The sequence below is a fragment of the Zeus faber genome, assembly GCF_960531495.2.
Source record: "Zeus faber genome assembly, chromosome: 1".
In the NCBI taxonomy this organism is placed as follows: domain Eukaryota; kingdom Metazoa; phylum Chordata; class Actinopteri; order Zeiformes; family Zeidae; genus Zeus; species Zeus faber.
Genome location: NC_137193.1, coordinates 60,082,112 through 60,154,200, shown reverse-complemented (window position 1 = coordinate 60,154,200; position 72,089 = coordinate 60,082,112). Strand labels below are relative to the sequence as shown.

At 41.8% G+C, this 72,089-nt stretch overlaps 3 protein-coding genes and 1 long non-coding RNA gene across 5 annotated transcripts; 1 reads left to right on the top strand and 3 right to left on the bottom strand.

The window, feature by feature from the left end:
* Positions 1-15,545: 15,545 nt before the first annotated feature.
* On the bottom strand, positions 15,546-26,772 carry LOC307234228 (cytosolic phospholipase A2 gamma-like). Of its 2 annotated transcripts, XM_080005843.1 has the most exons (17): positions 26,697-26,772; positions 26,231-26,287; positions 26,031-26,130; positions 21,377-21,519; positions 20,550-20,748; positions 20,319-20,424; positions 19,958-20,101; positions 19,308-19,373; positions 19,059-19,187; positions 18,814-18,960; positions 18,609-18,716; positions 18,352-18,480; positions 17,716-17,862; positions 17,488-17,592; positions 16,940-17,094; positions 16,394-16,559; positions 15,546-16,168 (listed from the first exon to the last, which is right to left on the bottom strand). In XM_080005843.1, exons 2-17 carry the CDS (start codon positions 26,242-26,244, stop codon positions 15,993-15,995), a joined length of 2,034 nt encoding a protein of 677 aa, XP_079861969.1. In that variant the 5' UTR covers positions 26,245-26,287; positions 26,697-26,772; the 3' UTR covers positions 15,546-15,992. The 2 variants fall into 2 exon arrangements, with proteins under 2 accessions (XP_079861969.1, XP_079861970.1); XM_080005844.1 differs by lacking the exon at positions 17,488-17,592.
* Positions 26,773-30,699: 3,927 nt separating this feature from the next.
* LOC307234264 lies at positions 30,700-32,674 on the bottom strand. The gene is made up of 3 exons (XR_013844293.1): positions 32,602-32,674; positions 32,348-32,450; positions 30,700-31,332 (listed from the first exon to the last, which is right to left on the bottom strand). It is a non-coding gene; the product is annotated as an uncharacterized lncRNA (long non-coding RNA).
* Positions 32,675-44,279: 11,605 nt separating this feature from the next.
* On the top strand, positions 44,280-63,624 carry hcn3 (hyperpolarization activated cyclic nucleotide-gated potassium channel 3; the record flags this gene model as incomplete). The annotated part of the gene is made up of 7 exons (XM_079998114.1): positions 44,280-44,383; positions 46,215-46,644; positions 47,106-47,267; positions 47,807-48,025; positions 49,078-49,224; positions 49,614-49,854; positions 63,425-63,624. The coding sequence occupies exons 1-7, from the start codon at positions 44,295-44,297 to the stop codon at positions 63,622-63,624; spliced, it is 1,488 nt and encodes a 495-aa protein (XP_079854240.1). The 5' UTR covers positions 44,280-44,294.
* Positions 63,625-63,644: 20 nt separating this feature from the next.
* LOC307228447 (T-cell-specific guanine nucleotide triphosphate-binding protein 2-like) lies at positions 63,645-67,746 on the bottom strand (the record flags this gene model as incomplete). The annotated part of the gene is given in 3 exon segments (XM_079998101.1): positions 63,645-63,721; positions 67,219-67,521; positions 67,524-67,746. Coding segments are annotated over 3 exon segments (603 nt in total).
* Positions 67,747-72,089: the final 4,343 nt, after the last annotated feature.

Below are 72,089 nucleotides of genomic sequence, written 5' to 3'. Positions count from 1 at the left end.
CTACAGCCACCCAGGCTACGGACTGTTCACGCTGCTGCCGTCTGGTAAACGTTACTGGAGCATCCGGGCACGGACTACCAGACTCACAAACAGTTTTTACCATCAGGCCATCAACCTGCAACATCTGTCGTCACCTATGTAAATTTAATGCACATCACCACAACTACATGTACATTTCCACCGGCACTCCTTCACTTTATATTTATATCCATATCTTGTGCAATAGACTGACCTATTTCTGTTGGAACTGCTACAATGTTCCAATTATTTTAGTTTCTGTTTTAGGATAATTTTTCTTATTTTCATTTTATGTACATACACTGTGACCTTTGCTGTGACTCTTATTCTTTTTAAAAAAAATGTATATTCGACTCTTATTTAAAAAAAAATATATATATGTTTCCTCCTTATAGTTGCCTTGTTATTTTATCTTTTTATGCCCGCTATGCAGTTGTTGCCTGTTATGCATCAAAGAATTTCATTGTACTGAATGACCTTGTGTTGTACTCTACACTTGACAAATAAAACACTTTGAACATTGAACCCCTAACCCTTAACATTAACCCTGAACATTAACCCTTAACAATAACCTAACCCTAACAGTATCTATCTATCTATCTATCTATCTATCTATCTATCTATCTATCTATCTATCTATCTATCTATCTATCTATCTATCTATCTATCTATCTATCTATCTTTCTATCTATCTATCTATCTATCTATCTATCTATCTATCTATCTATCTATCTCTCTATCTCTCTATCTATCTATCTATTGAGGTGTCTTGGAGGGTGTGGCATCCCAAGACAGCCCCATCGTATAAGATAATTACTAAGAGACGGTGCCAGGGGTCCCAAGAGAGAGAGCCCATTGCCAGGGGGCCCGGTGATAAGGGAGGTGGAATGTGACCTATGTAGGGCAACAAAGTGGTCAACATTGTCTTTGGGCAAGCATAAAAGAAGCCGCCCAAGTTACATTCGACAGAGAATCCATCCGGCTCGGTTCTCTCCTAGGCGTCCATGGAAAGTCTAGTCTGATGCTGTTCTTTTGTAATAAATCTATTATTTTACTCAAGTCAGCTTCAGCGGTCTCTCCTTCTTCATCAACACATCAAATTCATCAAGAAACTACAAAGTGGCGTCACAAATTGGATCTGCTGGGCCTCACCTGCCGATGCTGCCTGCTCCTGCAAATTACCACTCTCAGGGTGAGTGTTACCTCACAAACTGAGCTGTGTGTGGTACTTGAGGCGGTAGTATTTTGAGCAGATACGCTGCACTGACAAGAGCAAATTGTGCGGAGATGGAGATGATGTGTTGATGTGTGAAGTGAGTTTCCGTCTAAATTGTGGTTTATTAAGTTGTAAAAGATGTAAATAAGGGGAACAAGAGAATAATAAACAAAGAAAAAGATAATTAGGTTGAAATAGAGAATAGAGACAAGAGAAATAAAAGATGAAGTTAAAAGTAAAAGATAAAGGCTTAAAAGATGTGGCGAAAGTAGAAGTAAAAAGTAATTGTAGAATGGCAGAATTAGTAGCCAAAAGTTATTTAAATAACCATGCAAGATTAATGGAGACAGGGCCTGTATCTCCTTAAAAAGTAAGACATGTGTACATTAAATGCTGCGTGAAAGTTAACCGAATGAAAATATAATATAGTCAAATCCAGTTAGGAAAAACAAAGAGGAAATAACCCTGGCCAGGGGAATTGACTCAAAATAAAATTATATGAATGAAGATGAAAAAAATGAAAAGTGAAAAAGAGATAAAAGTTAAAAGCCAAGAAAAATATGAAAAATGAAGCAAAAAGAGTTAAAAGTGTAGTTTCTTGATGAATTTGATGTGTTGATGAAGAAGGAGAAACCGCTGACACTGACTTGTTCTTTTGTAATAGATTTATTACAAAAGAACAGCATCAGACCAGACTTGCCATGGACGGTCTGGGAGAGAACCGAGCCGGAAGGATTCTCTGTCGAATTAGACTCAGGCAGGTGCTTTTATGCTAAGCCAGAGACAATGTTGACCATCTGATTCCCCTACATAGGTCACCGTTCACGTTTTCACCTCCCTTATCAACAGGATCCCTGACAATGGGCTCTGTCTCTCTCTTGAGACCCCTGGCATCGTCTGTTAATAATTATTATTTTATACAATGGGCACTGTCTTGGGATGCTACACATTCCCAGACACCTCATATTTCCCCCCTTCGAGACTACACAAAGTCTCGACAAAGAGAAGGGTCATTGAACTTACAACGTTAATTGGCTTAATATAAATCACCTACTAACAAACAGACTGATTATAATATACCCTTCTGAACATACTTAGTCGTAGCAATACAAAAAATTTGTGGAGTGTGAGAGCGAAAAACCCATCTGGCAGCTTCCTTTCTTAGTTCTTTCAACAACAATCAAGACAGGAAAATTCTCTCACGGTTCCTCTGCCCCAGGCAACCACCTATTGCACTCCAAATCAATTAACTGCAAAGAAGAAGGGTTTACACAACTGTACAGGATGTTACATATAAATGCATACATTCAGAACCTCAGAAACAAATCAAATATTTTGTCCAAAGTGAGGCTGGTCGACCCATCGGACCTTCCAATGAACCTGTCCCTGCCTATCATCAATGTCCCTCAAAACCCGCAAAAAAACAAAACACCTGAGGTCCCAATATATCCATTTCACCCTGTTACAGAAACTTCAAAGAAAACAATACTAAATCAAAGTAATATGTCTTGCTAAAAATATCTACTGTAGAGCACAGACTTTTTATCAATAATACAGGTTACATTGTAATAAACAAACTCCAATATTATAAAAACCTGCATAACACCTATGTATGTATTGAACTGTTGCTTTTTAACACCATCAATCTTCAATGCTTTTTCACTCGACACTCCTGATCATGATGTCCTCATTCAGTCCGTCGTCCATTTTCATCCTCCATTTTTGAATGTCTATGTTTGAGTGTTCAAGTCCATTAGGCTGTTAGGATCTCCGGACACAGCCAACCTCAGACTGGACCTGAAAGAAAAATTCACCAGCCAGTATCTTGCACACACAACAAATACAGTATAATAATTTCGCTTTTGCATTACGCTTTAACACCATTCCAATATATGATTAACATTTTCCTTTTCCCCCCTTTGTCCATGCATTTTCTCAGTTAAAAATAGTATTGAGTCTATGACAGAATCAGATATTCAGAATGGATATTTCTCTACTAGTGCTCCTAACTACACACCTCTACCCAATTCTGTATGCTGACAGATTTTAACAATGCGATTTTTCAGCACACCATTCAATTTTTCACAAACACCTTGGCTTTGCAGATGATAAACAGCTCTTAGACGTTGTTTAATTCCCAATTTTTGCTGAATTAATTTTACTGTTTTATCTGAAGATATGCGATCTGGAAGTCCCCACCTGCTTATGACCTCACGACACAAAAACTTGGCTTGGCAACTGACTGAGCATCTTATGCTTGGTTGGACATGCTTTAGTCCACCATGAAAATCTATCCACGACAACTAACATGTATCTTTTACCTCCTACCGGTCTTATTATGTCAACAAAATCCACAACCAACTCACGCATGGGACCTGTCGGAGTTGGAATGTGACCTCATCACACCCCTTCCAACATTGTTTTTCAGACCGACTGTACATTTGCCATTGCTCAAGCAAGTACGGTGCCCAAAAACCCGTACTCTTTCGTGATTTTTCATCTTACCTCCCCCCTTGCAACACAGGCTAACTCATGTTCTTCCTGAATCATCAGACCTAGTAGGTCTGGGGGTGCTACCATCAGTCCTTCATGATTTCTCCACATGCTTCTGCTCAAATCCTTCAGCCACCATTAATGTCATACTGTATGTGGCACACATTTCTCAATGTCATGTTCTTTATCAAGATAATCATGAGTGTTTATCTTCATAGCTCCTCCTTTACTTCCTCATTCCACCACCAAGAATCCTCTCCTTTCGACTGCTCCTCTAAGGGGCGCCGCAGTGGATTATCTACCTACAATTCCTTCTGTTCTGCTCATCTATAAACCTTCTATTTGGCCTTCTTATCCTCATTCTTCTTATCCACCAACTGTATTTGGCGGAGATTTAGCTCCACTTGATGTGCTATGTGATCTGTATAAACACCTTTGGTCATGCTTCCAAGACCAACCACTTCTGCCAATTTGCTCCTCACTTGAAGAGGCAGCCCCTTCTGTATTTTGGCTCGGAGAATTGATTTCTCCATTTGATTCAAATCTGGATCATTTCCTGTGATATTTCTCCACACTTGATGAACCCTTGACACATAAGCTCTTGGGTTTTCTTGTGGGCCCAATGACTCAACAAAGATGTTGTCCGGGTGTATGTTTGTTGGAAATGCATCTCTCATTGCTCTCCACATCTGGCCTCTGCTTGCAGCATACAATTCTGGGTCATACACTGCAGTTGCCACATATCTGTTAAGGCCTGCCGCCTGCAGAATCTCCTCCATCGCTGGGACTCCAATAAGGCTAGCCAGATTTCTCCCATGGCAGGCTGTGTTCCCACCAATACCTCTTCCAGCTTTGAGATTCACGGATTTGCTTGAGTGGGTAACTTTTCAAGTATGTTAGACATGTCTGTATTCTGCCAAGGTTTGTTCTCTAAATTTGGTCCTTGAATTATCACTGGACATATTTTGTTGGGTCTCTTTCCTTTTCTTAGCTGTAGTCAATACCTCAAAGTGTCTGACTTTTGAGGCTTTTTCTTCTGTTATTTCTCCTCCGTTATTTGCAATTTGTGTAATTGTTTTCCCAATATCTGTTGAACTTGGTGGAACTAGGTGTTGTCACTTATGTCCTCGAGGCATCTGTCTATACTCCTCTCAATCTCTCTTAAAACCATACGTCTGTGATCTCCTACCCCTGTGCTTGCTGCTAATGGTTGAAAACAGGAAGGACCTTCTTTCTCAGACCTTCATCACTTTCAGCCTGTTCACTCTCATCCGTGTCGTCTGTTCCAGGAGCCATTTTCCTCACTGGTCGATCTCCTTTTTTCTCTGCTTTTGCCAACATCCGTCTGACTGCGGGTATCCTCCTTGGGTATCCTCCTCCACGTATCCTCCAATAGCTTCATCCGAGTCACTCACACTCCTATTTCTAGGCTTCTGACTCGTTGTCTGCTTCCCAAATGGTTCCTTCTCTTGGTACTGTTGGAGCTTGGTTACATCTTTATGGTTGTTGTAGCCTTGCCCATCTCTATTATTTGCTCATCCTCATCTTTGAAGAGATAGTTGCCCTCGGTTGTCATCACTGGGAGCTGAGGATAAACATCAGTGAACTTCACCTCCCTCTCATAAGGCGGGGGCTTCTTTACAGATGCTGTATGTGAGAAGGGTGCGGTAATATTCTCCATTAATTTTTCTGCTTCCTTTTCATTTTTCTTTATTTCTTGTCTACTTTGTTCTCTTTTTCTTTTGCAGCTTCGAACCACGTCTGTCCCTCCTTTACGAACAGCTGCAGAATGCCAAGTTCTGTTTGTCTTTTCTCCGTGCGTCTCTTTCCTCTTTTTACTTTCTTTTTATTTACTTTATATGTGGACACAAGCACCTGCATTGTTTTAATCACATCCGGGTTAAGAGTTCCTTCAGCTGGCCATGGTTGTTCAATATCAGGCCACCGCTTGATCCATTTTCCTGATATTTTTGCAATATATTTAATAAGAGGATTACTCTTTCGCACTACGTCAATAGGAGTTATTACTTTTGTAATTCTTGTATCCATTTCTTTTATTGTAACTCAAATTGATTTGTTTAAAAATTATTTGTAAAGCACTGTGTAATCACACTCCAAAAACCAAAAACGACTGAATTTTCCTACCCCAAAGGAGACCAATAGCTTCCCACTTGTGAAAGCAACTTCACTTGTTCATGATCTGATACATCTGATCATACTCATTTATCTTCAATTATCAGAATGTCCATCAATGTTCACTCTCAAAACAGCCTCAATCAAGGTAAACCATACTTAGATAATAAACCAATATTCACAGCACTGAACCGTAGTTAAATCAATTCATTTTTTCTGCATGTGATCAATCAAATCAATAATGCTCCATTAATTAGGTGAATATCTTGATTAGTCAGTCTGTTGCCAAGTCTCTTACTAACTAATTCAAACGCAATATAAGAAAAAGAACTACTGTAATCCTATATGTGAAAACAAGCAATCATGTAGGTTATAACTAGATGTTCGCACATATAGGTAAATGCAGGTGTCTATTGAAAAGAGTTTGTGGATAATCCGCACTGGCCTGATTCAAGGAATTCAGAATTCTTATGCACTGTTATCTGCAAGCTCCCGGTGTCTGTGAAGAACTGCCAGACTTGTCATCTGCCCCTTGGATGATCCAATTCAGACACATTCCATCTTCTCTGTCTTTCCCCCGGCTCTGACATTTAGCAAAGTAAAAGAAAGGAAGAAAGAAAAAACAAAAAGAACAACACAAGAGTTTAGTGTCTTAAGACCACTCTAAATTCTACATACTATAATACAATTCAATGAGACATACATTATCAGTTTTTTTATTTCTCATGCATTTGAAATAAAGCCATGTTTACTTTTATTCATACGACGCATTTAAATCTAAAGAGTATATTAGTTGATCTAATATCACCTCTAATTCATTATTTTTATTCTAATTTCCGATTTAATTTAATTGTATTTCTATTTATTTTATTTTAATATTCATTTATTTATTTATCTTCTTCTATCATACTTATTTTCCGCCCCTCTTGTCAGGGGGAGTCGACTAAGTTCCACTCTGAAGCACCACCCCTTGCTCCACCTCTTAAATTTAGTCACACCTTCCAGTTTGCACTGGTCGTCAGCAAACGAACATCCTGTTTTAGCTCCCTGTCGGAACAGCCCAGCCTAATGCAGTTACGCACAGAATCATAAATCAAAGCTGATTCCTTGCACTCAGCAGCGGAAACACAAAACCTCTTCTCTTGCATCAAAAACTCAACTTTTCCTTCTATTTCACCAAGACTCTCTGCTCCTTTAACCAACAGAACTCACAACAAGCGCTGTCACACACTCAAAGCACAAAGAGAAAAAACTCACACACCAACCAAACAATCCACAAATCCTACCCATAATTCAGAGCAGCAGATTCTCTTTTATTTTCTGAATTTGTATATGCATGTGTAGGCAGACTGTTTTTGGTGATTCTAGTCCTTCTCTCAAGAAGGCTCATTTTGTTCATCAAATATATAAAGTCCTGTGAAGGTTCATATCCTTTATCAAATGTATAAAATGTCCTTGAAATTAGAATTTAGAGTGGTCTTAAGACACTAAACTCTTGTGTTGTTCTTTCTTCCTTTCTTTTACTTTGCTGAGTGAAAGCTGGGAGAAAGACAGAGAAGATGGAATGTGTCTGAATTGGATCATCCAAGGGGCAGATGTCAAGACATCTGGCAGTTCTTCACAGACACCGGGAGCTTGCGGATGACAACGCATAGAAATTCTGAATCTCGCGAATCAGGCCAGTACGGATTATCCACAAACTCTTTTCAATAGACACCTGCATTTACCTCCAGTATATGTGCGTACATCTAGTTATAACCTACATGATTGCTTGTTCTCAAATATAGGATTACAGTATTTCTTTTTTCTTATATAGATGGAACAATGGTGGAACTGTTCCCCCTAAATGGAAAAATGTGCATGGTGAAGACATAGTGCTAACAGGACCTGATGATAGCAGTAGGCCTCACAGTCTACGAAAGTTTATGTTGCAGAATGAGAGGAGAAGGGTTAAAGTTCAAGATGACTGTTCGCTTGTCATAGGAAATGCCAGGCAGGAAGATCAAGGAGAATATACATGCACATATTTCGACCCAGAGTTTAAACATTTCTCAAGGCAAAATTATTGGGAATCAGGATATAGAACTCGGAAAATAATGCTTGAAGTAAAAGGTCTGGACACTAAAGAAATAAGTATGATTGCTCAAGAAGTTCAAATACAATCAGTCATACCAAAGGTGACTGTTGGACCGATGATACATTACATTTAGCAGACGCTTTTATCCAAAGCGACTTACAATTGTTCAAACACCGACGGATGCAGCCATCAGGAGCAATTAGGGGTTAAGTGTCTTGCTCAAGGACACCACAGCATGCTAGCAGGAGGAGCCTGGGATCGAACCAGCAACCTTTAGATTACTAGACGACGAGCTCTACCGCCTGAGCTACCATCCCCATACTAGTAGCATTAACGTATCATCGCAAGTTACCACTCTGGTTACAACATTGGCAGAAAAGGATGTTACAACGAGGAGGTCAACTTCTATGTTTGTAACTCCTGGTAAACATACAAGTAAGGTTGGGAGAATGAGATCCACCACCAATAAAATAAAGATGACTTTTTCGGTGTCTAAGAAGTCTGTAGATAAGGTACTGACACCTATCACTACATCGCCATCATTTCAGAAGTTGGTAAATATAACTCAGAAGACTATGGCGAAGTCGGAAATTAAATTGAACACTGGCAAGGAGAGCTCTGTAATTAGAGAGCCAATTGCAGAGGAGATTGATAGAGATTCAGGTGAAGTAGTTCAGATGACTGTCAGATGTGGTTAATGATTTTATTGAACTGGAATGGACATCAAAAGACATGACTGAACCTCTTCATGCTTGACAGAAGCGAGAAACCCGATGGAAAGCATATGGGTTTGATTCCTCGGTGCTGCAAGTAGCAGACCCGTGGGCAAATAGAAATCTGTGGTTCCAACGGATACTCACTCCGTTAGAATGACTACTAATTTGTATTGTCCGTGTGTGGTGAGAGTACCAGCTCCAGGCACGTGGCCTTCAATTCTAGACACGGTACCGGAACCTTTGACGCCTGAATGTCAAAGTAATGCGTTATCATGGCTGCTATTCAAACAACAAGCAGCGAATGAAAGATGGATGGCTCTGTCGGTCAATCTATTTAGACCTGGACGTAGGTGTTCCTGGTTGAAAGAATTATCATATTTAAATCTTCTTGACAAGTATGAAGATATAAGAACAGCAATACCTGATGCTACGGAAGTGACACCTGTGAATGGTAGAGCTTGTTTTTGTTCAAATGATACTCATGGTGGAGATGGTATGTTTATGGGGATATCAGCATGTGAAAGTTACATGATGCAATTTGGATAAAGTACGCAAAGGACGGTTGATAACACATATACAGTGACCTTTCATGCACCGCAGTGTCGACAGAGTAAAGCATCAAACTTTGTTACGAGGTTATGCCGAGTGAACCCAGGTGCAGAGAACGAGGCAGAGGCGGCAAAAATAAAGGTTTACTTGAAACAAGTACCAAAAACAGACCAAAAAAAACAAATAAGAATTTTGTGGGCCTGGAAAAGAGCGCGTTGTCAGGAGGCTAGACAAACTCAAGACTGAGCAACGAAGGACACAAACGACAGGGTATAAATAGGCAAGACAAAACGAGACACAGGTGAAACATATAACCTAATGAGGCTGGGTAATCAGGAACTGAAACAAAGCAACATTGATGAGGCAGTACTGGCGCCATGTAGTGGCCGATGCCGGAAGGCCGGGTAATGTGACTGTAGGAACATTTAAATATATTTGGTGGGTATGTGATGATAAAGCATATTAATTTCTGCCATATGGGTGGATTGGATGTTGCTATATGGCACAGTTGAAACTTCCGTATGATGTTTTTGTTATCCGGAAGGGACAAGAGCCAGATGAAGGTAACTCTACAAAGACTGTTGAAAGTAAGAAGAAAAGAGACTTGGCACAGTTTCACAATTTGGAGTCTTATCATTGGAGGATATCTTTGGGAGAAAAATGGGCTATAGGATTATTTCCATGGTATGGGGTCACATTCTTAGCTGATCATATTGATAATATCACATATACCCTACAAGGTTTTGGAAATGAGACCATAAGAGGTTTTGAATATTTGTCAAAAGCCCAGAGGAGTCATCGATTGAAGTTGTTGAAACACTACATGGCTCTTGATTATATTTTGGCCAAACAAGGTGGCCTTTGCGTGGCTTTAAATCTAACCGGAGATGCCTGTTATACGTTGATCCCTTATGTCGCCGGTAACATGACTAATGTCATAGATGCGTTGAAACGCACAAGGGATGCGTTTGGGCCATAATGTTAAAGCGTAATGCAAAAGCGAAATTATTATACTGTATTTGATGGTGTGCAAGATACTGGCTGGTGAATTTTTCTTCCAGGACCAGTATGGGGTTGGCTGTGTCCGGAGATCCTAACAGCCTAATGGACTTGACCACTCAAACATGGACATTCAAAAATGGAGGATGAAAATGGACGACGGACCTTGAATGAGGACATCATGATCAGCAGTGTCGAGTGAAATATCATTAAAAGTTGATGGTGTTAAAAAGCAACAGTTCAATACATACATATGTGTTATTCATGTTTTTATAATATTGGAGTTTGTTTATTACAATGTAACCTGTATTATTGATGAAAAGTCTGTACTCTACAGTAGATATTTTTAGCAAGACACATTACTGTGATTTAGTATTGTTTTCTTTGAAGTTTTCTGTGACAGGGTGAAATGGATATATTAGGACCTCAGGTGTTTTTTTTTTTTGCGGGTTTTGAGGGACATTGATGATAAGCAGGGACAGGTTCACTGGAGGGTTCCATGGGTTGACCAGCCTGACTTTGGACAAAATTTTTGATTTGTTTCTGAGGTTCTGAATGTATGCATTTATATGTAACATCCTGTACAGTTTTCTAAACCCTTCTTCTTTGCAGTTAATTGATTTGGAGTGCAATAGGTGGTTGCCTGGGGCAGAGGGACCGTGAGAGAATTTTCCTGTCTTGATTGTTTGTTGAAAGAACTAAGAAAGGAAGCTGCCAGATGGGTTTTTCGCTCTCACACTCCACAAATGTATTGTATTGCTATGACTAAGCATTTTCAGAAGGGTATAATATAATAATTTTGTTTATTAGTAGGTGAGTTCTATTAAGCCAATTAACGTTGTAACTTCAATGACTCTTCTCTCTGTCGAGACTTTGTGTAGTCTCGAAGGGGGGAAATATGAGGTGTCTTGGAGGGTGTGGCGTCCCAAGACAGCCCTATCGTATAAGATAATTACTAAGAGACGGTGCCAGGGGTCCCAAGAGAGAGAGCCCATTGCCAGGGGGCCCGGTGATGAGGGAGGTGGAATGTGACCTGTGACCTATGTAGGGGAACAAAGTGGTCAACATTGTCTTTGGGCAAGCATAAAAGAAGCCGCCCAAGTTACATTCGACAGAGAATCCATCCGGCTCGGTTCTCTCCTAGGCGTCCATGGAAAGTCTAGTCTGATTCTGTTCTTTTGTAATAAATCTATTATTTTACTCAAGTCAGCGTCAGCGGTCTCTCCTTCTTCATCAACACATCAAATTCATCAAGAAACTACACTATCTATCTATCTATCTATCTATCTATCTATCTATCTATCTATCTATCTATCTATCTATCCATCTATCCATCTATCTATCTATCTATCTATCTAAATATCTATCCATCTATCCATCTATCCATCTATCCATCTATCTATCTATCTATCTATCTATCTATCTATCTATCTATCTGTCTTATCTGCCCGCCATCCCGCCCCCGTCCGTCTGTCTACCTAGCTATCTACCTATCTGTTTGCCTGTCTGTCTCTCTATCTATCTATAGAAAACTCGGCTACTGAAGCAGACTGCTGCTATTAGGAACTGGGCACGCAATTAATGTCAGTCTTGCAGACATTGAGAGAGAGGTTGTTATCCTGGCACCATGTTGCCGAGATGCTGACCTCTTCTCTGTAGGAGGACTCGTCGTTGTTGGATATGAGACCTAGGATGGTGGTGTCATCCACAAACTTCAGGATGGTGTTGGTGCTGCGCATGGTCACACAGTCGTGTGAACAGGGTGTACAGGAGGGAACTGAGTACGCAGCCCTGTGGGGCTCCTTCCATATTTTTCGTTAAACATAAGAGGCATTTCATTGGGTAAGATGCATCTTAAACTCTGACGTAAGAAAACATTTGTTGTAAACATGCCATGGGTGTTGGTCTCCATCAGTCAGTGCATGTGCAGGTGCAGGTGCAGGTGCAGGTGCAGGCAGAGGTAGAGGTGGAGGTGAAGGTGCAGGTGAAAAAAACCCAAGCCATCCCCCAACCCGGACAAAAAAAAAAGGTTTAACGCTGCAGAGGCTCCAGAGTGTTTGTTTACACTTGCTCGCTGCCGATATGACCCTTGATTGGAACATTGACTTTGTGATAACTGCCTTCACTAACATTATTGACTCTCAGTTTTCCTCCCATTTTTATTTTGGAGAGAGTAATGGTGGTGTTCAGGAGAAATGTATCAGAGTAAAAGTCAACTTTTTGGGGGCTAAATCTAGTATAGTAGAAAATAAAAGTCAACAGCAATATGATAAATCAAGTAAAGTACAGATACTCCTAAAAATACTCCAGTAGAGTAACAAAGCATTTTTACATTGTTTCTTTACACCATTGGTAATACTGCAACATGCAGTTATTTATTTAATACACTGCTGTCAAAGACTGCATTGTAAAACAATAAAGATTAAAGGTTAAAAAGATTAATGAGTGACTAACAGTAAATCGTACATGAAGAGATAATTATTAATGAGTATATACAAGTGAGTTTCTCACCAAATCACAAGGAATCTCATTCCTCACAAGACACTTTTGGATGCAATTCTTTCTTCCATCAATGTGCCTTTTCTCACCGTCATTTAGGGTTAGGTTAAACCTTAGGTTAAACCTTAACCTAACCCTAACCCCTAACCCCTAACCCTAACCCTAACCCTAACACTAACCCTAACCCTAACCCTAATCCCCAGCCCTAACCCTAACCCTGACCCTAACCCTAACCCAAACCCCTAACCCTAACCCTTGTCCTCAGAGCATGTGCCGACCAGCTGGTGGAGGTATTCACCTCCATATTCAACCTCTCCCTGATCCAGTCTACAGTCCCCACAACTATTGTCCTGGTACCAAAGAAACAACCCATCACCTGCCTGAATGGCTATCGCCCTGTAGCACTGACCTCTACCATCATGAAGTACTTTGAGCGGCTAGTCAGAACCCACATCTGCTCCTCCCTTTCTGACACTCTGGACCCCCTTCAATTTGCATATTGCCCGAACAGATCTACGGACGACGCCATCGCCCTGGCAGTGCACACCACCCTCTCCCACCTGGAAAAGAGCAACACATACGTGAGCATGATGTTTGTAGATTACAGCTTAGCATTCAACACAATTGTGCCCGCTAAGCTTGTTCCCAAGCTCTGGATCCTGGGTCTTAACACCTCCCTCTGTAACTGGATCCTGGACTTCCTGACGGGCAGACTCCAGGTGGTGAGAATGGGAAATCTCTCCTCCTCTGCACTGACCCTGAGCACCGGAGCCCCACAGGGCTGCGTACTCAGTCCCCTCCTGTACGCCCTGTTCACACGACTGTGTGGCCATGCGCAGCACCAACACCATCCTGAAGTTTGCGGCGGCACCACCACCCTAGGTCTCATCTCCAACAACGATGAGTCCTCCTACAGAGAGGTCAGCGTCTTGGCAACATGGTGCCAGGATAACAACCTCTCTCTCAACGTCTGCAAGAATAAAGAGATGATCGTGGACTACAGGAAAAGACGGGGGGGGGCACGCCCCCATCCACATCGACGGAGCTGAAGTGGAGAAAGTCTCCTGCTTCAAGTTCCTCGGTGTGTCCATCAGTGATGACCTCTTCTGGTCCAGGCAATCGGACGCGGCAATAAAAAATGCCCAAAAGCGCATATTCTTCCTGAGGAGACTCAAGAAGTTTGGCACGTCTGTCAGGCCTCTCACCAGCTTCTACCGATGCACCATTGAGAGCATTCTCACTGGCTGCATGACCGCCTGGTATGGCAGCTGCTCCGCTGCTGATCGCAAGGCGTTACAGATGGTGGTGAAGACAGCGGAGCGCATCATTGGTTGCACATCATGCCTTAAGAAAGCACGGAAAATCATAAAGGACTACAGCCACCCAGGCTACGGACTGTTCATGCTGCTGCCGTCTGGTAAACCTTACTGGAGCATCCGGGCACGGACTACCAGACTCACAAACAGTTTTTACCATCAGGCCATCAGGCTTCTCAACCTGCAACATCTGTAGTCACCTATGTAAATTAAATGTACATCACCACAACTACATGTACATTTCCACCGGCACGCCTTCACTTTATATTTATATCTCTATCTTGTGCAATAGACTGACGTATTTCTGTTGGAACTGCTACAATGTTCCAATTATTTTAGTTTCCGTTTTAGGATTATTTTTCTTATTTTCATTTTATGTACATACACTATGACATCTGGCCCGACTCTTATTTTATAAAAAAAAAAAATATTTCCTCCTTATAGTTGCGTTGTTATTTAGTCTTTTTATGCCCACTATGCAGTTGTTGCCTGTCATGCCCCAAGAATGTCATTGTACTGAATGACCTTGTGTTGTACTGTACACTTGACAAATAAAACACTTCGAACTTTGAACCCCTAACCCTTAACATTAACCCTCAACATTAACCCTTCACATTAACCTCACCCTAACCCTATCTATCTATCTATCTATCTATCTATCTATCTATCTATCTATCCATCTATCTATCTATCTATTGTTGGGATCTAGAAAAACTGATCCCTCCCAGGTTGGTTGATGTGTGGAGCTTCCTCAATAAGATGGAGACGGGTGCAATGCAAAATGGATCCTTTATTGGTGCAGCGACAAAGACCAGGAGACGAGCCCAAAGCAAGAGCGACCAAGCAAGCGAGAGCGAGTCTTTAGACACGCTCCTATATATATATATCCTCCTAGGCCAGTTGTCATAAAGGTTATTTGGCAAGTCGTCATAAAGGCTATTTGGATGAGAGATGTCATAAAGAGAAATTTTATATGTTGGGCACCATTTTAAGTAAAATGCCCTGTTATTTCTATCAGCCGCCATTTTGTGCGCTATACTTCATCCAACACTATCTATCTATCTATCTATCTATCTATCTATCTATCTATCTATCTATCTATCTATCTATCTATCTATCTATCTATCTATCTATCTATCTATCTATCTATCTATCTATCTATCTATCTATCTATCTATCTATCTATCTATCTATCTATCTATCTATCTATCTATCTATCTATCTATCTATCTATCTATCTAGCCATCTGTCTATCTGTCTATCTATCTATCTATCTATCTGTCTATCTATCTATCTTTCTCCGCCCCCGTCCGTCTGTCTACCTACCTATCTACCTATAGAAAACTAGGCTACTGAAGCAGACTGCTGCCATTAGGAACTGGTCACTCAATGAATTGTTAAAAACGGATCACATCTAACACTATTCAAAATGTTGCCTTACAAACGAAGAAATTCTTCACAAAGTAAAAATTTAGACTTAGTATCTCATAATAATGACTTCATAATCTCATAATTTTGACATAGTAAGTTATAATTAAGAGATGGTCATAGAGACAGAAGATGAAAAGAATGAGTCTGTGCAAGAGATTTTAATTGTATAAAGCATGACACAGATACACAGGACACTCGCTTTGTCTTTGTGGAAAAACAGTGAGTGGTTGGAACAACCAGCTGCAGTCGCCAATGAGAGCAGAGTGAAGCCATCATTCGTCATCTTTAGAGACCAGTAACCACGGTTTGTAGTTTCTACAGGATTCCAGTTTGGCAGCTTGACAGCTCACAGTCCAGACACCGTGATTAATGTTAGAACTACTGTAAGGATTTATTTTCGATTCATGATTCCTTTGGCCTCATGTTTGTGTTAAGCTTTGAATCAAACAACTGAGAAAAGATCAACTCTAGGCAATGCAGATTAAATCACAAAATGGTTAAAATGGTTAAGATCGATTTGATATTTCCCCTCCGTTTGGTAGAAGCTAAAAGGCCTTGTTTCTGCTCTTCTTTGCGACTGCACGTTTAATCTCCTTTAAGAGATTTTCCTTGTTGTTGGTGATGTTCTCGCCGGCCTTCTTCAGCAATTTCTCAATCATCTTTTGGCTGTAAGGACCTTGGAAGGTGCCATATTCCTTTTGCCACTGACTCAGTGCCTTACCTGCACACCAACACACACACACACACACACACACACGCACACAAACACACGCACACACACACACACACACACACACACACACACACACACACACACACACACACACACACACACACACACACACACACACACACACACACACACACACACACACAACAATTAAGAGTAAGAGACACAATGGGAAGCACACACACTGTTGTTTCTTCATCGTTTTCCAAAGCTTACCACAGTTTTGAATGTTGAACAAGGGCATGTGAATCACCGTGGGGGCTTTGGAGGAGCCCTCAAACACATAGAAATCCTTCGGGGAAACATGGTCTTCAGGTAACACATGAATCATTGGGAAGGGGACGTTCATGCTCCGGCAGATGGTCGATGTCTTTACCACCGTCTTGGGGGGGGGGGATTGAAACATGACATGAAAGCGACCAACATTGGATCTTATGTCAGGAAAATTGTTAACATATCGGTGCCTTGACTGGTTTAATTTATACACTAACTCATGTAAAAGGTCCTTTCAGGAGGAAGAGGGGACCAGCTATGTGTGAATTAAAGATTGATAGGTAAAAACCAAAGGCAACTAAAGTCAGCGACCTCAGTTTTAATTGTGTGGCGGACCTGGTACCAGTAGACTTTCCTAATAGCTATAAAAGGATTTATTCTAGTGTCTTTCCGTTATGACCCCAAGTTACCAGCCGGCTTGTGTCCTGTATCCCTGAAGCTTAGTTTCATTTAAATGAAGGAAGAGGAGTGTAGAGAGCACTGTTTTACCTCCATTGCATCTCCCTCACTGAAGTCGAAGGAAACGATCAGATCTATTTCTCTCTCAGGCCTGAGTGCAGCGAAGAAGGGACTGTTGAGAAGCAGGCCTGCATCTTCGAAGTGACAAACAGGATCCACCACCAACCTTTGTCCCAGCTGTGCAGCTAAAACCATAGAAGGACAAAGGATTTCCGGACTGACAATAACACCACCCTGAATTCAATGCACATACATATATAGTGTGCCATGCTTTAGGGCAGGGGTTCCAAAACTGTTTTATGGCCCCCTTTGAAAGACTAAGCTCAGGATGAGGGAAAAGAAGAGTTGTATATACTCATACTCATTATTTGCCTGGAATAAAGTGTTTAACATATTACTTAAACTACCAAAAAGTGGCATGTAAAATAATAAACTAAATATATGAAAGAAAAATATATAAATATAACATAATTTCTGCAGACGCCCTGCAATTCCTTTGAGGACCCCGGTTTGGGAACCCCTGCTTTAGGGCCCAAGGAACAAAACCAAGCTTTGCATGCAAGTTGGAGGCAATTTACCATTCATTTCAAAGAGGAAATTATAAGTAGTTCCCCAAATCCAGTTGCTATCAAGAAAAGCCTTAACCACTGCCACAATGGCCTTCACAATGATTTTCCAGGCATCTGCAAAAAGAGCAAAGGACTTACAGTGGAGATGAAACCATCCCATTCAGAGGTCAAATGTAACCTGGGAGTAATGGACAGTTTGACATTCCCAGTGTCATGTTGTGTGCAGGGGATTTGTACCTTTGATCAAGTCTTTAAACCAATCGAAGATCGAGAGACAAATGTCCAAGGTGTGTCTCAGCGCGAGCTCCTTCCTCAAATGTGATTCAACTTTGAGCCAGTGATCTTCTGAGATTGTCATGTCTTCACCTCTCAGATTTTTCTTTCCTGTGATAAGAACAGAATACACTTGAGCTCTCTTTTAGGGACCAGGTTTTTTTTCCAAGTCATACATTTTGCTAAATGCAATTCTCTCTTTTTCGCTTGAGAATAATTCTCAGAGGCTAATTGAGGTTCTTTCTCGAAATATGTTGTTCATGTCATGGAAGAGGCACTCCATAGTGGGACAAGAATATGATTAAGCTTGCTTCACACCCGATACGACAAATGGCAAAAACAAACCGGAAGTCCTGTGGAGAGTTGAATTCTGCAAGCGAAAGGTTGTGATGCGCTGCAGTGTGATCGAGGCTCCAGAATGCATTTACATTTTTCAACTGATGCAAGAAGACTGGAAATTATGTCAAAGTCACACACACACACACACACACACACACACACACACACACACACACCCACCCACACACACACACACACACACACACACACACACACACACACACACACACACACACACACACACACATTTGCAGATTGTACCTTCGAGCAGCTTATTTAATTCTTTAAGCAAATGAGTCCCCTCATCTCCCCTGATGACATGTTCAGTCAGTTCCAATGCGAGGACAAGTATTTTAGGGCCGTCATGGGTCGTTGCCTTCATTGCTTCACCTACACACAGGTAGAATACAGTATTAGGAAGTTGCACACCTTTCTGATAGAAGATTATTAGCCAGTTTGGCTAATAAGCGGCACATATTTGTTACAGTATAAATTGGGGTAATGAAATACCCTCTTACTTGTGGTCCTGTCAATCAACATTCTCAGGGTTTCTTCTTGGTTAGCGTGAGCAGAACTTGGTTTCTCACACACTATCTCAAGGGACTTCACAAAAACTCTCATTTCATCTGTATAGAGAAAAATAAGGTTTTCTGTGACTCCCTTGATGAAATGATTTTCAGGGCATCTTGCATCTTGCACACGCACACCCAACAAACATTTTACCAGTGTTCAAGTCCGTGTGCCAGTGAAAAAAAGACTGACAAATATCAAGGGTGAATCCATGTACAAATTTGTTGTCCTTTGGACCTGAAACATCCCATTCTTCTGGGCAGCATTGTAGCATTGTCTTTCCATTAATCAGTTTCTTCCCTGGAAAGAAAACCACCAGTCAACAAAAAATGGCACTGAAATTAAGGACAACTTAACTGAAATCTGGCATTAAAGTGAGTTATGTTGAGGTACTGCACCGTTGAGCTTCTGATGCAGATTTGTCAGATGTGGACTCCAGTTTTGATCTGTGGCGAGATTCAGTTTTACCAGGTCATGCAGAAGCCCATGACCTGGGTGTTCCTTCAGTTTTCTCATCTGTTTTCCATCTGAAGGGGAAGTTTTCTACTCTTTACATGTTGGTCAACACTGATATTTTGTATGTTATATTGGTCGTAGAATTATATAACACTTTTTGTGTTGTAAGATTACCAAGTGGATTGACATACTTTCAAGCCAGTCCTTCAAGTACTTCATAATCTCTTCCTTGTCAGCCAGAGCGCTCCCACAAACACCTGAGGAGATTCCTTACATTACGTCAGTGTTCAACCACAAGTTGTGCCGCTAGCTCTTGTGGCTGAAAGAATTTATCAGTTACAACCAGAATAGTAGCTCTGTGTTCCTGAGAATATGCTCAACTTAAACTCTAAAACTATGAGTAGATATGAAAAGTTAGACAATTTTTTGAGCTTTGGTTCTGGTTGGACGAGTCACTCAGGAAGTGTGAAGGGTCGTTTGGTTTAGTTGTTGTAAACACAAGGTGAGCGAAGGAGGACTTCCTGAGCGACGGACGAGAGTCAGAAGAGTCCTTTCGGCTCTGAGTGCCGGAATGACTCCAGACTCCTCATTCAAAAGATTTGTTCGGTACGAACGAATCATTCATAAGTCTTGCATCACTATTAGGATGCCACAATAATAAACACAGTTCTATGGGGTTGGGATGTTTTGTTTTTAACAGGGGTGTTTTAGTGTTTAACAGGAGAGTGATGTGCTGTGGCAGAAAAAAGGTTGGAAACTCTACATTACATCGCAAACAACTCCCTTGACAGCAGTTAGGTTAGCCACACAGACTGCAGTTTGGTTTGTCGTCATTGCTTACCTTGAATGTATGTCATGTCCATTTCCGGTTGTTTCTTTTCGATGACTCCCTTCCTGATCTTGCAGCCAAAGGTGGAGGTGTCCACAAAGGCACCAGCCAAACTGTAGCCAGCCTCATGAGGGGTGAGCTCAAAGAATACCTCTTCTAAAGCAAACATGACGGACAGATTCCACTTCAAATCACAGTTGTTCAGCTCCATCTCTTGATGTTCAAAGGGTAACTGTTACTGTCCTCTTAAGATTAATGGCATTTAAGTCAAAACTATGGATTGTAAATAATGTTTTCAACACATTTGTGAAAATCGAATAAAAATGTGCACAGTCAAACATTTATCGACACTGTGACATTGATTAGGTGTTACCATGTGGGAGCTCTCTACATTTGCTGTCCTGGTCAATCACAGTGTACATGGGATAAGGATCCTTGTCGTGTCCACCTCGATTGTTTGAGAGGGTAGTTTCATCGATCTGAAAGAAAGATATACCTGAAATGTTCCTCCAAAACTGCCATGAAAAAAAACCCATTAGCAACACATCCCACAGCCATTATTCAGATACACAACAGTCAGAGCAAATGCTAGTGCACTTCCTACTTTCTTTACAAAATCTGGCACAACCAGAGCGGCCCAAGGATCGGTCAGAGAGAAATTATCCTTGTGAAGATAGTAATGTATCAGCTTTTCAATTCTTGCTTCAAGGCCGACACTGTCCTTGGCAATCCTCTCCGTAGCCACTTTAATTTGCGAAGTATTGGAGGACCAGTTGGACTGCTCATAAACAGCAGCCATGCCCCTGTGAAGAAACACAGTAGGCTACTTAGTAATTTAGAACAATCTTTTGGGATTGTCCTTAATATTGTGTTCCTTGAGACTCGATCTTTTGGCTGTTTCATCTTTCTCCCGATTTGGGCGACCTCATCACTGTAACCATCTGTGTTGACAATCGTCCATCCAATCTAATGAGGACGAAGAGATGAATGTTCCCGCAGCAACAGCCGTCCCTGCTCTGGCAGTCAGCCAGCCATGCACTACTCTCCATTCTCCTACTTCTGTCATTCTCCACCCCAGACTCCACCCAACCAAGCTCACCCCTGAACGAGACGCCTTCCCCTGAACCTATATGGCTAGGAAGGACAATGCTACCCCTGACCCAATTATTATTGGGTCAGGGGTGTTATTATGGCAAATATGAGTACCACGATGTCTAGGGTGACAAAAAACAACATTTCCCCAACACTTTCTGCATTCTTCGGTGAGAACACCTTATTATCTTTGTGTGTTTGTTTCTGTTTGGGTGTGGGTGGAGCAGCAACATTCCCTTGTCCTCAGTTGGCATGTGTTTGTTATTTCCTTATAATATTTCCTTGCCCTGCGTTGTAGAAGCAGTGGGTTGACAGGGCGTTTTAGGTTGAGATCCTCACCAAGTAGATCCTGAAACTCCACTCAGGTAGAGGGCGGTGTCCATGAGGTCCTGCTCGATCAACTGCTGCAGCACTCCCAGCAGTCCCACCATGGCCCTCTGCCCCCCCCCAGAGCCCAGCACAGCGATGTTCGGAACGTGATTCTGCAGGGACGTAAGTAAGGGGTGTAAGTAAGTAAGAGTTCCTTCATATAGCACCTTTTTAAAACATACTGTTACAAAGTGCTATACAGGTATGCTGCAGGCATCATGAAAGAAGCACAAATGAAGAAAATGCAGACGAGAGTGACCATAATAAATTAAATTAAATTAAATTATATTAAAAGAATACATTGTAAGAGTCCATAAAGTAATAAGCACAATGAAATTTGAGTTTTGACTAAATAGATTTTACATTTGGGTCCAGCAGTGACATGAGTGAATTAGAGGTGATATTAGATTGACTAATATACTCTTTAGATTTAAATGCGTCGTAAGAATAAAAGTAAACATTGCTTTATTTCAAATGTGCGAGAAACAAAAAAGCTGATAATGTATGTCTCATTGAATTGCATTATAGTATGTACTGGATAAGAATTTAGAGTGGTCTTAAGACACTGAACTCTTGTGTTGTTCTTTTTGTTTTCTTCCTCTCTTTTACTTTGCTGAGTGAGAGCTGGGGGAAAGACAGAGAAGATGGAATGTGTCTGAATTGGATCATCCAAGGGGCAGATGACAAGACATCTGGCAGTTCTTCACAGACACCGGGAGCATGCGGATGACAGCGCATAATAATTCTGAATTCCTTGAATAAGGCCAGTACGATTTATCCACAAACTCTTCAATAGACCTCACCTGCATTTACCTATATGCCTATACATGTAGTTATAACGTACATGATTGCTTGTTCTCAAATATAGTATAACAGTACTTATTTTTCTTATATAGCGTTTGCAATTAGTTAGTAAGAGACTTGGCAACGGACTGACTAATCAATGGAGTATTATTGATTTGATTGATCACATGCGAAAAAACTGATTTGATTTAAATACGGTTGAGTGCTGTGAATAATGGTTTCATTATCTCAGTATGGTTTATCTTGATTGAGGCTGTTTTGAGAGTGAACATTGATGGACATTTTGATAATTGAAGATAAATGAGTATGATCAGATGTATCAGATCATGAACAAGTTGCTTTCATAAGTGGGAAGCTAATGGTCTCCTTTGGGGTTGGAAAATTCAGTTGTCTTTGGTTGAGTGTGATTACACGGTGCTTTATAAATGATTTTAAAATAAATCAATTAGAGTGACAATAAAAGAAATGGATACAAAAATTACAAAAGTAATCACTCCTATTGATGTAGTGCAAAAGAATAATCCTCTGATTAAAGATATTGGAAAAAATATCAGGAAAATGGAGCAAGCGGTGGCCTGACATTGAACAACCATGGCCAGCTGAAGGAACTCTTAATCTGGATGTGATTAAAACAATGCAGGTGCTTGTGTCCACATATAAAGTAAATCAAAAGAAAGGAAAAAGAGGGAAGAGACGCACGGAGAAAAGACAAACGGAACTTGGCATTCTACAGCTGTTCATAAAGGAGGGACAGACATGGTTCGAAGCTGCAAAGGAAAAAAGAGAACAAAGTAGACAAGAAATAAAGAAAAATGAAAAGGAAGCAGAAAAATTGATGGAGAACATTACCGCACCCTTCCCACATACAGCATCTGTAAAGAAGCCCCCGCCTTATGAGAAGGAGGTGAAGTTCACTGATGTTTATCCCCAGCTCCCAGTGATGACAACGGAGGGCAACTATATCTTCAAAGATGAGGATGAGCAAATAATAGAGATTGGCAAGGCTACAACAACCATAAAGATGTATCCAAGCTCCAACAGTACCAAGAGAAGGAACCGTTTGGGAAGCAGACAACAAGTTAGAAGCCTGGAAATAGGAGAAGAGAGTGGGAGTGACTCGGAAGAAGCTATTGGAGGATACGACCCAGACGGATGTGGGCTAAAGCGGAGGAAGGAACAAGACCACGAGACTCTCAGAAAACTCAGCCAAATACAGTTGGTGGATAAGAAGAATGAGGATAAGAAGGCCAAAGAGGTTTATAGATGAGCAGAACAGAAAGAATTGTAGGTAGATAATGCACTGCGGTGCCCCTAAGGGAAGCAGCCGAAAGGAGAGGATTCTTGCAGGTGGAATGAGGAAGTAAAGGAGCAGCTATGAAGATAAACACTGATGATTATCTTGATAAAGAGCGTGACATTGAGAAAAGTGTGCCACATATGACTTTAATGGTGGCTGAGGGATTTGAGCAGAAGCATGTGGAGAAATCATGAAGGACTGATGGTAGCACCCCCAGACCTACTAGGTCTGATGATACAATCGGTCTTGTTCGGAGGGGTGTGAAGAGTTCACCCGGTCACATTCCAACTCAGACAGGTCCCATGCGTGAGTTGGTTGTGGATTTTGTTGACATGATAAGACCAGTAGGAGGTTAAAGATACATGTTAGTGGTCGTGGATAGATTTTTACAATGGACTGAGGCATGTCCAACCAAGCGTATAGATGCTCAGTCAGTTGCCAAGCCAAGTTTTTGTGTCGTGAGGTCATGAGCAGGTGGGGACTTCCAGATCGCATATCTTCAGATAACGGGAAAGAGAAACGTCTAGGAGCTGTTTATCATCCGCAAAGCCAAGGTATTTGTGAAAAATTGAATGGTGTGCTAAAAAATCGCATTGTTAAAATCTGTCAGCATACAGGTCTGAATTGGGTAGAGGTGTGTAGTTAGGAGCTAACACTAGTAGAGAAATATCCATTCTGAATATCTGATTCGGTCATAGACTCAAGTCTATTTTTAACGGAGAAAATGCATGGACAAAGGGGGGAAAAGGAAAATGTTAATCATATATTGGAATAATGTTAAAGTATAATGCAAAAGCAAAATTATTATACTGTATTTGATGTGTGTGCAAGATACTGGCTGGTGAATTTTTCTTTCAGGACCAGTATGAGGTTGGCTGTGTCCGGAGATCCTAACAGCCTAATGGACTTGACCACTCAAACATGGACATTCAAAAATGGAGGATGAAAATGGACGACGGACCCTGAATGAGGACATCATGATCAGGAGTGCCGAGTGAAATATTATTAAAAGTTGATGGTGTTATGCAGGTTTTTATAATATTGGAGTTTGTTTATTACAATGTAACCTGTATTATTGATGAAAGGTCTGTATTCTACAGTAGATATTTTTAGTAAGACATATTACTTCGATTTAGTATGGTTTTCTTTGAAGTTTTTTGTAACAGGGTAAAATGGATTTATTGGGACCTCAGGTGTTTTGTTTTTTTGCGGGGTTTTGAGGGACATTGATAATAGACAGGGACAGGTTCTCTGGAAGGTTCGATGGGTCGACCAGCCTGACTTTGGACAAATTTTCGATTTATTTCTGAGGTTCTGAATGTATTCATTTACATGTATCATCCTGTACAGTTTTCTAAACCCTTCTTCTTTGCGGTTAATTGATCTGGAGTGCAATAGGTGGTTGCCTGGGGAAGAGGAACCGTAAGAGAATTTTCCTGTCTTGATTGTTGTTGAAAGAACTAAGAAAGGAAGCTGCCAGATGGGTTTTTCGCTCTCACACTCCACAAATTTATTGTTTTGCTATGACTAAGCGTGTTCAGAAGGGTATATTATAATCAGTCTGTTTGTTAGTAGGTGATTTCTATTAAGCCAATTAACGTCGTAAGTTCAATAACTCTTCTCTCTGTCGAGACTTTGTGTAGTCTCGAAGGGGGGAAATATGAGGTGTCTGGGAATGAGTAGTGTCCCAAGACAGTGCCCATTGTATAAAATAATAATTATTAACAGACGATGCCAGGGGTCTCAAGAGAAAGACAGAGCCCATTGTCAGGGGTCCTGATGATAAGGGAGGTGAAAACGTGAACGGTGACCTACTGTATGTAGGGGAATCAGATGGTCAACATTATCTCTGGCTTAGCATAAAAGCACCTGCCTGAGTGTCATTCGACAGAGAATCCATACTTGTACTTTTGTAATAAATCTATTATTTTACTCAAGTCAGCGTCAGCCTTCTTCATCAACACATCAAATTCATCAAGAAACTACAAAGGTGCAGGTGAAAAACCCAGCCATCCCCCAACCCCCGACAAAAAAAAAGGTTCAACGCTGCAGAGGCTCCAGAGTGTTTGTGTACACTTGGCTCGCTGCTGGTTCATGACCTTTGATTGGAACATTGACTTTGTGATAACTGCCTTAACTAACCTTATTTGCTCTCAGTTTTCCTCCCATTTTTATTTTGGAGAGAGTAATGGGGGTGTTAAGGAGAAATGTATCAGAGTAAAAGTCAACTTTTTTGGGTCTAAATCTAGCACAGTAGAAAATAAAAGTCGACAGAAATATGATAACTCAAGTAAAGTACAGATACTCCTAAAAATACTCCAGAAGAGTAACAAAGCATTTTTATATTGTTTATTTAAACCACTGGTAATACTGCAACATGCAGTTATTTATTTAATACACTGCTGTCAAAGACTGCAATGTAAAACAATAACGATTAAAGATTAAAAAGATTAATGAGTGACCAACAGTAAATCGTACATGAAGAGATAATTATTTATGAGTATAAACAAGTGAGTTTCTCACCAAATCACAACGAATCTCATTCCTCACAAGACACTTTTTGATGAAATTCTTTCTTCCATCAATGTGCCTTTTCTCACCGTCATTTAGAGAGCGCCCAATTCTGTAAAGAATTATTGAATGGATTGTTTTAGGGAGGAAACACGTCATGGCAACACCAGAGTAAGTAGGGAATAGCAAAAAAGTAAGTGATTAGTGCCTACCTGACTTGTGCCATCTGGAAGTTATGATGCTGTCAAAATAAATGCAGGTTCCCTAGTCTTCAGGAAATACATATATGTTTCAGTCAATTAGATTCAAAAACAACAACAAATTGTTACTATTTGTTAACATTTTTGATGATTTGGATTGTGATGGAAAATGACCTTTTTAACATATGTGCTTGAGTAAAGCCACATTTTTATCTGCTCTGTCTGCGGGTACCTGGTGCACTCACAAAGGAATGTGGGTTGCGAATATGCGTAGAAAAATAAATGCTGATTACCTTTTATGGGCATGAATCCTGTATCATTATATATATATATATATATATATATATATATATATATATATATATATATGGTGGAATTTCCACAAAAGTATATTCTAACAATTTACTAAATGCACTACCTTCCCTAATTCCATAATATAGCCATTATTAGTTTAAAGTTTGAATGCTGATTGAAATACCGAAAAGTTGTATGATGCGAAGGAAATCCTCTTCTTGTTGGAATCTCTGCAGTGTAATCTCAACAGATGTGAGATGTCATCTGTTATATTTTGGAGAGAAGCGACAAGTTCATACCCAAATGGGAGGAATCAAAAGGTGGAGATGTAAATAATCAGCCAATAAGGAATTGTCTTCACCCGTGCCTCTCAGGTTTCCCACACATAGCTTTCCCAGTGCTATGTTAAATTCAAAATGGGCAAATTTCTCAGCCCAATTTCTGCAATATATTCATTCAATAAATATAGCGCAAGGGAGCCAAAGAACCAAACAATTTATTTTTATATAATATGTTTTTCTTGTCAGTATTTGATCCAGTAAGTATGAATGTTTTAATTAAGAGTGCTGGCCCAATTTGGCACAAGAGCCAAATTTTGCCAGATATATTATACATTATATAATATATAAATATTCCATTTTTGTGATTTTGCTCAAGAGGCTTCCTTAAACATTACACAGTTGAACGTAGAGTACACAGACACACACAGGTCCAGCGCACTTTGACATTTTCATCAGCAATTGTCGAGTGTATAACTATTTATATTTTACAGTACTTCATAATGATAATAACTCCTAAAACCATGAACCTTGAAAGTGGGGTGAAAAAAGATCCTTTCGACCTTCCCTGTTCTGTCTCCGGTGTGTACAGTAACATGCCTGCAAGAAGAATCCAAATTAAATTAAGGGTTTAATATTTTTATTATTTACAGTGATATTTATGTTTGATATTTGGATTTTCAAATAGTTATTGGATTCCCACAAGAATCTTTGTTCCTTTGTTCCTTTTTTTCTCAAAAAAGTCAGTTTTTACTGCAATGAAGAATAAGTCAATAAAGTATGATGACTGAGCATTGCAGACCAATCAAAAATCGGTTATGAAACCAACCAGTGTTTATAGATTTATCCTCGCATTCGCATAATCTGGAACTTGAAACTGGAATTATTTCCTCATTCTCTTTTTTTTCATTTTTCCTTAAGCTTCTGCATTTAATCTTATCTTGAACTCTCTCTTCTAGTTTTTGTTCCTTTGTGGTTTAGTGTCTTGATGGGTGTGATGTGTTGAAGAAGGAAGGAGTGACCACTGATGTTGACTCGAATAAAATAATAGTTTTATTACACAAATCAGCATCAAACCAGACTTGCCATGGATGTCCTGGGAGAGACCCGAGCCAGATGGAATCTCTCTCAAGTGACGCTCAGCATTCGCTTTTAAAGCTGTACAGAGATAACATACCACATCTGGTTCCGACCCATAGGTGCCTGCTCAGCCTCTGTCCTGTCATAAGTCTAAACATTTCCTTCTCTGGTTAAGCTGGAGGAAACAACATTTCTCTCCCATAGGACCTCTGATTAGACCCATTGTTGTCTTCGCTCTTCCTATGACAACAAGGCAGTAAACCTACAGTAACATACGTTACTATTATTCCCGCACTATATCTCAGCCCTGGGAGCTCAGTGACCTATTCACCTCAAACCTTCCAGACACCTCATATTCTTATGGTAACATTGCACAGACAGTTTCCACTGGTGTGGCCTGACATAAAGTACAACTATACTTTATGGGACTGTTGAAGTTAAATTGTTAAGAACTTTGTTCGTGGACAGACTAATCGTTACAGAGGAAATCGGTGACAAATGCTTTAGGTCAAAAAAGTATTTAATCTTGTACAAGAGGAGCAGTTTCAGTGTAACAACACAACAGAGTGCCACAGAGAAAGTACTTTTTTATACAGTTTTCTTGGAGTGGCGGAGCTGACGAGTAGTTGAGATGTCGGTCAGCAGAGGTCGCGACGCCTCCGCATGGGTCCTGCTGATGAGACAGTTTCGCTGATGGGGAAGTTTCATTGGAATCTATTGAAGTTCCCTTATCTGATGGTTGAGACATGTTGCCTTTCTCCTCTTTACATTAAGGCACAGAAATTGACTAGTTCATGTGTTCATGAACTCTATTTATTCTTTAGAAGAAAAGCAAAGTACACATACCTTGTACAAAAGTTCATGTAAAAAGTACAGCAAAACATAGACACATAAAATTCTTATAACATTCCCCGCTGTTTATGCTTATTCCAAGCATAACATATTGTATTTTATATGGAGTGGTAGAGCAAAAACCCTGCCGGGAAGTACAATGATGCGGTTTCCTAAACTCAATATCCATTCAGATATGGAAACTCTCTCACGGTCCCTCTACCTAGGCAACCACCCACCGGTACTCCATATCCTAATGGGGTATACAAAAAACAGTCATCAGTGTAAAATTTACACAACTCTTTTAGAAAATTAATAATACAATTCTTAATCTCTGAGCAATAAGAGGGAAGAAGGTACAAAATAAAAAATCGAAAGGTGGCCAACACAGACTGGTCGTCCCATCGGATCCTAAAGCTGGACCTTTCCCTGCCTAGGTAAGACGTTCCCTAGTGTGATAAACAAAATATAAAACATCAACCTTCCTCCCGGATAACATGCATGTTCATAGTTGAGATAAACAATCTTAATTGGCTGCATACATTATGCCATCAAAGACTTATAACTTCCTTTGGAGATTTTCTATAAACTTTTCATAATGCCTAAAACTTGTGTGTCACTGTAAGGACTTCCGTTGGTTTGGTTTATGTCAACTTTTCGTTCTTGGCCATCAAACTCCAGTGTCGTCATAGAGTCCGGCGATGTTGAGATCGACATCTGAACCAGCAATCTTGAGCAGATCCTTAACAGGGGTTAGATCATTTAAATCCTCCTGATCGGGTTTGATCAGAAATTCATAATTTGCATTTGTACTGTCATTGTTGTCATCATTAGGAACTTGTGTGTACAGCATAGTTTTAGTCATGCCGTTCTCTATGAGTCTTTGAGACAACCCTCTAATGCATGGAATATAACAACAACCATACGTAGCTATAATTGCAATCATTACTGCTAATGATATTAGGATTGATTGTAACATGCCACTCCATTTACCAAACATGCTCTCCAGCCATTTAGTGAATGGATTATCTATCCCTGCGTTTTCAGTCATCTCCTCGGACAATGCTGTGAGTCCAACCAATGCTTTGGTCACGCTGCCGTCAGGAGTGGTGTTGTTTGGAATGAAAGTACAACATACGTCGCCAAACATCTGACAAACGCCACCCTCTTTAGCCAGCAACAGATCCAATGCCATTCGATTTTGCCACGTCATCCAACTAGTTTTATCCAATTGCTCTGCCAGGCCCCTTATCCCATCCCGAGTATAGTTAATGAATCTTCATTGGTTGTAGTATATGTAATTTATCCAATCAACATTTTTATTAATGGCCGACCACCAGAAAAGTACAGATTCCAGTCCTGCCGCTATCTGACCGCGAGCTTTGACCTCTGCTGGGACACCTCGTGGTACTCCGATAGCATCAATATATACTTGATGATCAAACGTTCCTCCTGGGCAACTTCTCTTGTGTCGTTTAAGATCGATTGTAGTTGGCAGGACATGGTTACTACTGCCACTTTCTGGTAGGACATAAAAGGGTATTACCAGCTGTACTGGAGCATAGGTCCCACGCCAACCTGTGGGTAGTAGCGTGTGGAGGGTCTTCCCTCCGCAGAACCACCAGATGTCCGCTCTTGGTGTGGCCTGGTTTCCCACCCAAGTATCGATCACCCCCTCATCACCCGCAGATACTTTTACAGGACGTGTTGCAGTACGTCAGTGTTTCCACGTCTGGTCCTGATCCGCCTCTCTGCAGACAGGTAAAGTTACCATCATACGGCGTGAACCATGGGGGTCTAACCTTAGGGGACACGGGGGGAAACAGGTGAACCACTATATTACAATTTTCAGGGATGGCGGTAGAGGCATATAATTGTTATACGCACTTGAAATCTTGTGGATCATTATAAGGATTTAAGGGGAATAGTACCATCCTTAAGTTAGCTCTGGCTCTGGCACAGGCCACGCAGTCCGACTTAAGTTTCCGTTGAGGGGGTAGTGGATGTAGGTACGTATACCTTGAAATTGTCGGGAATGGGGAACCTCGCAAACATACTTCGTGCTCCGCACATGTCCCGACTGTTGGTTCCGACAATGAATTACCGAACATAGGTCAAATTGGACACTAGTTGTTTGTCCTTCCGTAAAGTTCAAAACAATCACAGGGTTTGAAATCCTTAGATACGGGCTTACAGCTATTTTGGGTCGGTGTACGTTTTTATCAGATTGGGGGTGTGCAGTTCTTTTTACTCGATAGCGCTCGGTCCTATCGACAGACGCCTCTGGTGCTGCGGTGGTGCTGGCATTAGTGGGTTGTCCCTTAGACTCCTGTATCTCATACCATAATATGGCTACCACTATCAATAGTGATATTGACGTTAATATACTGATGGCTCCCCTAAGCCCACATCCCATACTTCTAAAGGGGTGCCACGGTCTTTCAGCCATGGTGTCTACTTATCGGAATCCGTTGGCGTGATGCAGGTCTTTTTGCAGTGCGTGAGGTGGACCCAGGTTTTTCCCTCAGCGATGCGGATTACAGTGGGGTGTAGACCAACACTTCTTCTTTAGGACCTTGATGAACACCCAATCGCCTGGTTTCACTGGGGTCTCACCTTGCGTCACTGGTTCTGTCGGGGGTGACACTCTAACCGTAATATCTTTGTTTTTCAACATTTTACTCATATAATCAACAACTGTTTCTGTCAATTCTGTATCATCTCCTTTCATTTGTATGAGAGGTATTCTATAGGGTCTTCCCTATAACATTTCAAATGGTAATATGCCTAGGGGACTTGGTAAAATGTGTAAGCTAAGTGCTATTGTTGGTAAACACACAATCCATGTTTTCCCTGATTCATCCATACCTTTTCTTAATTTGGCTTTGATTGTTCCATTAGTCCTTTTTACCAGACCTGCCGATTGTGGATGGTATCTGCAATGATATTTTAATTGTATGCCAAATATTTCTGATAATTTTGATATGACTTGATTTCTAAAATGTGGACCGTTGTTGCAATATATAGTTTCTGGAAACCCAATCTTGGTGCAATTATGGTAGCCAGAGCCGTCATAATAGACATGATAACATGTCTATTATCACTAAACAGTATTTCCTACCTTCTGCTTTATTTAGTTCTATAAAATCCATGCATATTGTCTGAAACGGATAGGTAGCCGGTGGGAATGTGCCTCTCTTTGGTTGTAATCTGCCCTGTGCGTTTTGTTTGAAGCAAATTAGACATGATGCACAAATTCTTTTAGAGTAATCATGAAATCCGCATGTTGTGAACTGACATTCAACCATATTGACCATCCCTCCTGTTGAGACATGGGTATACCCATGGCTCAAAATAGCCGCAAATCTAAAAAGAGTTTTAGGAAGGATAGGTTTACCGTTTGGTCATTTCCAAATGCCATTGTTTGTTTCGCTCCCTTGTTTTTCCACTTTGTCTTTTCGTTGTCGGGAGCCGTCTCTTACATGTCTCGTAAAATTCTAGTCTAGAAGTGCTAATATTAGTTCTTTTTTTAATGAAAGCAGATAAACTTGGATACATGTTGTTTGGATATTATGACTGGTTCGCCTTCTTTCTGGCGGCAATGGTTTATTTTTGATCGGTGAGGAAAAAGGATTGTATGACTTACTGCTGCGAGTTATTCTTTTCGGGGTCTCTTCAGATTGGTACTGCCCTGGAGGAGCTGTGGTCTGTGGGCTGAGACGTGGTGGTTTCAGGGGGGGGTGGAGGAACTGGAGCGTAGAGCGTTGGATGAGGAGAGAAGACAGGAGGTTCAGTACAGGGTGGAGGATGGGATGGGGGACCCAGAGGAACGTACTCGTCACCATATTCTCTCCTTCGTTTGTCTCGGCAGGAACAAAGAACAGGGTACATGTCAGTCACCTTTGGTTTTTCTGATTTTTTTTCTCTTCTTTTCTTTCTTTCTGCTGCCTTTCTTTCCCTTTCTTTCTCCTTCTGTCTCTGCTGTCCCTTACCTCTTGCCTCTGCTTCAGCTAACCACACTTTCACTTCCTCATGCCCATTCTTTCGTTTCTGCATTTCTCTCCCTTTTGATCTGTCGCCTATTGCTGACACCAACCTTTTACACTGTTCTACCTCTAACTTTCCCTTAAAATCATAATGTTTTTTCCATTTTTCTCAAGTGCTTTACATTATTTTGTCCTCTTGTCTGCATAGGTTTCGCATCTACTTAGTATTTTACATTCTTTTGTCCTTTACAACAGCGCGAACAGTAATTTCCCATTTTTATTTATTTATTTATTTTTTGTTTTGTTTTATATTTTTACTTATTTTTATTTTCGTTTTCGTTATTTTCAGCGCTTTCATATATCGATATTTTGTTAACTCAGGTCCTGGGGGATTAGTTATTATATTTATTAGTTAGTTATTATATAGTTATATTAGTTATTATTATCTTTCAAAACTACGTCTTTCCGAGTCCCTGACTCCGGAGTTTACCCTTAAATGCTTGGTTCCCAGAACCAGGGACCACTTTAAATACAGGACATGACTCCTGTATTCAGTCAATCAGTGATTCCCGAGAAAAATGGAGTAATGCCGATGACTGTGTGGGTGTGTGTAAACAGAGAGTTCATTCAGGAGAGTTCATTCACCTGCCTCATAGGCTCAGAAAATTGCAGATTTTGCTCTGGAGACCGTGAGACACAAGTCGTGAAGAAATGAGGCATCTTGCCCTTCGTTCGATAAGCCTAAGGACATTATTTTTTATTTAGCGGACGCTTTTATCCAAATCGACTTACAATTGTTCAAACACCGACAGACGCAGCCATCAGGAGCAATTAGGGGTTAAGTGTCTTGCTCAAGGACACTACAGCATGCTAGCAGGAGGAGCCTGGGATCAAACCAGCAACCTTTCGATTACTAGACCACCAGCTCTACCGCCTGAGCTACCATCCCCCTTAGACATCACTGTGGCTTGTCCCCCAATACTGTACATATCCCTTTCAAACTCTTCAATGGCTCCCGGGAGTGGGAGCAGTTGGCATCTGTTCTTTTTAATACTGTCAAAGGTACAGCTGTTGTCATCTCAAAGATCTTTCCTTCACTGGGCCCATTATAGTTATTGCTATATCACACTTACGCTGCTGCAGAAATTTAAATTACCCTCAACTTATCTGATCTTACCTGATCTGGTCTACCATATCACATGTCCGGGGGCATGGCTTGGGGGTTGCTGTGCGCACTTCCGGCTTCTAAGGGGGCCCGGGGGCTTCTGTGGCTGCGGGGCTGGGTACTTGGGGGGGTGGGGCTTCGGGGCCCTTTCCGTCGACATACGACATACGACATAATACCAACCTTATACACCAGAACCAATTGGGAGTCCTGTACACACACACACACACACACACACACACACACACACACACACACACACACACACGTACAGGCGGTCTCATCACAGCACACACACACCACCAACACCTGCTTTGAACGCTCCCTAATGTACTGCCATAACTATGACAGGAAGAAGCTATGTGCCCAATTGCTGTTCTTGTTTTCCTGGAAGTGATTAACTCTGTTTTTCTATACATGTTGGCGTCCGATGTTTATGTTTCCGTGTAAATGTTATTTGCTTCTATGCTTAATTTTTCTCACCCGTGGTGAATCCCCCCCTGTTGGAGTAGTGATTAGTTGTTTATAGACCCAAACATGGTAAAATTGTTCTCCAAAGAGGGGGATTGGTGGCGGCTCTGTATAACAAAAAACTGTGCTCTAGTCATCCTACAGGTCATCCACAGGACAGAGTAATCGCGGCAGTTCTTGATGATTTAAGAATTGATAAAGAGTTGCATTGCAGGTTGAGAAGTTGAACTCTACTTGCAGACTAACTCTGTCCTTAATGCAATAGCATAGAAAAACTCTGTTGTATCACCACTCTGCGGTACATAGGAGCCCCTCAGTCCCTCATATTGCAGAGTGTTTTTCATTTTTTAGACAACTTGTTCTGTGGTTCTGATGGCTGTGTGTGAGGTGTAGAAATGAGAACCTCAGGGGCACCATTGCACACTGCTTTTCTGCGCTCACCCTTCGTCTTGGGTCCTGTGAACACTGACCTCCGTTCACGTATACCAGTACAGGGTGTGGCCCTCATCCTTTGTAATGATTTGGCAGGAATCAAAGTAGTAATTGAAACCGAAGTAATTGAAAACCCTGTGCTCAATTCAAGCCTGTCTGTGTCTGCTGCAGCACAGGCATTTCCCGCCTGTCCTATGACGTGTGTACAGTCACAAAAATTTGGTGATGTATTGAATTTGGCTTATTCATTTATGTGCTCTGGTGAGGAACCTGTGAAGACAGAGTTACCTACAGTTAAACCTGAGAAAAATTAGACTGAGAATTGGTGCCTACCAAGGCGGAGTTAGCTTTTGAAGAGGATAGGGCTGCATTCATTAATGCACAACAAAGTGATCTAATCCTGGCTAGATGTTTGAAAACTGCCGTCACCCCAAAAACTGAAAACCCCTGTGTATAGCGTAGTGGATGGCATTCTGATACGTAACTGGCGAAATTGGCGTAAATTGGTGATTTAGGGTGGAATTCTTTCCAACAGATTGTGGTACCCCAAAACATTCATTTTCACGTCCGTCGCCTTTCTCATGACCACTTTTCTGGTCATTTAGGAATTAGGAAATGTTACCACCTACCTACCTACAAGGTTTTAAATCGGATGTAATTTAATTTTGCTGCTCTCATCATATGCCAGATCAGTAGAAAACCCAACCAAACTATTCCTCCCGCTCCATTAGAACCAATGCCAGTGCTTGGAAATATTTTAAAGAAAGACTGAAAAAAGCATGTGAAACCACATGCAATGTTCTGGCTGCATCCCAGGGTAAGATGAAAAATAAATTTGACAAAAGTTCTGTGAGGAGACTTTTCCATCTGTTCCCAGGTGAGTTCCCCTTGCTTGTTTCTGCCCAAGTCGGATCAGACCTTACGTTTTTGTGCTGATTTCAGAAAGGTAAACAATTACCAGGTAAACGTTATCAAGGCGTTATCAAACGTTATCAAATTCATACCCTTTGCCTCGAACGGAAGATTGTGTTGATCACATTGATTCGGCCACTTTTGTCACACAACTTGACTTACTTGAAGGCTACTGGAAAGTCCCATTAACCCCTCATGCTTCTGACATTTCTGCTTTCGTCACCCCAGAGAGTTTTCTTCATTATACCGTCATGCCCTTCGGCCTCTGTAATGCACCTGTCATTCCAGCGGCTAATGCACATCATCTTAGCTGAGGTGAAAAACTGTGAGGTGTACCTTGATGATGTTGTGGCCTGTTGTGGCCAGACACATGGTCGGAGCACATACAAACCTTAGAGGTGATTTTCAGGAGATTAAGGAAGTCCACCATTTCTCTAAACCTGGCTAAGTGTGAGTTTGGTAGAGCTACTGTTACCTACCTAGGTAAACAGGTGGGTCAAGGTCAGGTACGTCCAGTTGATGCCAAGATACAGGCCATCGTAGATTATGCTGTCCATCAGACTAGGCATTAGCTCCACTGTTTCCTGATGATGGCTGGATATTATCGTGTTTTTTGTAGCAGAACTGTAGACTTTAGAACTATTCTCCCCTCACTAGCTTCACCAGTGTAAAGAAACCTTTTGCAGGGGAGCTTGCTTGTCAAAGTGCTTTTGAATCTTGCAAATTCTCCTTTGCAGTACACCAATCCCCGCAGCCCAAAACTTCACCCGCCTGTACAAGTTGGAGGTGGAGCAAGGAATTGATCATCCCATTTGTGTATGTCAAGTCAATTACAGTACCATTCAGAAGAAGGCTCTCGTAACTGCTTGTGTTACAGTACTTTAAAGTGTACACTTTCGGTGTATATTGACTGCAACCCTGTAGTTTTTCCAAACCAGATGCAAAATTCAAATCAGAGGCTGATGAGATGGTCATTATTGGTGCAAGATTTAAATGTGTAGCTTAGTCACAAAAAAGGAACAGAAAATGTGTCGGCATATGATCTTTCCTGTGATTCAGCCCAATGCTAATCAATCGTGGTTTGTTTTTGGGAAAGGGGGTTCATTGTCTCTTTTTGTATGTTTTATTAATTTGTCTTTGTTGGGGAGCTAGAGTTCTCTTTTCTGTGAAGATCTTTGTGATAATTGACAGGTGCCATTTCCAGCACAGGGTTGGTTGACCTCTAGTGAGGTTTCAGCTCCGAATTGGCTGGCGCAGAGGCCAGTGCCTACTATATGTAACTTCCTGGTTTTCCGGTCCCAGGGGGAATAAAGGCTGACAGCAAATCTTTGTTTCTCCTCGGCCACCAAACCTCGCAAAGTCTTTGTGTACTTGTTAATTGATTTGGGAGCTTTGATAACTTTAATTTATTCCAAACCTATTATTAGGTTGGATTGATACATATACTTATTCTTGCCATACATAAATAGTCTTTAGGTGTTAAGCATGAAACAGTAGGGGTGAGTTGCCATTTCAATTTGGATGTTTACCCCATGTTTTTGTTAACTTAGAAAGTTGGAAAATAGCAAATGTCTTGTTTTTCCTTTGTTCTCTTTGGATTAAGGCCAAACTTCTGTCAAGAGTATAGTTTTGTTTTGTTTATTATTTTGGACATAGGTTCACCCTTGAAGTCCAGCTTCGCTAACAGCAAGTAACACTCACTGTGTGAAACAACAAAGTGACTTTGTCTTTGTCCATTTTCATTCTTCGCTCTTTGGTTTGGAGATCGGGGCAGAAACAAAACCTTAAATTTTATGTTGCGTCCTTCTACCACTAGACAGGAGGCTGTTATCACCAGCACCTGGGCCTTATTTCTTCTGTCCCAGCTGTTACCATCACTGGACTCCAAGCCACCATCAGTAATGCATTAGCAGGACTCCCCTCTGATTTTCATCTCCTTCTAAACTTTTCTCTAGAGGTGTGTGTATTTTACTTTTGAGTAGTTTATCACCATGTATTTGTTTTACATCTGTATCTAAATAAATGGGCCTACATTTGAGGATTGTTTGTATTATACAGTCTTGTATGAAAAAAGCATCATCACAATTCTCATAAATTGCTACTTAAAAGTGACCAATTATGTCCTTATTTTCTGTCATATATAATATTACAGTGTGGGATGTTCATATTAGACGTGGCCAAAGTGTCAAATAATGAGGTAAACGAATCGGCAAAGTAATCACTGTGAACAAAACGCTCAGTTTCCAACTACTCTCTGCACGAGCTGATGTCAGCTCGTCACAGATCTATTAATGTGATCATCTGCTCCATCCCATTCGCTGTGCGTTTAACCAAACAAAACCAGTAAAAATAGTGCTTATTTCCAGAGGTTACATAAAACAAAATCCCTGTGTGTGCGGCGTCCATGTTTCCCACAAGCTTGGCGCGCAGCAACTAAAGTGGGAACAAACTTTTAAATGAGGCCTTGTAGATTTAATATTAGTGAAGACCCAGCAACGGGGTTAATTATTTCCCGCCCAAAATTTGTTCATAAACTCATTTTGGTGGACTGATCAGGTGAAATCAGTGAAAGTTTACGGAGTTAATAGAATGAAAACCAGGAAGCCATGCTTAAAGGCCATTGGCTGACGGAACTCGGGACCTTGGGGGATGGCTCTGCCCACTGAAACAGTCCATTTTCAGACAGGGTGGATTGGACGCATGTTACAATGACTCAAATGCATAATCTGAGTGGTACTTTCAGCAAAAAACTTCTAACAAATGTTTTGGGGACCTCAGAGACCTACATATATTAACTTGTGTAAAAAGGGGCATAATGGGTCTCTGCCCACAGGTAAGGGTTTAGCGAGGCTTTCTGGCCGTGGTGCGCCAACATGGCAAGAGTTTTTGTCACTTTAAATAATAATGTACGCTGGCCACAAGTATAAATAACAAAATGAATGGACGAACAAACGGATCAATCAGGAATATTCGAGGCAGCTTGGCGGCCGCAGGAAAGGGAACCGTGCTGTCGTCCACAGCCGGTGCTTGACCATGCCCCCTTGTCCACCACATACCCACACCGCCTGACTTATGCCGGGGAGCCGTCCGGCCAACAGCCGACCCCCCAATGAACGATGGACTGACCATCGCGCTTACCTACCAGCATGCTGGGACGAGATCAGTCACTCGTGGACTCCTCTATTACACCCATGTCCAGCCTCATATTCCGCCTCCACGTTCTTGCATTTGTGTTCAGGCAGGCAATATGGCCGAGTTAGCACCTTCACCCCCAGGGGCGTCTCCACATGGTGGTGTATGAGGGACATGAGGCCTGGCAGGGAGGAGAGAACATCCGAGAAGCAACGCTGAGGTGCACCTACGTCCCCACTCTGGGATGGAGAGATGGTCACTTAACAGGGCCGCGGTATGATTGGCCGCTTTTTAAACCTCCGGCCACAACTCATCCCGCTCAATGACCGGCATGACCAGAGCCACGGACGCCCCCGCCCTCCATTCTTTTAAGAGGTTCAGGTGATAAATCTGTGTCGCCCCCTGCCTGTCAGACTGTTTCGACCTCATAATCGACCTCTTCAACCCGCCATGTGACCACAAAAGGTAGCAACACTAACACCTTGTCTCCCAGTGCAAATTGTCTGAGTCGAGCCCCCCGTTCGTATAACAGGTTCTGACGTCCCTGAGCCTGGAGCAAATTCTCCCGTGATAACGGTCGAATCAGTGTGTGTGACTTTGCTTTCAGGTCCATAACATACTGTATTTTATTCTTACTGGTGCTAGTACCTTACTCCCAGTTTTCTTTAATTAGGTCTAGCACCCCCAGGGTCTCCTGCCAAAGAAGGAGAAAATCCTGTGGAGGCCTGGGGAACCTCCCGCATCACAAACAACAACAACAGCAACAACAGGGGATGCAACCACTTGTCCCAATTACTGATATCGTCGTGAATGAACTTTCGAATCATCTTTTTCAGGGTTTTATTAAAGCGCTCCACCAGGTCGTCGGTCTGGGGATGGTAAACGCCGGTTTCCTTCAAAAATCCGGACTCGGGAGGTGACCTGAAACAGTGCCTGCGCCACACTTTTGGCCATAATACTGCGTAGGGGCACTGCTTCTGGGTATCAGGTTGCATATTCCACTAGGACTAACAAAAAATGATACCCGCGGGCTCTGTGGTCTAACGGCCCGATGAGGTCCATACCGAGTCTTTCGAACGGGACCTCAACTAGGGGGAGGGGTCTCAACGGCGCTCTTGGTGTAGCCCGAGGGTTGACTAACTGGCACTCAGGACACGCAGTGCACCATTTACGCACATCTGCCAAATGCCGTCCCCTTTCTGGCTGTGGTGCGCCTATATGGCGAGAGTTTTTATTGTCACTTTAAACAATAAGGTATACTGGCCACAAGTTTATATACCAAAACGATGATTATTATAATAATGAGGTGGATAATAATCATCTCGGGCACAGGAGGAATGGTGTTCCACTGCTGGGCTGCTGACGAGCCCATGTGCTGATCCCCTCTGCAAGAAAGACAAATAGGCCGATTCGAGGCAGCTTGGCGACTGCGGGAGAGAAACCATCCTGTCGTCCGCAGCCGGTGCTTGACCAGGCCCCTTTGTCCGCCACAGTCCCCCTTTAAGTTGTACAGTATGCAGTTATTTGTATTTAATATACGTTACACTTTCCTGTGAGTTGTTAAAGAAAGCTTTGTAAAAGTATATGAAAAGCATAGTAGTTATGTATTCTATAAAGCCCACTCAGGGATTGACACTGCATTTCAATAAACTTATAACATACTTAGCCATCTAACATTCGTGGGAGCAAGTGCGTGTGCTCAGCTCGTCATCATGTTGGGCCTCACTATCCCTTGTTCGATCTCTTCCTGCATTATCATGGCATGTGTGAAAAGACTCAAGACGGGAATGTTCCTGAATGTAGCTGCATGTGTGAATACTGAAACTCACTAGGGGTACTTGAAAGGTTATCCCAGTAATTTACCAGGAACTTTCTGTAAGGTGCTGTAGTCTACAATAAACGTTATATTTCATAGTTAAAGCCAGATTTCTTGTCATTATAACATTAGATTGTGTTCCATTCAATTAATTTGGTTATATGTCTGTTATATGTAGTTAGTTATAACATTAATCTTAATATATTCTAGTCAAAGTATTCACATCGATCTATATTTAGAGCAGGAGTTAGTTAAAAAACATTTTTCTCTAGGATGCAGAGCCGACATACTGGAAGTAGCCAAGCGAAGGAACTGGAGTTAGTGGAGCAGGTAGAATGCATGGTGTGGTGGAACAGAATGCTGACATCATCATCCAAATTATTATATATCTGCAGATTGTGATTATGGGTTTTTATCGCAAGGGGCACCTTGGGCGGTGTGTTTGGTATTGATTGCTTCGCAGAGGAGCTGCGCCGAGTAAAGACGAGCGACAGCACCAACTGATGCTGTGTTCCATTGTGTGTTCCAACTCGGAAATTTGTAATTTGTGTCAGTAGGAAGTAATACAGTGTTTCGCGGGAATTCAGAAAACTGTCATTGGTAACTAACACGACTAACCTGGACCCTCTGTATTGCTGCCTGCAGCTATATTTAGCTATTGATATTATTCGGGGAAAATTGTATGAATTTTGAAATCGAAAACTATTGGAACAGAAGAACGGCAGATGCTACAAGCACAATTTACATTTTGTATATCACAAACACTTCGTATTTTCATCGAAATCGATTCACATACAGAGCAGAAATTTGTGAAAAACTGAGCAAATTACGAAAGAAATCATAAGCTACGAACATGGTTGTGGTGTCGTTTAAACCGGTATGTCACAAGCATCTCGTGGTTTAAGTTTCATCCAAATCGATCCACATACGGAGCAGGTATTAGTGAACTTTTGATCTCAAGTATTTAGCTGGTTATGCTTTACTGACATGCCACTATTCATGATCAAAATGAATGAGATGAGATTTACAGTAAGACGTTTATGACTTCATCATACTGTTTACTATAAATGTGCAGGTTCTCCTTCAGAATGTCCATTCAGACCGTGTCCAGTGTACGGTGTAGACTCCGTCGCTCCGTAGTTGTTTCGAGATCACAAACTATGCGTTTTCGTGTATATTTATGTACTTTCTTACACAATAGATATTCGTGGATCTGTTTGATTGTCATTTTATCTCTTTGGTCCCCTTTACTTTGCCAGATTAATGAGAAATATAAAAAAAAGTTGTCCACAAAAACTCGTGACCACTAATGCCAAATGAATGTTAAAGTTCCATATATGTCCCTATTACAATATAGACAAGTAATCTGTAAACTGAATTTTCCAATTGTAGATTATTAACCAAAAAACAGAATGAAGTAGTAATTACAACTAACATGTATTTATCATATTTATAAAATAACACATATTTATTATTATTGTTATTCAAAGTAATTACAAAGTTAGAATTGTTTGCTATCATGCCAAAAAATTGCTGAAAATCGAAGACAATAAAGAAGCCATTGTCCAAAAATCCAGTCCTCAAAGTCAGTCACAATATTATCAAAAAGGACTGAAGAAAAATACCGCTAAAAAATACTAATGAAAAAATCTGGATGATTTACAGTTTGAAGACTCAAGAAATAAGTGAATATTAATACTATGAGTTTAACAGCAGTTCTTAAGAACAAGATCCAGAATACACAATACAGTTTGCACATGGACACAAAATGAATGAATGAATGAATTTGTTCTCAAATTATCATTTGTTTGTTGTGGGCCTTCATGACACACATTGTATTTAGTTTCAGTATCTATTGTATCTAACTATTGATTGGTTTATTTTTAATTTCTTCATTTTCTAAAACTTTTTCGGTACATTTAGTCAATTAATTTAACAATACTAACTTATAATTCCTGCCTTGTGCCTGCTAATGTGACTCCAATTATGACAAATTAGAACTTATGATCAATGGTTGACATCTGGTTGAAATGGGAATGTTTCATGCGTACTGTCATGCAAGATTGATTCATTCCAATCCAAATTTGTTTCAAGAACTACTGATACAATTTCACAAATTATCCGAACATTGGCAAAAATTGGTGTTACATTGAGAACACAGTGACTTTGTAACAGCACGAAACAATGCCATCTATAAATCCACCATAAGTCTCTTAAGTTTTTGTAAAACTATTACTAAACTATCATTCAATTAACATAGGCATAGTTTAATCCATTGCATGATAGTTTTCACAATGGTATGTTGCTCATCACTTATTGCATGTCTAATAGAGTTTTTTCCTTCTCTTTCTATCTGTGTGTGCACCTGTGATTAAATACGATTCAAGACAAACTAGGAAAATCACTGAACACCATAGCGTCTTGCATTGCTTGTATTTATTCATAGCAATATGACTTGGGTGCACTGTAAACATGCACCTGTGACCCAGCAATCCAGTGGCCTCATTATCACCACAGCTTCTCAGGTGTAGTCTCCCTGTTGAGTCACTGCTGTGAATGTGAACCTGATACCTGGCACTTTGCAAAATGGGGGACTGGAGATGCTGAAATATAATCTATAGTACATCCTTACGATCATCTTGGTCTCCAGATGATCGTACGGATGCGCTATAAATTTTGTTTCAGCATCTCCAGTCACTTGAAATACCAAGGGTAGACCAACGTTGCCAGGCACTCCTGCTGCTTAAATGACAGATTGGACAAGTCTGGGTCGAACCAGCACACTACAGTAGTCATTGTTTGTTCTCCCTTTAAAATACTTAATTACCTTTTTAAAATGTATTTTTAGAGGCTTTATTTAGTTGGTAAACTCTCTCAAATGCTAAACTGGTCATTTAAAAGAGTATGAGAGAGGAGAGTGGACGGCGTTTACAAGCCGATTAAGGCACTGTAAGCCCTCTCGTTCATGTGACTTGTCCCCTGGAGAGGTGGCTCAAAGGCACGCATCGCTGCTGGAGCAGTACGCACAGAGCACACAGGGCATGCAGGACGCAAGCAGGGCGTGCAGGACGCAGGTGCTCAGGATGCTTATAAACTATGCTGCTATGGGAGCAGGTGGTACTCTAAAATGGATTTTACTTTAAAATGGATTTAATTTATGGATTAATTTGGAAATAGTCCTGGTACCACAGATGGAAGATGAAATCCGAAGTCAGTCTTATGCCTAAGTGAGCCTGCGCAAAGGGAATTAAGACAACCGTACACCTAAACGTTTTTGATCCAACAAGAGAAAGACATGGCCAGCCCCTCCAGAAGTGTAGATGGGCTGAAGAGTGTCAGGGAGAGCCCTGCTCGTGAGACACTGCCACCGAGGTTCCGCAGCTGGAGCAGCTTTCGCTTCTCCAGCTGGAGATCTGCCTCCCAATCCTCCCAGAAGAAGGACCTGGGCAGCGATGTGACCAAAACACTGTTCTCCCTGGTCCAGACGCACAACGACGATTATACAGCCGACCCTGACAACCTGCTGGTGACTGAGGAACCAGACGTAACGAGCACCAACGCAGGCTCCAAGGGAGGAGAGGCTGCGGTGTCCCAGGACGATGCGCAGTCTGTGGACACTTACTTCCAGAGGCAGCTGGGCTCGTTGCTGCAGCCAGGGGTCAACAAGTTCTCCCTGCGCATGTTTGGGAGTCATAAAGGAGTAGCTGATGAGCAAGCCAGGGTCAAATCGGTCGGAGTATGGATTATCCACCCCTACAGTGACTTCAGGTAACACAGAAAATAGGACTATTTCCAACGTTGCATATAGTCTTTCTCGTGTTAATGGAACATGCTTGCATGTTTATTTATTAACACACACACACACACACACGCACACACACACACACACACACACACACACACACACACAAATTGCTGAGTCAGTAACACGTCCTAGTCAACACCATGACCCCCTCCATCCCACTAGATTAATGATCTTTCCGTTACCCCCCTTGAAAGCATGCAATTTCTCACTCAGCTGAGTTATTTTTAAGGACAGGCCGCTATAGCAGCTGGTGTCATGGTCTGTAGAACATGATAAGGAGATGAAGGGATTTGATGAGTGATACAGTATATAGAGCGAGATCATCTGGATTAACACAACCCTTGCAGTCTGTCTGTCATGTCTATCTGTTAATAGATTTAAATACTGATTTTATTTTTATAAAGCATCCATCAAATGACAACGTTTGAAACTAACCAGAATGCATTATTTCTACTTTGCTTCACATTTGGAGGATTTGCTCAGGTTTTGGACCGACAGAGAACTGTGTCTTCGCAGTGGACACAGTGGAATAGTGGACAATCTGTTGGCTCAGCCTCCAATAATTGCTGCCATCAAAATTAAACATTTTTTAAACATCGGGGAGGGCTATGGCAGACAGAGGGATAAGCCGCGCAGAGGGATTATTGCCCATAACAATCCCCATAATTCCAATCTTGCTTTATTATGTCATAAATACAGAGACAGATGAGGATGGGATTAATGTAGATCAGACTTCCTTCAACCTTATGTTGTAACTTTCCTTTAAAGTGGATGAGTGAAAGAACGGCACGTTGGTCTCTCCCCCACCCTCATATAGTGTGATATAGAGCCATAGCGTTTGGAGTTGTTTCCGCATCCGTGGCAACACGAGTAGAACAATGAGGAGCCAGGTTAACAGCAATGTAAACTCACTGGATATGGGGCGCTGAAGCCTGAAGGAACAGATATGTTAAAGAAAAATAGGGAGATAATCTTTTGTTTCCTGCAACCACGCACTGATTGGCCAAAGAAAAGGCTTGTCTTCTTACAGGGCTCAAATGGCACTTACTGAAGGTCGCAGGTAATTAAAAGAAAAGCTGGTTCATATTCTCCACCGAGAGAGAGAGAGAGAGAGAGAGAGCGAGAGAGAGAGAGAGAGAGAGAGAGAGAGAGCACACAAGTGATTGACACTCAACTGGAAAGCCTTACACCTAAGGAAACCCTAACCTGATGCCCACCCAGACACTGGAGACCCTGAGGACAATGCAGCTTGTGTGACACGGGACAAAAAGTGATGAAGGCAGCGGAGAACGGGAGGCCAGCGGGCCTGATGCAGCAGACGGAGCGCCAGGGGCCAGATATTTCCAGTGATACGGAAGCACTCCTCTCAGCATTTGATTGCTCAACTGCTTGGCTGTATACAGAGCAAGAAGTTGCACATTTCATTTATCCTCAGCGACACGGTACCTCCAATGACAGGGAGGGTTTTTTAGAACGCAGGTCGCTCCAAAATGCCTCACTGACCGTGCAACAAAAAGGAGCTCCCCCTGCTGCCGTAGAAAGGGTGTAGAAATACATTTGATTAAAGGTCTTGAGGGAGTTCTCATTTTTTACCCTAGCTGCCTGGGCAATAAATCCAGGTGTGAGTAGTCTACCCTGTAAGTGCCAGCGCCATGCCCTTCCCAAAACATGGCACTGCTGTGCTTTAAAGGTGAAAGTAAAATCATGATGTATGACTTGATGCAAAACATTTCCAATGCAGTTGAAAAACGTGTAACCATCTCACGGCCTTACCTCCTCTACCTCCATGCATAGGTTTTATTGGGACATAGTTATGCTCCTTTTGATGATGAGCAATCTGGTGATACTGCCGTGGGGCATCACCTTCTTCGAGGACCAGAACACCACACCCTGGATCACCTTTAACGTTATTTCCGACACTCTTTTCCTGATGGACCTGGTGTTCAACTTCCGCACGGGCATCCTGGGAGAGGACTGCCACACTGTCCTGGATCCCAAGGAGATCAGGGCGCAGTATCTGCGCTCCTGGTTCCTGGTGGACTTTATCTCCTCCATCCCTGTCGACTACATCTTCCTCATCGTGGACCTGGAATCCCGGCTGGAGTCTTCGGACGTGTACCGCACGGCTCGCGCCCTCCGCATCGTGCGCTTCACCAAGATCCTCAGTCTGCTGCGTCTTCTCCGTCTCTCTCGCCTCATCCGATACATCCATCAGTGGGAGGAGGTAAAATAATGAGGATGAGGAGGCACTTGACTCTTATCCCAAATGAATGACAAAGTAAAAAGTGGTGATGATCTGATGTTGTGTTGTTATGTATCCTGCATGCTAAAGATAGAGCCAGGGTGTGTGTGTGTGTGTATACATATATATATATATATATATTTAAATTTATATATATATTTATTTATACTGGGATCAGAGGTAAATGGAGTATATATACGTATATACTGTATATACAGTATATGTGTGTGTATGAGTGAGTGTGTCGGTATGTGTGTGTGTGTGTGTGTGTGCGTGCGTGTGCACAGCTGACTTGTACCACAGTTACCTCTCATCCCGGGAGATAATCCAATCCAGCTAAAGCTCCTGATTAGTAAACAATATTATTTCAGGTATGATGGGAAAAAATACTTTCCAGTATCATGCACATACTTCATCGTTCATTGTGCGTGTGTCTCTGACAGATCTTCCACATGACCTATGACCTGGCCAGTGCCGTGGTGCGTATCGTCAACCTGATCGGCATGATGCTGCTGCTGTGCCACTGGGACGGCTGCATGACCTTCATGGTGCCCATGTTGCAGGACTTCCCTCCGGACTGCTGGGTGTCCAAGAACAACATGGCAGTAAGCGCACTCTTTGCACTTAAATAATACAAAATTAAATAGATAAATACAATTAATATAAATAAATATAAATTTAATTCATTTTAATTACATTTTAAGAGGAACCGGTTCAGCATTCACATCATCACAAAAGAAAGTCAAGTTATTGTTAAAAAAAAAAAGTATAGTTCATGGAAAATGTATCTATACCATCTATCCTCTAGTTTGTGATTAGGTTTGTTACACCACATATTTGTCATCTCTTCTTAAGTTCATTTTTATTGTTTATCTTTGTTATTTTTTGGTAATTTTGGTTCATCATTTAGTTTATTGAATATTGTTCCATCCTTTGAGCAATATTATATATTGCCATTTTGTTAAAATATTTTCATTCTAATGCTGTTGTTATTGCCCGTATGGATGTGAGTTGCGATCTATCTATCTATCATCCATCCATCCATCCCCCTATATTCCATGTCATATCTTATACTGTATAAATGTCTTTATTGATATAAACCCAAACCTTGTTGTCTTTGTTGTCTTCTGTGCTTGTTCGTCAGAACGCCACGTGGCACATCCAGTACTCCTACTCGCTGTTCATGGCCATGAGCCACATGCTGTGCATCGGCTACGGTGCCCACCCACCGGAGGGCATGAGCGACGTGTGGCTCACCATCATGAGCATGATTGTCGGAGCCACGTGCTACGCAATGTTCCTGGGCCACGCCACCAACCTGGTCCAGTCCCTGGACGCGTCCCGCCGCCAGTACCAAGAAAAGGTATCCGTTTTGGAACATGGGCCTCACTTCTACTAGGGAGCACAGTGCTACTCCGTATTATCTCTGTTGCCTGTGTCACGCTGAATACGAGATATGACAAGAACAAACTGGAAGTATTCATTCCTATGGCAGACAGGCAGATGGCGTCAAGTTTCAGTCCAACATTATGACCGGAATTTAGGTATCAAGTTTTTTATTGGAATTCGGCTTAAAACTAAATAAATCTCATATATAAAATAATGACGTTGTTAGCCTTAATTATTATTAACATTAGATGTCGCCATATTAACTATCTGTCACAACATATTTTGCGAAGTGAAACCAAGACGTAGTTCATCCGACAGCTACAAAGGGGACGATCCGACTGTCGGATACAATTACGGATTTGTTGTGAGGTAAGCATGTGGATAGATTGGTACACGTTATTTTTTATATCATATTTCATTTTCTATCTCCATCTTCTTTGTGGATAAATAAAGTTTTATCTTATTTTATCTCATGTTTTGATTGGGAAATGTTCTCAATATTCTTGTTAATGTTCCATGAACAGACAGGGCGTCTCAAATGTGTAACAATGTAATCCAGTGTGAGCGCCACGTGCACGTTTGTAAAACCCAAATTTTCATCCATTTCTTTGTGCAAACCGAAGCCAAATGCCCAGAAATCTATAAGTACGTAATAAATATAACATGGACTGTAATCGGCTTTGTCCTCTGTCCTTCTCTTGACCCTTTTTTGGGGCTTTTCACAAGATAAAGCAGGACGGATGTACAAATTGCATCACCTTTGTTTGGGATCACTGTTCACTAATGGCCATTACAAATGAAGTCCGTAATCCACTGAAAAACAAAAAGGGTTATTCTGAAACCGAGTGGACGGAGTGCACAATATTTCTGCTCATGAATAATTATCATTAAAACAAATATGTGGTACTGAACGTGACTCAACCTGACATCTGACATAACCCACAGCTGATTCTAGGTGGGATTTAAATACATATTTCTATTGTGAAGTGACCTGACCCTGCGTCTTTGGGTTTGATGTGCTTTCAGTACAAGCAGGTGGAGCAGTACATGTCCTTTCATAAACTGCCGGCGGACGTGCGGCAGAGAATTCACGATTACTACGAACATCGATTCCAAGGCAAAATGTTTGACGAGGACAGCATCCTAGGAGAGCTCAGTGATCCACTCAAAGAGGTGTGTCTATTGATCTGCTTATTAAGGATGGAATTAGCTCCTGTGTTGCAAGATCCAAATTGCGATCATCATCAAATTCATCGGTTCCAGACAGAATAGCAGCTCCTAAGCTGCAATAAGCACAGTTCTACATGTTTTGGATGTTTTTAGTTGTTAACAGAACAATGGTGTAGTGCCATAGGAGTATTTAATTGTAAAAAAGTTTGATGTGGCAGAAAAACGGTTGGAAACACTGTTCTATTGCGCACACACGTACACATCTCTAACATGTGACACCAACAGACAGATTCATCCATACAATCTATACAATCCTGACCGTGTTATTGCATGCTGGTTTAGCATGTTAATCCATTTCATTGGCCCATTTTGCTGTTCATTTCTGCCACCAGGAAATCGTCAGCTTTAACTGTCGTGGTCTGGTGGCCAATATGCCACTGTTCGCCAACACCGACCCTCACTTTGTGACAGTGATCTTGACCAAGCTGCAGTTTGAAGTCTTCCAGCCGGGAGATTTGATCATACGAGAGGGAACGCTTGGTCGCAAAATGTATTTTATCCAGCACGGCTGTGTGACCGTGCTTCCACGTGGAGGAAAGGACGTGAAGCTCAGTGATGGAGCCTATTTTGGGGGTAAGCAAAGTCATCCCAACTCCATGATTTGTTGATCCATGATCCACGATTCCGTGTTTTCCTCTCTTTTACAAGAGAGCTGACCAAGAAAGCCGCAATTAGACAATGTCACTGAACACATATGGAGGTACTTAGTTTTGTGTCTTTATTATGCAATCAAACAGAATAGGTTTGAGAGCCGAACTTTCCACACTGCAATCAAAAAATAGATTTAAGAGCAAAACTATCGACACTGCAATTAAAATAATGTTTTATTGCAAGTAAAATAAATTTGTGATTAAAATGATGAATGCGAATCAAAAAGTTTTGTTTGCGAATCCGAAAGTTTTGCTTGCAAATCTAAAATGTTGTTTGTGAATCCAAAACTTTTGTTTCTGAATCTAAAACTTTTGTTTGCGAATCCAAATTTTTGTTTGCGAATCCAAAACTTTTGTTTGCGAATCCAAAACTTTTGTTTGCAAATCCAAAACATTTGTTTGTGAATCCAAAACTTTTATTTTCGAATTCAAAACTTTTGTTTGCAAATCCAAAACTTTTGTTTGCGAATCCAAAAGCTTTCTGTTGAGCTGAACCTTGTGGGCGGGACCTATGCTGAAATATGTAAGACACGTCTCTATTGGCCACTCTCGATCAGAGTGAAAGCTCGTCAACATCCAGTTTTGAACTGCATGGAGAAGACAGTGGGAGCGGAGGAAAACACAAACTCAATGCGCAGGTATCTTTACACATAACCTCCGTCTTGGTAATAGCAAGAATGTTATGCGACTGATTTTAATCAATTTGTAATATAAACATTGTTCTAAAAATCATACAGATCCTTCCCTGGATATTTAAAACAATGGAAAAAGTCAAAAGTCACCCTGTCAGAAGGCACAGACCAGCATATGTTGTGAAGAAGTGGACGCCACTTGATAAACTGACACAACCCCATCCATTGCATTCTGGGAGCTGGCTGATTGAAGCCAAGTGTGGGGAAAACTTTGAAGGTGATTATCTCAGAATCACCGTTTGCCACACCGTTGTCATTAACAAATCATAGGTTTAAAATATTTGCTTGATTTGCACAAGTGACACCTTGTTTTGAAGCTCTGATTTCTCTCTTCCAAATGATGAGGTGGGTCACATATCTGGCGAGCTGGAGCTCAGGCACACAGGGCTTGGAAAGAGGATGTTGTCCAATTGCATCTGACATAACGCCTGCAAAGGTGGGATGTATGATGAACTTAAGCACACATATTTTGTTCCCAAAGTGTATCAAGAGTATTGGTTGTGTGGCAATAGAGCTATACTAAATGCAAGCTGTTTAATTTTTTCTTTCCTTTTTTATCAGTTATCCAGTTTACTAAGGACAACATATCTGAAGATGAATGATCTTCAAGACAGATGGCTTCTTTTCAAAGTAGCAGGTGCACTTTAAGTCATCACTAATGACATTTCCCAATAGCAAGTTATTCATCCAATAGAGGAAAACATAAATACACTATTGTTTAGGGTTATGCACCATTTTAATTGCTGTGTTACTTGCTTTTAAAGGCGGAAATGGATGGAGGAAAACGTCTGCAATTGCATTGGAGGCAGAGGGATACACTGGTTCGGTCATCAAAAGGAAAACAGATGCTATATATAGTGCCCCACCAAGATGAGCTAGATTTAACACCACTACCAGCAGATGCGCAGGAATTTGCTCTTATGCCAAAAGCAACATGCAAACAATGTAAGACAGTGATGCCATTGGAGATGTTGCAGATTGCATTTAGCAGACGCTTTTATCCAAAGCGACTTACAATTATTCAAACACCGACGGACGCAGCCATCAGGAGCAATTAGGGGTTAAGTGTCTTGCTCAAGGACACTACAGCATGCTAGCAGGAGCAGCAACATTTAGATTACTAGAAGACCAGCTCTACCTCCTGAGCTACCATCCCCACTTGGGATGGTATGGATGACCAATGGATGCATCCACCTTGTACCTTGACACACCACGGTCCATTGAGCAGCATTGCTTTTTTTTTTTATGTGTGTGCTGTCAGTATGCTGTGCATACAACAAAGAGTATTTGTATGCCATTGCATCTAGGACAGAGATAGTCTGCAAGTGGAGTTCAAGTTCTCAACCTGCAATGCAACTCTTTATTAATTCTTAAATCATCAAGAACTGCTGCAATAACTCTGTCCCGTGGATGACCTATAGGATGACAAGAGCACAGTTTTTAGTTATAGAGAACAACCACTAATCCCCATCTTTGGAGAACTATTTATCATGTTTGTGTCTATAAACAACTGATCACTACTCTAACAGGGGGAGAATTACCATAGGTGAGACACATTGGACGACAACATGTATTGAAAAACAATTAATTAGGTCCAGGAAAACTGGAATTACAACTGGTCATGTGGCCCCTTCCTGTCATAGTAATGGCAGTAAATGAGGGAGGAAAGGAGAGGAACGCAACCAGGAGGGTGCTGGGGTGCACTCGAAGCAGGTGTGGTGGTGTGTGCGTGTGTGTATGTGATGGGACCGCCTGTATGTGTGTGTGTGTGCATGTGTGTAAGTTGTCCACCGGTGAGTGTACATGACTTATCCCAATTGGTTCTGGTGTATAAGGTCGATATTATGTCATGGCGCCTCCAAGCAGCAGAAAGGGCCCCAAAGCCTCCCACGAGCTCCGCAGCCACGTAGAAAGCAGCCTGCCCTGTGGCCACAGAAGACCCCTGGGTCCCCAGAGGCCGGAGGGCTGTGAAGCAACTCCCACGCCCGGCCCCAAGGAGCATAACTAAGTCCAATGGAGCACGAGGAGACCCCGCACCCCAGGGGCGCACACATACAACCCACCCCCAAATGCAGGCACAAAACGCAGCCGCAGGCACAGAAGCCTAGCTGCGGGCTCCAGGCACGGACCGCAGGCCCGGATCCAGGCCCCACGCCGACAGACTGATACCCTGCCCAAACCGCCTGCCCCGCAGGTGAGCCGGCGGGACCCCCATGCCCACCAGAGCAGCATTGCTTTAAGCAGGTACAGCAGCCGAGGATGGCATGCAGGGCAACAGCCAAAAGTTGATACATATCAAGTTGTCAGTCACTTACACTTACAGTTGTTACACTTACATTTTGTGTAAGAAGAATGTAAATGAGTTAGGACTTAATGAGAACTCACAATGCCTTTATTGTCATTGCATGTGGGACATACAACGAAATTACGGTGTCTCTTCATTCAAAAAAACTACAAACATTCACATGCTTTTACACTTCCTCCCGCACTGCCCAAAACCCACCCATAGATTCACATTTACATTAATGTACACTCTCTCCCACCCTTCCTCCCCATAACCCGCACTATGCACCCACAGACACACCCACACACACACCCACAATATAAAAAGACAAGTATAAATATAAAGTGGGTTATGGCAGATTAAAAAAGTGCCTATGGCATTCCGTCTATAGTGACACTGATATTTTATGATGTCACAGGGGGGGTTGGCAGAGGGAGTCAGAGTTCAGTGCAACGATTGCTGTTGGAAAAAAACTTCCTCAATCTGGCAGTACATGTCTTTAGTGACCTATACCGTTTTCCTGAGGGCAGCAGAGTGAACAAGTGGTGACAAGGGTGTATAATATCTTTCACAATGTTACAGGTCCTGCTGCAGCATCTGGACTGGTAAATGTCCTCCAGAGGGGGCAGGGGGAGACCAATGACACCCTGGGCTGTTTTTATCACCCTCTGGAGAGCTGCTCTGTCAGCTGCCGAACAGTTCCCAAACCAAACAGTTACGCAGTAAGTCAGTATGCTTTCTACCGAAAAGCGGTAGAAAGACTCCAGCAATTTTGCAGACAGATGGGCCTTCCTCAGTGTTCTGAGGAAGTGTTCTGAGGAAGTAAAGTCTCTGTTGAGCCTTTTTTTACAACTGCAGCAGAGTTCACAGTCCATTTAAGGTCCTCACTAATGATGCTAAAAACTAGGCACCCTCTCCACCTCCTCTCCCCCTATTTCCAATGGCCTGAGCTCCACTCTATGTCGCTTGAAATCAGTGATGATTTCCTTTTATTAATTTTATTAATGTTCAGAGAGAGGTTTTTGTTGGCACACCTTTCAGACAGTCTGTGCACCTCATCTCTATAGGCAACCTCGTTCCCATTTGAGATGAGCCCACACCACGGCTGAGTGTACGGGGCATAGAGGGGCGGACTGAGCACACAACCCTGCCATACTCCTGTGCGGGTCAGGGTCGTCGAGGTGTAGGGTCCAAGTCTCACCGTCTGTGGGCGTTCACTGAGAAAGTCAAGTATCCACTGACGCAGTTGACTGCTGAGGCCCACGTCCAGCATTTTTGTGACCAGCTTGCCGGATGTGATGGTATTAAAAGCTGAGGTTTAACCAACAAAAGCATTCTGACATATGACCTCTAGGTGATATCATATCATATCCTCTAGGCGTTGTAGTGCAGCATGGAGGACAGTGTTTATGGCATCCTCTGTAGATCTATTGGCCATATATGCATACTGGTGTGGGTCGAGTGAGGGGGGGAGGGACGATTTAAGGTGACCTAGGACCAGTCTTTCAAAGCACTTGGAGACTACAGATGTAAGAGCAATGGGACTGTAGTCATTGAGGGAGATGATGTTTGTCTGCTTGGGCACCGGGATGATGGTAGTGGTTTTCAGGCAGGCTGGCACAGTGGTGTGTGCTAGGGAAAGGTTAAAAATGTCTGTAAATACCCCAGCGAGCTGGTGAGCACAGTCCCGGAGCACCCTGCCTGGGATCTCATCCGGGCCAGCGGCCTTACTAGCATTAACAGTTCTCAGGGCCCGCTGTACCTCCTCCAACTGGAGGATAAGTGGGTGGTCAGCAGGGTCCAGTTAGAGAGAGGTTCTTTCATCCGGACCGCTCTCAAATTGGACAAAAAAGTGGTTGAGCGCCTCTGCCAGCGATGTACAGTATTAGCAGCTGTCAGTGGGTCCCCGCTGCCCCTGAAGTTTGTTAAGTGCTGTATTCCCTGCCACATGCGTGCTGTATCCCTGGAGGTGAAATGGTCCTTAATTTTCTCCTTGAAGGATATTTTGGCTGAACTAATGTCCCGCTTAAGGTTGTGCCTGGCAGCGCTGTACAGTTCTTTGTTGTCAGATTTGTGGGCCAAGTCCCGCTCCTTCAGAAGACGCTGAACCTCCTTAGTCATCCATGGTTTCTGTTCGGAAAGACATGGATGCGCTTGTTGATGGTGACACACTCATCTGATGTAAAAGAGTCCTGCTGCAGTATACTCTTCTAGTTCCTGGTCATAAAATAAGACTCCAGTCAGTGCTCTGAAGGCAGTCCTGCAGTTGTAAAGTTGCACCCTCTGGCCAAGTTTTAATAATTCTGGTAGTGGGTCTCTGCTTTCTGCTGATCGGGATGTTCAAGTTCAAGAGATTATTTGTCACATACGTACACATACGGTCGTACATATATGCAGTGAAATGTCATGACACCCGGCGATTACGCACAAGCTCTATAAGCTCGAAAAATACTCAAATGTGCGTAGGCTGGAATTAACAACAATGACTGGTGGTCTGACTGTCTAAGGGGGGGGGGGGGGGGGGGGGAAGGAATGTTAGAATAGACAGTCTAGTATGTTCTCCCCATGAGTTGGGCATTTAACATGTTGCACAAAACTTGGAAGTACTTTCTTTAAATTGGCATGATTTAAGTCACCAGCCACGATAAAAACCCCAAAAGGATGTGAGGTCTGTTGCTTGCTGATAGCATTTAGCAAGTAGCCCAGTTCTAAGTTAGGTTTAGCCTCCGGAGCTAAGTACACAGCTGTAGTAAAAACCACAGAAAACTCTTGGAAGATGGTAGGGTCTGCATTTAACTACCATCATTCTCGGTCTGGTGAGCAATGTCTCTCAGTAACAGTAGCATCCGTAGTCCAGTGATTGTTCGTAAAAACAACCATGCCTTCCCCATATTGTTTACCTTAGGCCTCGGTTCTGTCACTGCGGTGAGTAGCCCGGCCCGCTAGCTCAATAGCAGCGTCAGGAGTTCCAGGATGAAGCCAAGTCTCACTGATTATCAGAACACAACTTTCCTGGATGGCTGATTGTGATGATAAACAGAGTCTTAGGTCATCCATCTTGTTGTTAAGAGACTTAAGAGACAACAAGAAGGATGAACTAAGAGAAGGGAGTGGGCGGGGAAACCCAACCAACGCTCCTCCTTACAACTCGTAATGTCAACTTCCACACTACACGTTTAACAATTCTGTACTAATTTTCCATCTGCCAGCATCTAGTTTCCATGTGCCTGCATCTAGGCATGTGAGGTCCAGTGTCCAATCTACACAAGAACATTACCAGTGTAAGACGTAGTGTAGTGTGTCAACTTGCCTAATGTGTCTTTGTTTATAGGGTTGCTCAACTCAATTTCAAGATGGCTCTAAGTCTTTATTATGATTGATGGATTTTAAAATAAACATAAAATTACATTTATCTCACAGGTCAGATGAGAGGTAATAGACAATACTCTAGAACTGTATGTTTAAAGGACAAGTATAAATGTTTACATCATCAGGATTTAGATGTATATTTAATATATTTAACACAGACAATTAATTCTATTATATAATTATAGAACCCAGAATGGCGATTGTGGCGCCGCCCCTTGCGGCCGCCTGCGCGAGCACCGTGTGTGCACATTAGAGTATTTTTTGAGCTTATAGAGCTTGTGGGTAATCACCGGGAGCATGACATTTCACTGCATATATGTACGACCATATGTGTATGTATGTGACAAATAATCTCTTGAACTTGAGCCATTTAGCACATGCTTTTGTCCAAAGCAATTAGACGCAAACATCAGGAGTTATTAGGGGTTAAGTATCTTGCCTAAGGGCACTTTAGCACACTAGCAGGAGGACCCGGGGATCGAACCGGCAACCTTTGGATTGCTCCGGCATGCTTTGCGGATTGCAAGACCTACCAACCAATCTGGCCGTGTACCATTTCATTCATTTGTTAAACTGCAGTACATTGTGTAGTTCATTTCAATAATTTGGAACTTTCAGTGAGGAAGATGTTCTTCATTGGGTAACCCCTTGAGAGTGTGGTGGAAATTGTAGCCACTGAGATAGTTGTGTGGGGGTGAGATAGTTCAGGTTAAACAAAGAATACAATTGTCACTTACTCTATTGTTTATTGAGGGGGCCATTATCTGAGGAGATTTTCCAGGGAATCCCCCACCTGGGAATGATCTCCGTAATCGGTGCTTTAGCTACTGCTGCGGCATCGGCCTTGGCCATCGGGAATACTTCCATCCATTTTGAAAATACGTCAATCACTACTAGGCAATGTTGTCTACCTCGGCATGGGTTGAGGGTGAGGAAATCCATCATCAGGTGGTCGAACGGTGCATCCGGGACCAGTGTCGTGGACGTCACCGTTGGTTGGGTACGACTAATATTATTAATGATACAAATGAAACATTTTTTACAAAACTTTGTAGAGTAATTTGTGAATCCCCCTACCATTATATCCTAATGCTTCTGTATTTCACTCACCATTCCCCCTTTTGACAGATGGTCCTTCCCAAGTGTCAAGTTCGCATAATAAGCGTATAAACATTTTGAGAGGAAGGCCTTACCATTTTGCCCCTCCCATATCCCATTTACCAGCGGCGCTCTTGTTTCCCTGCGTTCTGTGGGAATTCTTTGAGGTTTTCCCACAATGTTTCTACTGCTGGTGCCTGCAGTGTGTGTGGTTGCTTTTTCTGTGCGGCATGTTTTGCTGCTTTGTCGGCCCGGTCAGTCCCTTGGGCAATTGGATCAGTCCTGGTGTGCGCCGGGCATGACCTTGACCTGTTCTTTGTTTAGTATTCAGTTACGGTCTGATTTCAAAAAGCCCCTTAACTTCCACAGGGCACCGAAGTCGTGAACGACCCGGTAAGCATATTGGCCGTCGATGTAGACAGTAAGAAAATGTCCTGCCGCCGTGGTGCAGGCTAATTTCAGGGCATACAGTTCTGCCTGGCAGAGAAGTGAGGTCGGAGTTGGTTTGACTCTACCAGGCCATAATCATGGACTATTCCTTAGCCTACTTCCCTGTGTCTGGGTTTCGGGAGGCTGAGCCATCCACATACCAGATATGATCGCTGTTGGGGAGGGGTGTTTCTAGAAACTCTGGCCGGGGCGTTGTCTGTTCTGATATCACCGCTGCACAGTCATGTGGTTCCCTGTCCCCTCCGTAGACAGGAGGGTTACTGGATTTAACACAGTACATCGTTCAAGGGTGATATGAGGAAGTGAAAGTATGTAAGAATAGTGGAGCTGTCTGGCCGGATGCAGATAGGCTGTTTTTGGCTGCATGTGGAACTAATCGCCGCCAAGACTAGCGGATGCTGTGACCGCTGCTGCTGCAGTGGCAACAGAGCGCATACAGATAGGCAGAGCTTTTGCTACAGCATCCATTAGTTGAGAGTAATAAGCCATTGGCCTTAATTTATTTCCATGAAGTTGCATAAGGACCGCTGACATAAACCCCCCCCTTCTCATCCACTGTCATCGTGTACGGTTGGTCTAGGTTTGGTAAACCCAATTTCGGCGTCTTGCTGAGGGACTTTTTCATGTCCTCAAATGCCCCGTCTGTGTTGTCAGTCAATTTTACTTTGTCCTGGCCTCTCAGGTCATGACGGTGGGCCATATCCTCAACGGGCTGTGTCGGTCTTGCATAGTCAGTTATCCAGCTCCTGCAGTAGCCAGGTGCAGCCTAAGAATTACATTAGCTGTTTTTTTGTTCGAGGGTGAGGTACTTTTAGAATCACCTCCACTCTCTCTGGGCCTATTTCCTTCCCTTTTCCGAGAGGACGTGACCTAGATATGTCACTTCTGAACGGGCTATTTGTAGTTTTGATTTGCTTACTTTGTGGCCATTTTTGCAAGATATTTTAGCAATAATACTGTCCCTGCCTAGCAGGCTTGCTGGTTGGAGGAGCATATTAATAAACCATAGAAATATTGGATTAGGTTGCTGCCGTGTTCTTCTGCGGGCATGACCTCCATGATCTCCTCCCGGACATACTCTATGAGCATGTCGTAATAATTCTGTTGTAACTGACCTTGGCCCATCCATTTCTCAATCAATTTCTAAATTCACCACATGTACTCCTGCCCTGTTACATACAACCGAAATACCTAATGCACATATTCAGGCTCGACCGCACAGATTGATAGGGCAAACTGTATGAACCGTATGAACGAGTGTTTCACTCACCGGCCAGGGCGCTCTCCCTCCCCATCCTCCACGAGAATGGGGATGGTGAAAGGCTCCATCGTCTTGGTTCCGCCGTCCCTGATGGTACAAATAGTTTGTCCATTCAGTGCCAGGACGGCGTCAGTTCAGACAACCGTATGACAAAATGCCCTGCCCCGGAATCTACCAAAAACTTTCACTTTTGTTCCATTACCAAGAGTGTAATTACGGGCAGCTCGGTGGCTGCAGTTATCATTGGAAAAATACACACGAGGCATTATTTTTTCCATTTTCATTTTGTGAGGTCTGTGTGGTGCTGGTAGTATGGTTGGTGTATCTCTTCCTGGATGGTCCGCTGAGTGGTCGTGCCCGTCGCTCTGTCAATATTCGTCCTCACTGCTGTGCGCTCTGTCCCAGCATTTTTATCAACCATAATTTTTGCTGGACCCGTCCATTTTGGAGGGGTCCTTTAATTTAGACCCAGACTTTCCTATACTGTCCGTTTACCGTTTTAACAGTTACAGTGCTTCCCTGTATTGATTCTATTTGTCGTCTCGTGTCCCAGACACTGACCCTTTGATATCTAAATAATTACATTTAGGACCCTGACAGGGGGAAGTTTAACTTGTCCCCAGGACAATCGGTGTTAAACAACCTTTTAGCCTTCTCGTGTCCCAGACACCGAGACCATACGTCCCCGACGTATATTCAACTGTTGCAATCTCACCTTTACGTGCGTGGTTTGTTCATGGATCTCATGTCCTAGATGCTGTCCGATCGGCATGACTCAGGCGCCTGCTTCTCCTCCTGTTTCGATTACGTCACGGGCGAGTTTAGGCTTCCCTGGTGCCAGACTACGGCCGTATGGTTCAACCTGCAAAGGAGCTTGGGTCAGATATCTGGAGTTAGAGATCCTGCCGACAACGCCAAGAATTGTGTTGGAAATTCTAGCCACTAGTTGCGTGGGGTAAGATAGTTCAGATTAAACAGAGAATACACCAACTGTCACTTAGTCTAAGTTAATTGCATAGAAAATCAATCAGCGGGGGAGCACTCCACAACTCATCTCCCCTGAACTAGCTGGCTCGGGGGGTTTTTATAGCGTAGGTCACGAGGACCGTTACTGTGAGGGTGTCACAAAGCCAGTTGCTGAGGGTATAGTCACAAACATAGATCACAAAGGCAGTTGTAATTGTTTCAGCAGTTTCAACATGTTTCATCATCTCGGCTTCAATATTTTTCCATTACAATCAGCTCGTTCTCTGAAAGAGAGACAAGGTAAGACATTATATATTTTACTGTGTTAGAAACAAGCTTGATTTCCATTTTTTTTTATTTCAACAGGTCTCTTCTATGCCACTGAAATAACTAAATGAGAGCAGGTAAGCCCCAATATGTCATTGAATTTAAGCAGAGTAGTGATCAAACTACAAGTCACACCACTTGTTGGAAACGTGGATTGGTGTTGTGTTTGTTTATAAATTACTCATTTCACTTTATTTTTAAAATTGTGTGTTGACATTTAATTGTCATCCTTCTAAACACTTTAATTTAACCATACCATATTTTACCATTTTTTCCAAACTCCATCCATGAAGAATCCAAAAAAAGGTCTCTGCTTTGTCATTCCAAGCTGTGTCCAGGTAAAAGATTTGTAACCAAGTGGGATGCTTGTCTTTTACTTCCAAGATGAAATTGTGAACGAGGGATTGGAAAACACCCAACATTGCAAACCACGCTGATTTTATGTTAGATTTTTTCACAATTTAAATCTGAATTTTTGTTGTATTTTATCTATTTTTACAGATATCTATTTGTAGTTTCATTTTCTATGCTATTGTTATATTCATTCTATTATACGTTATTTAATTTTTTGATTTGTCCGGCATCTCAGAATTTCACTGCACGCTGTACTGTGTATGATTGTGTATGTAACAATAAACCTTGATTTGATTTGATTTGATTAGCCCCACACTCTCACTCCATTCAACCACAGATACAACATCCAATAGTGGAGGGACAAAAGTCTGCGAGAGATAAGCACTGACAACTTCAGACAACGGTTTAGACTGCTTAGACTGTCTACCACCACTCAGGAAGGTCAATATAAACTGCCCCAGCTTGAACAAACTGAAACTCCTGAGATCAAACAAAGTACAGGTATTTAAAGTCAATGGATTGCCTGTTGATAACAGAAGTAAGTTTATCCCTGGCTCTGCAGGAGCCACCATTGCCTGGGTTCCTGCAACAAGGTCAAACAAACTAAGAAGAAAAGCATGAAACAGAAAGCATGGAAGTAAGATAACAAAAAGCGATAGCGGTTTCACATACACATACAATTTTAAGCCTGCACTTCAGAATATAAAACTTGAATTGGCTGCAAGAAATTCCATCTATCATTTTTTAAATCATACTGTGTTTATATTAAGGTGCATAATATTGTTATGTGATCATACAGAGCATAAATGTTATTGATTAATTTATTTTGGTCATGCACAACCTGTACAGTTCTGCAGGACAATACTGGAGAACAAGTAATATTTTATCTGATTTTCCCACAATGATAATGCTATGACCAAATGTATACATGAATTTGAAGAGACGAGGCAATAGCCTACCTGGGCCTGTGATCTGAGACAAGACAAGAGAAAGTATTATTGAGTGGAAAAGGTCATAATACCTCAGGTTAGCTATGTCTTCAAGCCATTTCACCACCAGTAACATCAATAACACAACACATTCCCATACTCGTGTATTAATATCAGCACAAATAGTCCTATTAACTAGAAGCTACATGCACAACGTCACCCAGGCAAATAGGCAGCCTGGGAGCGTAACGTACCTACAACGAGCGCATGACTAGCTATTGAGCTAAGCTAGCAGCTACAGGCCGACGGAAATACTATTATTTTTTAACCCATTGCAGATCTCAGATACATCACAGATCGTTTAACACAAGCAATCTAGATACCTGCGCATTGACTCGTCTTCGCCATGGACTTCAAAACCCAGTGTTTCCAAGCTGTCGCTCCGATCGAGACTGACCAATAGAGACATGTCTTACATCTTTCAGTGTAGGTTCCACATTCGAGATTCAGCTCAACTGGAAGCAAATGTTTTAGATTTGCAAACAAAACTTTTTTGAATCGCAAACACAACTTTTGGATTCGCCAACAAAATTTGGGGATTTGTAAACAAATGTTTGGGATTTGCAAAATACAGTTTTTGATTTGCATGAATACATTTTACATACAACACTAATTTATGTTACTTGCAATGAAACGTTTTTTGATTGCAGTGTCAAGTTTTGCTCTCAAATCTATTCTGTTTGAATGCATAATATAGACACAACGGTAACTCCATAAATACACAGCATAAAAACGTGACACATAAAAGACGATACAATATAACACAAGATTTACAACTTGAACAAAGTGGAAATTTAGGAGGGAAAACATTAGCTATCTTCAGCTTCATGACACACCCAAACTTTAACCCACACGATAACACTTTACTAATTCCAGGTAACAGTGCAGTCAAGAAAGAGATAATACATGAAATGAGATAAGAAATAACACCTATCTAGGGACAGTGGATCAGGAGGAAGAGCAGGTCATCTAGTCATCTGAACACTGCCAGTTTGATCTCCTCCTGCAAGCATGCTGAAGTTACTCGTAAATCTACGGTAACTCGTAACATTATGCTGACTACTAACATGGTGGTTACTAGTAACACTATGGTAACTAGTAACACTGGTAACTAATAACAGTATGGTAACTAGTAACACTATAGTATCTAGTAACACTATGCTGACTAGAACACTATAGTATCTAGTAACACAAGGCTGACTAGTTACTTTGATGACTAGTAACACTATAATAACAAGTAACACTATATATCTAGTAACACTATGTAACTAGTAACACTATTTAACTAGTAACCTGGTGACTAGTAACACTATGTTACTAGTAACTCTATGCTGACTAGTAGCATAATGCTGAATAAGACCTCTGACACTATGCTAACTAGTAACACAATTTAACTAGTAACACTAGGTAACTACTAACATTACACTGACTAGTAACACTATGGTAAATAGTAACACTATGGTAACTAGTGACTAGTGAGTCGAATACTGTAGGTATCAGTTATTCTACAGCAAGCACAGTTACAGAATTGCAGCATTTCTAATAAAAGTGGCGTACAGTAGAAACAGTAATAAAAGTCCTTATAAATAAAAGTGTAAAACAGACTTGTGTGTAAAAATTTATGAAATTCTCTCCTTTAGTGCTACTCCCTTCTAACGGCATTTTTTACATCCCTGTTTATTCATTGACATGACTCTCCTCAGAGATCTGCCTGCTGACTCGTGGGCGGCGCACGGCGAGCGTCCGCTCCGACACATACTGCCGCCTCTACTCCCTGAGCGTGGACAGCTTCAACGAGGTCCTGGAGGAGCATCCGCTGATGAGACAGGCCTTCGAGAGCGTGGCCATCGACAGACTGGACCGCGTGGGACGCCGGCCCAGTCATGAGCCGCTCTTCAAATGATTCTGCCACGCCCTTATTCCTCAGACAAATGACATTCTAGTGGGGCATTGCTCAGCATCTGGGATGAAGGCCAGGTCCAGTGACAAGTCTCCATGTGCTTTTTACACACAGGGTGTGTTTTATATGCCTCCCACAGGTTTTAAAGATATTTTGGGCAATTGGTTTCCATATACACTGGGTGAAATACTGCTGTACACATAGCTCCAAAGGCATGTTAATGTTACAATTTTATGCACATTGAAGCCCCAATTTTAATAATTATCTTTAATGTTACTCACATTGGGATTTAGTTGAGTACCAATTTAAGCGAGCTTTGGAAAAAAGGCAGCTACTGTACATATAGGGAAGAATAAGGACATTCAATTTTAAGGCACATTAACCATTTGACACAAAATCCATTATTTATTTTATTATTTTAGTTAGCTGTAGAATTGTGATATAATAATAATAATAATAATAATAATAAAAATAATAATAATAATACATATAGCCGGTAGCATTGCCATGCCATTGTTCCGACAGCCCAATAGCCTGAAAGATGTCCTATTGGACATGGGCGACACCCTAACCTAATCCCTAACCCTAATCATCTCTCACATTAAACCTCAACTTAACCATCTCTAACCTTATACCTAATCTTAACCATCTGTAACCTTTTACCTAAACTTAACCATCTCCAACATTATACCTAAATTTAACCATTTCTAACTTGACTATTGGGGTTTTGGAACAATGGACCGTCCCCGCAGCAAGCAGCAATGAGCAGGTGTCGAGCCGAAAAGTTGGTCCAGGGAGCAAAACATGGAAATTGTGCTCATATTTGAGAATGGAAATGGAAAGAGAAATTTAAAAATGGTGGAAATGGTCAAGGCAGAAGTCAGTAAATTTGTCGAGGAAAGCTATTTGCCATGAGGAGCTTCATCATATGACACCACACACATGACTGTAGGTCACACTGCATGGGAGATTTGGCCAATTCAGTGTTGCACCATTCAGATTATGACTGTAGCGCCCCACTGTGGGCAGAAATGTAAAAAAATAATACTGGTTCATCTTGACCCCTTGGACTTTCCATCCACCAAATTCCATGAAGATTGGACAAATGTAACCCTACCTTTAGGGCCATCTTCTTTTGACAATTGACTTCATCTTTCTGTAGCCAATAGAACCTTCAGCGACAAGTGTCCTAAAGTTGGTTGCATTAAAATCGGACACATGGTTGAGGAGAGGGGAACATTTTCATGAATATTCTAGTATAGCGCTCCCTTTAGGCCAACCGGAAGCAACAAGTGGCAGTAGATTAATTGCTGAATACTAGACTGGGGAACCAAATTTTGTGAAAATTGGACCAAGTGTTTAGAGGATAAACCTACTTCCTGTTTATGCGGCAATGTAGTCAATATGTTTGCACCTCTGACGGCCACATTGGGAGGAATCTCAAAACTGGTTTGACAGTTTTTAAAAAAAGGGAGTGCAAGGAAAGGAAATGGCGGAAAATCTGATTAGGCAGAAGCCAATGGTGTCCGTGGCAACGTTGTAGACCACGAAGACACGCATCACATGACACCAAGTTTGTGACGGTGGGATGAGGGGGTGCAAGATATGGAAAGTCCAAATTTGACCTGTTGGCAGCGCTAGATGATTGGTCCGCAATTTCAGATTTCGACAATTGAGACCAATGTCTATGAATGTGGCAAATTGCGCAAAAACCGACTGGTGAGAACATGGAGATCGAGAAAAAGCAGCTGAATAATAATAATAAAACAGAATAACAATAGGGTATGTCCATCTTCAGTGCTTGATGCTCTAAATATGGAGCTTTAATATCAATGTTACACAATTTTACCAAAAATTCCTGCTGAACATAACCTGTGACCCCACCCCAGTGGCACTGTTTCTGTATTATTGGAACCCTAGCTGTTCTGTTTGTGTATTTTTGTGATCTGCCTCTCATAAAAATTGCAAAAAATAAATCCCAGTGTTGTTGGCCATGTGTTTTCTGATTTTCCCCATAAAAAAAAGACATGAAAATGGATGAAATGAGAAAATGCGTTCTTATCAGTGTGTTTAAGGGGTGGTGCTGCTGTTTTCATGCAGCTGGATGTGGGTCAGATGTTCTATGGACCAGAATGGAGCAACACACACACACACATACACACACACACACACACACACACACACACACACACACACACACACACACACACACACACACACACACACACACACACACACACACACACACACACACACGTCCTCCTCCCCCCATCCTCCTCTGACCTCAACCCTATTGAGAACCTTTGGAGCATCCTCAAGCAAAAGATCTATGAGGGTGGGAGGCAGTTTGCATCAAAACAGCAGCTCTGGGAGGCTATTCTGACATCCTGCAAAGAAATTCAAGCAGAAACTCTCCAAAAACTCACAAGTTCAATGGATGCAAGAATTGTGAAGGTGATCTCAAAGAAGGGGTCCTATGTTAACATGTAACTTGGCCTGTTAAGATGTTTTTGATTGAAATTGCTTTGTTTACATATACGCGGTGTATATGTAAACAAAGGTTAGAAGATCATTTGGGAAGTAATGAAGTGCAAGTTCTTCGCTGCTGCACAATAAATACAAATAATAAAATATTTTATTATTTGTACTCACTTATATTCAAAGTTGTAACTTCTTCCGACCTCTTGCATTGTGATGCACAGCTGTTTGCCACTGAAAATATTATTATTACATTTATCAGACGCTTTTATCCAAAGCGACTTACAATTGTTCAATCACCGACGGACGCAGCCATCAGGAGGAATTAGGGGTTAAGTGTCTTGCTCAAGGACACTACAGCATGCTAGCAGGAGGAGCCTGGGATCGAACCAGCGACCTTTAGATCACTAGACCACCAGCTCTACCGCCTGAGCTACCGTCCCCCATAAATGACATAAAGCATTAATCACAATGAGGTGTCCGTCACCAGGGCCTTCATTCTGAGCATCCTTGGCAAGCATGTCTAGAGCAGAACACACAACTGTGGATGGACAGAAAAAAAAGACCCACTTCTGCTCCAATCCAAAATATGGTAATGAATATGGCCCCTTCCTCCGCTTGCCATCAGCACTACTTCAACTACAGACATTTTCAGCAGATTAATGAAGAGCTTATTGCTTATTTCATGTGAAGCAAGGTTGCATTCCATGATGGCTTTTAGGTCTCCCAAAGACATCTCTCTAGTGACCCATGATCAAGACCTACACCAGCACCAAATGAGAGCCCAGGAATTGGTGAAGCTGCTACAACAGCAGGCAATGCTGGGTGGCCAAGTAAGAAGCCTCCTTCTTCTCAGGGCCGACCGCAGGGCCCTCTTCTCGCGTGAAAGTTCTCTCTCCATGGTCTCATGGAGTTTGTGGAAGTCGTGCAAATGCGGAAAAATTCACAATGGATATCAATTTAACATAACATCATGTTCTACACCATTCACACTATTAATTTGTAAGGACGCTGATAGTACAAGGTATGCCCTGTTGAAAAGTGAAACTACATAGCAAATATTCCAAATGTTTTTCACGGAAATTTCTCCCCCATAGGAAATTTTCATAAAATGCAAACCTTGAATGCAATTTTCTCTGATTGTCTGAAGAGTCGTTTCTGGGTTTAAGCCATTCCATCTCCTCTCCGCATCACGTAGGTTGTGGTCAATCTTAGTGCGGACAAAGTAGAAGTCCTTGCCCATTTTCTTGATCTCCTGAGCCAGTTTTGCATCATTTTCTCTGAATCGATCTGCTGAGATGATGATGTAAAAATCAAACTTTTCAAATCCAATGTGGCTTAGGTACTCATTGGCTGGAAAGCTGTTGATTCCAATGCCAGGGAGATCCCATAGGATAACATTTGTGTAATTTGGATGGGGTATTCTCTACTCTCAATGGTGGTTTCCATACAACCTGTAGGAGCAGCTCTCTCATCCTTGTGGTCAATGCCTCTGAAGGCATTAACAAAGGTCGATTTCCCAGAGCCTGCCTTCCCAGTGATGGCGATTTTCAGTGGCATTTTTTCCAGCTCTTCCAAAGGTTTTTGGATCATTGATGCTACACAGGGGGCATCATTGTTGCTTAGACTCTCTGCAACCTCTCCCATTGCATCAAAAATAATCTCTTGAACTTGAACTTGAACTTGAACTCATTATCCATTGGACTTTCCATAGGGATCCTTAAAATGAGAAAATATATGTTTTATTTAATTTCCAAGTTAAAAATTGGCTGGTATAATTTCATTGTAAATAATATGTTAATAATATAATAACTTAATATCTAACTTGTGCCATACTTCATGCATCTGGAGATATTAGTTGCCAATCTGAACATATTCTTTACTACAAAGGCATTAGACAATGGCACACTTGGCATGCAAGCAGCAGAATGAAAGCTTCCCTGTGGTCTTATGATAGGAGAGCTATTATTCGTTTTTCAGTTTGAAATATCCACTTAGGTAGACTGAAGTGTCCTAAAACTTTGCTTGGTTTTGACCAATACTATAAAACGAATTGTACAATATTGATGTAGCCCAAGTCCACTGCACAGTTTCTGTAGGGTTGTTTTCACAGAGCAGAGAGGTCCCCACCCCTATGCTGCTCATATCGCAGACCACTCTACCTTTTAAGAACTTGTCTAATATAAGCAGCCAGTGTTTTTACTAGGCCATCTCAGTGCAATGGAATGTGAGCTGAACCATGTAACTTAGGCGAGCTGAAAGTGAAAGTCAAAGTGGATTTATCCGAAATCATGTGGTTGATGTTAACAGGGTGTTGTGTGCAAACAGAGGGAGGTCTTTTCCTGCAGATCTTGCCCCATGTTGTTAGAAATGCGTGTTATTAGGAACGTGGACTTCTTCTGCAGAACCAAATTAGGGAGAAAACTCATCATCAAGGCCTTCCCATTTATTTCAGTTGTGATTCCAGAGCAAATGTTGCCCTGAAAAATCCCTGAAATCAGGCTCACTATGCGAGCACAACCAGAGGTTCTCTTTTGTCTCTAGATTTGTACTTGGCTGAAGCTGAAAGGGTATATTCTGCAGTTTGATCTGTTTGGACATATGGAACATGGTGTTACCTGTCTATCGATCTGATTGACTGTCTTGTCACATGAGAAACAGACCACTGGGCATTTATTATTATCAATTAGTCCTTTGGCTGGCATTTACAGTGTGAGATCAATCAGAATATTAGTCATTCCAGGTACCCCTTCATGATGAAGCTGATAAAGGATGATTCCTGTTTTTCCTCAGCCACTGCCATCGCTGTTCAATGAATACAATGAGTACACAGACTTCATCCAAATACAGTGTTTGCAGCCTGCTGGCAAACCGGCAAATAGGCTCTTGTACAGTTTTGTTTTCACAACTCACTATCCTCTATATATAATGTTGCTAAAGGTTTTCTAATCTTTGAAAGGCCGGCATCAATTTCTTACTATTTTGATCTCATAGTATTTCCTGAGACCACTTCTTCCTTCCACTTTCATTTGGCAAGCTCAATTTGAACACTAACAGTCATTTAAAGGTAGATATTTTCCCACAAAAAAAGTAATCACATGAAGCATTTTTATCACACCTTCACAAGTTTCCTGTTGAACCTTGCACAAGCAGTGTTCTGTAAGTTGGTCTGAGTTGATAAGACATTAACCCGTTGGACAAAAACTGCACCTTATGTAGTGCAGCCTGCATTGTGAAGCGTAGTCACCGTCCTTTATTACACACAGGCCTCTGTCTGTCGAAGTGAGGGTATTATTGAATGTTTGCTTGATTTGGGAAATATCATTTTTAGTTCCAAGTTTTACAACGACAGATTATAATGTAGTTGCAAGCAGAAATTGGCAGGTGTCGAGCCAAATCGTGACCCTGAAGCCTGAGCTCCAGCCAGGCAGCAGAGATGCATTGCTGAAGAAGTTGGAAGTTGGAAGAAAGCAAAACGTGCAAATGATACTCATGTTTGAGAATGTGGCCATGAGTCTATGAGAAAGCTGTTGATGCATCAGTTTTTGCACGCTCTATGACCTCTGACTGTCACATGGCTTGACCCGTTTGAACCAAACTGAATGTATCTAATGTAAAATAGTGTGCAGTCTAAAATAATAATAATAATATAATAGGAATAATAATAATAATTATTATTATTATAAATATAGTTTATAATATGGAGCTGACTGCTCACAATGCATCGAAGCAAAGTCATTTTTACCTTCTGTGCCCATTTTTGAAATACCTGCATTGAATATGCGATAAATAAAATTCTTCCGAGTCTTTTTTTGATCCAAATACAAAAAAAATAATGTGTCCCACCACAGCAAAAGTCGCCATCTCGTGCATTTTTTTAATCGCCAGGAACAGCCAAATAAGTTGAAAAAACCTTTCTTGAAGGAAAATTAGATTTTTCAAATTCGTGTTCCTTTGTGATTGATTTTTTTTTTTTTTTTAATCTCTCAAACGTATTTTCAAAACCGAGTTTGATTTATAAATAGCAGAAAAATGTTAAACTGTGGAGTTAAATATTCCCGTTAGATTACATGGGGAAATGCAGTTCACTTACCGAGACGCAGAACGGCGCTGAACAACGCCGATTGATCGTTTCCCTTAAAGTGACCATCCATGTGAAGATCATTCATCCATATTCCATGTGATATGAAGTCACAATGTGAAACCGTTTTGATAGAATTCAACTTTTAAATCGTACTACTTTAAAACACGGAGCCACTGTATTGAAACGGCGAAGAGGGAGAACCCTTCATGTCACACTCCCCCGTCATTTCCGTAAGCAGACGGTTAAAGTGCAGCACGGGGGTGTTTCGGTCTCACTTGTCTGTGAAAACCTTCTTCTCCGTATCGTTATGGATTACGCGTAGCGGGTGGCGGAAGCGCTGAATCATATATCGGACCTTAATCTGACCAGTGCAATAGATCCAAGTCAGTTTGAGCAGCGCGTACTGGACTTCATTTTCCGCGATGATAGTCAGTTCCCCGACAGCGACGCGGAGAACGACAGCGCTGCTGAATCTGATATTATTCTGGACTTGGAGAACATTTCAAACTTAATGTGACTGTCATGACCAGAACTGGGAGAGACCCAAACGCACGACACAGGGAGACGGAAGGCAGGCAAAGGATGTTTATTAGCCTGGACGGGGGAGCTGGCCGAGTGGGGTCGGGTCGGGATGGAGCAGGGCAGGGCAGGGATGATGATGATGACCAGGAGATGGGGTCCAGGATCCGGGTGGAGAGACGGGGAACCAGGCTGGATGGAGATGGACGGGCAGCCTTGGTCGACGAGCGGAGACAGGCGGGTAAGGGGAAGACGAGACAGCGAGACATAAACTAGGAACTAGAAATATGCACTACGAACTGGGAAGGGAGCCACTGGCGATACAACTCGGGTAAGCTAGTTGACGGTCTGGCAAGGAATGACTAGGAAGCTGGGACTCAATACTGTGCAGGTAATTGATCCCAGGTGTGTGCAATCGGGCTTGAGTAGGGAGCTGCAGATGGGGCAAGGGCGGCCTCTAGTGGCGCTGGGAGGCCGTGGGCCTAACGGTGACGATGAAACAAATATTTTCAAGAACCACCAGAGGAGACCGAAGACACGTTGCTGTTGTCACAACGGAAGAAGTTCATGACGTGATGAAGTCCGTTGAGGTTGGTGACAGATTTTCAGATTTCAGATTTTCTGAGACTCATAATATTGATAGACTCCACATTTTGTTGTGTTGTCCGTACTTTTAAACTCCAAAATAATTCCACTTTTATAAAACGTGTATATTCTTACTGTTAGATAAAAGCTGTTTTAAAAACAAAATTAGTTGTGTTGTTGAGCTGTTCGTGATTGACCCATTCAGGAATATGTTAATTGGCCATAAGGCTTTTTTGTCCGCCAACCCCATTTGGATTCTGGGAGCTGGCTGAATGAACCTGGTGTGGGTAAAACTTTGGAGATGATTATCTCAGAAACACGGTTTGCCACACCCTTGTCATTAACAAGTCATAGCTTATAAAATATTTGTTTGATTTGCACAAGTAACATCTTGTTTGGAAGCTCTGACTCTCCACTTTCAAATAATGTGAAAATAAATAATTTTTTTTTAAGCCGCCAAATTACCCTAAAGTATGCGGTGGGTCACATATATTTGTCTAACGTTACTCTTTTGGACTTGTTTGTTTATAACACACACACAGAATCACACATAATCACTCGTATAACAGTGTGTCATCTCCGCTGCTTGAAAAAAGTAATCCTCATTTTTCTGTATCTGTATCAAAACATTTTCTCTGGAATTGAACCAAACGACGATCGTCGGATCTCCAAATGTTACAAAGTCACATTGCAACATTGTATCCAAGTGATCATTTAGGATTTGACTGGATCGGATCAAATCGGATACAACGGAAGAGGATCAGAGCCACATGGAGAAAAAACATTTAAAAGTTGCCATGTT

What these genes read in the sequence shown, in the direction of transcription:
- LOC307234228 (XM_080005843.1), bottom strand. An exon ending in GGACATGACATACATTCAAG is followed by an intron (nt 19,374 to 19,957) that starts GTAAGCAATGAC and finishes GAATCTCCTCAG; the next exon opens with GTGTTTGTGGGAGCGCTCTG. An exon ending in TCTGCATCAGAAGCTCAACG is followed by an intron (nt 18,961 to 19,058) that starts GTGCAGTACCTC and finishes TTTTCTTTCCAG; the next exon opens with GGAAGAAACTGATTAATGGA.